The sequence below is a fragment of the Cervus canadensis genome, chromosome 16 (genome assembly GCF_019320065.1).
Source record: "Cervus canadensis isolate Bull #8, Minnesota chromosome 16, ASM1932006v1, whole genome shotgun sequence".
Lineage (NCBI taxonomy): Eukaryota > Metazoa > Chordata > Mammalia > Artiodactyla > Cervidae > Cervus > Cervus canadensis.
The window spans coordinates 29170-101258 of NC_057401.1; the positions used below are offsets into that span (position 1 = coordinate 29170).

Consider the following 72089-nt stretch of genomic DNA (forward strand, 5'->3'; position numbering starts at 1 on the left):
CAGTGGGTCTGGGTTCAATCCCTGATCAGGAAACTAAGTCCCGCATGCTGCAACTAAAACTCTCTCATGCTGCAGTGGTGCAACTAAGAAACAGCACAGCCAAATAAATAAATATTAAAAAAAAAAATAGTAAAGCAGGATGAAAGGATAGAGAGTGATGGGTAGAACCATTCTAGAAGACTGGACAGGAAAGATTTCCGAAACAACAGACACTGGAGCAGAGTAAAGGGACAGAGGAAGCCGCGAAAATAGCTCAGAAGAGTTTCTGTCTAAAGTCAACCTCCCTGCTCGGGGAGTAGGTCCTTCCATCTCTCAATTTCTCAAGAATTTTGCTCTTCTAATATTTCTTCCCTCTTGTTTCATCAGTCTTTTCCTGTCTGCTGGATCAATCCCATAAATATACAGAAATAACCTATCTGCTGTTATTTATCCCATATTTAAAAAACAAATAAACAAAAACACTCTCATGATCTTAATTAACACTCTAGTGGGCATTCACTTTTTTTTTTAATTTATTTACTTATTTTTTCAGTGGGTTTTGTCATACATTGACATGAATCAGCAATAGATTTACACGTATTCCCCATCCCGATCCCCCCTCCCCCCTCCCTCTCCACCCAATTCCTCTGGGTCTTCCCAGTGCACCAGGCCCGAGCACTTGTCATGCATCCCACCTTGGGCTGCTGACCTTGTTTCAACCAATAGATATATACATGCTGGCTCTTTTTGAAACATCCCACCCCTACCTTCTCCCCACAGAGTTCAAAAGTCGTTCTGGTAACTTCTGTTCTCTTTTTGTGTTTTTGCATATAGGGTTGTCGTTACTATCTTTCTAAATTCCATATATATGTGTTAGTATGCTGTAAGTTCTTTATCTTTCTGGCTTACTTCACTCTGTATATGGGCCTCCGTTTCATCCATCTCATTAGGACTGGTTCAAATTAATTCTTTTTGATGGCTGAGTAATATTCCATGGTGTATATGTACCACAGCTTCTTTATCCATTCATCTGCTGATGGGCATCTATGTTGCTTCCACGTCATGGCTATTATAAACAGTGCTGTGATGAACATTGGGGTGCACGTGTCTCTTTCAGATCTGGTTTCCTCAGTGTGTATGCCCAGAAGTGGGATTGCTGGGTCATATGGCAGTTCTATTTCCAGTTTTTTAAGAAATCTCCACACTGTTTTCCATAGTGGCTGTACTAGTTTGCATTCCCACCAACAGTGTTAAGAGGGTTCCCTTTTCTCCACACCCTCTCCAGCATTTATTGCTTGTAGACTTTTGGATAGCAGCCATCCTGACTGGTGTGTAATGGTACCTCATTGTGGTTTTGATTTGCATTTCTCTAATAATGAGTGATGTTGAGCATCTTTTCATGTGTTTGTTAGCCATCTGTATGTCTTTTTTGGAGAAATGTCTGTTTAGTTCTTTGGCCCATTTTTTGATTGGGTCATTTATTTTCTGGAATTGAGCTGCAGGAGTTGCTTGTATATTTTTGAGATTAATCCTTTGTCTGTTTCTTCATTTGCTATTATTTTCTCCCAATCTGAGGGCTGTCTTGTTCACCTTACTTTAGTTTTCCTTTGTATGTGCAAAAGCTTTTAAGTTTCATTAGATCCCATTTGTTTTTATTTGCTTTTATTTCCAATATTCTGGGAGGTGGGTCCTAGAGGATCTTGCTGTGATTTATGTCGGAGAGTGTTTTGCCTATGTTCTCCTCTAGGAGTTTTATAGTTTCTGGTCTTACATTTAGATCTTTAATCCATTTTGAGTTTATTTTTGTGTATGCTGTTAGAAAGTGTTCTAGTTTCATTCTTTTACAAATGGTTGACCAGTTTTCTCAGCACCACTTGTTAAAGAGGTTGTCTTTTTTCCATTGTACATCCTTGCCTCCTTTGTCAAAGATAAGGTGTCCATAAGTTCGTGGATTTATCTCTGGGCTTTCTATTCTGTTCCATTGGTCTATATTTCTGTCTTTGTGCTAGTACCATACTGTCTTGATGACTGTGGCTTTGTAGTAGAGTCTGAAGTCAGGCAGGTTGATTCCTCCACTTCCATTCTTCCTTCTCAAGATTACTTTGGCTATTCGAGGTTTTTTGTATTTCCATACAAATTGTGAAATTCTTTGGTCTAGTTCTGTGAAAAATACCGTTGGTAGCTTGATAGAGATTGCATTGAATCTATAGATTGCATTTTTGGTAGAAATAGCCATTTTGACAATATTGATTCTTCCAATCCATGAGCATGGTACGTTTCTTCTCCATCTGTTTGTGTCCTCTTTGATTTTCTTTCATCAGTGTTTTATAGTTTTCATGTATAGGTCTTTTGTTTCTTTAGGTATATACTCCTAAGTATTTTTCCTTTTTGTTGGCAATGGTGAATGGGTAATTTGTTTCTTAATTTCTCTTTTCTTGTTTTTTTCAATTGTTAGTTAGAGGAATGCAAGGGATTTTTGTGGGTGTTAATTTTATATCCTGCAACTTTAGCTATATTCGTTGATTAGCTCTAGTAATTTTCTGGTAGAGTCTTAGGGTTTTCTATGTAGAGGATCATGTCATCTGCAAACAGTGAGTTTCACTTCTTCTTTTCCTATCTGGATTCCTTTTACTTCTTTTTCTGCTCTGATTGCTGTGGCCAAAACTTCCAACACTATGTTGAATAGTAGTGGTGAGAGTGGGCACCCTTGTCTTGTTCCTGATTTCAGGGGAAATGCTTTCAATTTTTCACCATTGAGGGTGATGCTTGCTGTGGGTTTGTCATATATAGCTTTTATTATGTTGAGGTATGTTCCTTCTATTCCTGCTTTTTGGAGAGTTTTAATCATAAATGAGTGTTGAATTTTGTCAAAGGCTTTCTCTGCATCTATTGAGTTAATCATATGGTTTTTATCTTTCAATTTGTTAATGTGGTGTATTACATTGATTGATTTGCGGATATTGAAGAATCCTTGCATTCCTGGGATAAAGCCCACTTGGTCGTGGTGTATGATTTTTTTAATATGTTGTTGGATTCTGTTTGCTAGAATTTTGTTAAGGATTTTTGCATCTATGTTCATCAGTGATATTGGCCTGTAGTTTTCTTTTTTTGTGGCATCTTTGTCTGGTTTTGGAATTAGGGTGATGGTGGCCTCATAGAATGAGTTTGGAAGTTTACCTTCTTCTGCAATTTTCTGGAAGAGTTTGAGTAAGATAGGTGTTAGCTCTTCTCTAAATTTTTGGTAGAATTCAGCTGTGAAGCCATCTGGTCCTGGGCTTTTGTTTGCTGGAAGATTTTTGATTACAGTTTCGATTTCCTTGCTTGTGATGGGTCTGTTAAGATCTTCTATTTCTTCCTGGTTCAGTTTTGGAAAGTTATACTTTTCTAAGAATTTGTCCATTTCATCCAAGTTGTCCATTTTATTGGCATAGAGCTGCTGGTAGTAGTCTCTTATGATCCTTTGTATTTCAGTGTTGTCTGTTGTGATCTCTCCATTTTCATTTCTAATTTTGTTAATTTGGTTCTTCTCTCTTTGTTTCTTAATGAGTCTTGCTAATGGTTTGTCAATTTTGTTTATTTTTTCAAAAAACCAGCTTTTAGCTTTGTTGATTTTTGCTATGGTCTCTTTAGTTTCTTTTGCATTTATTTCTGCCCTAATTTTTAGGATTTCTTTCCTTCTGCTAACCCTGGGGTTCTTCATTTCTTCCTTCTCTAATTGCTTTAGGTGTAGAGTTAGGTTATTTATTTGGCTTTTTTCTTGTTTCTTGATGTGAGCCTGTAATGCTATGAACCTTCCCCTTAGCACTGCTTTTACAGTGTCCCATAGGTTTTGGGTTGTTGTGTTTTCATTTTCATTCATTTCTATACATATTTTGATTTCTTTTTTGATTTCTTCTATGATTTGTTGGTTATTCAGAAGCGTGTTATTTAGCCTCCATATGTTTGAATTTTTAACAATTTTTTTCCTGTAATTGAGATCTAATCTTACTGCACTGTGGTCAGAAAAGATGACTGGAATGATTTCAATTTTTTTTGAATTTTCCAAGACCAGATTTATGGCCCAGGATGTGATCTATTCTGGAGAAGGTTCCGTGTGCACTTGAGAAAAAGGTGAAGTTGATTGTTTTGGGGTGAAATGTCCTATAGATATCAATCAGGTCTAGCTGGTCCATTGTGTCATTCAAGGTTTGTGTTTCCTTGTTAATTTTCTGTTTAGTTGATCTATCCATAGTTGTGAGTGGGGTATTAAAGTCTCCCACTCTTATTGTGTTACTATTAATTTCCTCTTTCATACTCATTAGTGTTTGCCGTACATATTGCGGTGCTCCTATGTTGGGTGCATATATATTTATAATTGTTATATCTTCTTGGATTGATCCTTTGATCATTATGTAGTGTCCTTCTTTGTCTCTTTTCACAGCTTTTATTTGAAAGTCTATTTTATCTGATATGAGTATTGCGACTCCTGCTTTCTTTTGGTCTCCATTTGCATGAAATATTTTTTTCCAGCCCTTCACTTTTAGTCTGTATGTGTCTCTTGTTTTGAGGTGGGTCTCTTGTAGACAGCATATATAGGGGTCTTGTTTTTGTATCCATTCAGCCAATCTTTGTCTTTTGGTTGGGGCATTCAACCCATTTACATTTAAGGTAATTATTGATAGGTGTGGTCCCGTTGCCATTTACTTTGTTGTTTTGGGTTCACGTTTATACAACCTTTCTGCATTTCCTGTCTAGACAAGATCCTTTAGCATTTGTTGAAGAGCTGGTTTGGTGGTGCTGAATTCTCTCAGCCTTTGCTTGTCTGTAAAGCTTTTGAGTTCTCCTTCATATCTGAATGAGATCCTTGCTGGATACAGTAATCTAGGTTGTAGGTTATTCTCTTTCATTATTTTCAGGACGTCCTGCCATTCCCTTCTGGCCTGGAGGGTTTCTATTGATAGATCAGCTGTTATCCTTATGGGAATCCCTTTGTGTGTTATTTGTTGTTTTTCCCTTGCTGCTTTTAATATTTGTTCTTTGTGTTTGATCTTTGTTAGTTTGATTAATATGTGTCTTGGGGTGTTTCGCCTTGGGTTTATCCTGTTTGGGACTCTCTGGGCTTCTTGGACTTGGGTGGCTATTTCCTTCTCCATTTTAGGGAAGTTTTCAGCTATTATCTCCTCGAGTATTTTCTCATGGCCTTTCTTTTTGTCTTCTTCTTCTGGAACTCCTATGATTTGAATGTTGGGGCATTTCACATTGTCCCAGAGGTCCCTGAGGTTGTCCTCATTTCTTTTGATCCTTTTTTCTTTTTTCCTCTCTGCTTCATTTATTTCCACCATTTTATCTTCTACCTCACTTATCCTATCTTCTGCCTCCGTTATTCTACTCTTGGTTCCCTCCAAAGTGTTTTTGATCTCATTCATTGCATTATTCATTTTTAATTGACTCTTTTTTATTTCTTCTAGGTCTTTATTAAACATTTCTTGTATCTTTTCAATCTTTGTTTCCAGGCTATTTATCTGTAACTCCATTTTGTTTTCAAGATTTTGGATCATTTTTATTATCATTATTCTAAATTCTTTTTCAGGTAGATTCCCTATCTCCTCCTCTTTTGTTTGACTTGGTGGGCATTTTTCATGTTCCTTTACCTGTTGGGTATTTCTTTGCCTTTTCATCTTGTTTAGATTGCTGTGTCTGGAGTGGACTTTCTGTATTCTGGAGGTCTGTGGTTCCTTTTTATTGTGGAGGATTTACCCAGTGGGTGGGGTTGGACGTTTGGCTTGTCAAGGTTTCCTGGTTAGGGAAGCTTGCGTCAGTGTACTGGTGTGTGGAACTTGATTTCTTCTCTTTGGAGAGCAATGGAGTGCCCAGTAATGAGTTTTGAGATGGGTCTATGTGTTAGGTGTGACCTTGGGCAGCCTGTATGTTGATATTTAGGGCTATGTTCCTGTGTTGCTGGAGAATTTGCGTGGTATGTCTTGCTCTAAAACTTATTGGCTCTTGGGTGGTGGTTGGTTTCAGTGTAGGTATGGAGGCTTTTGGACGGTCACTTATTACTTAAAGTTCCATGTAGTCAGGAGTGTTCTGGTGTTCTCAGGTTTTGGGCTTAAGTTTCCTGCCTCTGGATTTCAGTTTTATTCTTCCTGTAGTCTCAGGACTTCTCCAACTATACAGCACTGATAATTAAACTTCTAGGTTAATGGCGAAAAGATTCTCCCCCATTAGGGACACCCAGAGAGGTTCACAGAGTTACATGAAGAAGAGGAGAGGGAGGAGGGAGATAGTGTTGAGCAGGAGGAGAAAAAGGGGGACTCAAGAGGAGAGAGACAGATCTACGCAGCTGTCTGTTCCCAGAGTGTTCTCCGTATCTCAGACACCTACAAGGATTCACAGAATTGGATTGGGAAGAGAAGGGGAAAGGAGGAACTAGAGGTGTTCTGAGGCAGAAAACAGAGAGTCAAGATTGGGAGAGCATAATCTTCGGTTTAAAAATAGGGCTTCTCTTCTTTTTTTTTTGTAAGGTTATAGTGTATTGAAAATGAAAATTAAGGAGTAGTAGAGGAGTACTAGAGGACTTTAAAAGAAATAAGAGAAAAAGAAAAATAGAAAATAGAAGAGAAAAAGGAAAAAAAAAAAGAAGAAAAAAGAAAAAAAAATTTTTCCCACTAATTAAAAAAATCATAAAAATCTATGAAAATGAAAGTTAAGGAGTAATGGGGGAGTAATAGGGAATTTTAAAGGAAAATAAAAGAGAAAAAATAAAAAAGAAAAAATATAAAAAGAAAAAAAAATTTTTTTTTCCTTACTTAGAAAAAATAAAAAAATTAAAAAAAAATAAAAAAAGTAAAAATATGTCTAGGAATTTCTCTGGAGCTGGTGCGGTCAGTGTGGGTTCGGCTCAGTTTCAGATAGCTCCTCGTTCCAGCTTACACTTCTCGATATCTACAGGGCCCTTCCGGTGAAGTCGGTGTTTTCTACAGGGATTTTAATCTGTTGCACCAGTCCCTTCTGAAGCGGTTCCCTTTGTTTATTTGGCTTCTGTTTGCCAGTCTCTTCAGAGCCTCATTTCCGCCCTGACACAGGCGGGCGGAGGTGGACTCTTATTCAGGTAGCTAGTTCCGTTGCGCTGCTGGGAGGGGCTGACGCTGCGGGGATGGGCTGGCGCTGCGGGGCGGGGCTGACGCTGCGGGGAGGGGCTGGCCCTGCGGGGGCGGGCTGGCGCTGCCAGGAGGGGCTGACGCTGCGCTGCGCAGGCTCCCGGCTGTTCTATATGGAGCACGCCCCGCGCTGCGCTAGGTTCCAGCCCTCGGGTGTTACACAAAAGCGCGGAAGGAAAAGCTGCGCCTGCTCTCTGTGCCTTCCCCGTCAGAGCGGTCCAGGCAGCGAGGGGCTTGATGGGCGCGCTATCCCCAGGTGTGGCGCACTCACTCCCTTCCGCGGACCCAGTCTCAGTTTCCGCTGGCGCCAGTCGGGTGCGCGCGCCTTCCGCCCTCTGCGTCCCCAGCCCCAGTCCCCGCCCGCGCCGGTCGGGTGCCTGCGCCCTGTGTCTCACCGCGACCTTCCCCTCCCCCCTGCCTCCTGCCTCCGGCGGGGCTGGGCCGGTCCGCAGCCTGCGAGCTCTTCTCGGGACTTTCTCCGTCCCTTTGTTCTGCGAACGGCCGGCAGTGTGTTCCGGCCGGTTAATTTTCTCTCTCTTTTGGTCTCCCACAGTTCAAGTTGGCACCTCACAGAAGCTCCCTCCGATTGTCCTCAGGGCACTCAGGCCCGGACCCTAGCCCAAGCAAGGCCACCTAAGACTCCCTTCCCGGGACGGGTCTCCGTCCTTAGCGCTTTTGTCTCACTTTTTATCTTTTATATTTTGTCCTACCTCCTTTCGAAGACAATGATCTGCTTTTCTGGGCGCCTGATGACCTCAGCTAGCGATCAGAAGTTGTTTTGTGAAGTTTGCTCTGCATTCAGTTATTCTTTTGATGAATTTGTAGGAGAGAAAGTGGTCTCCCCGTCCTACTCCTCCGCCATCTTTACTTGAATCTCCAGGAGTTTATTTTAAAACATCCCTTTCACCCTAGATAATCTCATAAAATACCACCACCCTGGAAACTTATTGATTAAAGTTCTAAGTTAATTCTTATTTGGAAAGGGATCGGGAAAGGCCTTCTGCCTATGTCACAGAAATTAGGGAGTAGTCTATAGAAGCAAGCATCAAAAAGACCAGATATCATCTTTAAGGTGAGTGCCGGGGGCAGCTTTTCGAAATCCCTGATAACCTGATCCACCTTGCTTGTCAGGTTTTCTCCCCATGACCTTGTCATGGGTAGGATCTCCTGTGTTGGCTCCCGGCAGAGCTTGGTGACTTAATGGATGATGGCCCCTCTCCCTGAGACAGAAGATGCTGGAGAAGGAAGATTTGTTGGACACCTGAGAACTCTAGTTCAGATTTAGTGAATTTAGGCACCTAGAGTACACAATGGGATACACAGATCTACAAGTCAGAATCTATGGCTGAACTAGGGAAAGCTGATAATTTTGTTTATTTGTTAAGCTACAGCGGGTAGCCTGTGGGGACCAGGGATTGAACTCTGAGCCTTGGCAGTGAGCCACAGAGTCTTAACCACTGGATCACATAGAAATTACCAGGAAAGCTGTTTAGAAGTAATCTGAGTACAGATGGTAACTGAAGTCACACAAGTGTAGGAACTATTCCAGGAGAGCTATGTAGAGAGACAGAGGAGACAAAATCCAGCTCAGGACTCTGGGGAACAGAAACATTCCAAGAGGAAGAACCAAGAGAATGTCTGAAAGGGAAAGGTTCAGGAAGTAGAAGGAAGTAGAAGTAGTAGGGAATTAGAATTCCCTAAGCAAGAATACTGGAGAGGGCAGCCATTTCCTTCTCCAGGGGATCTTCCCAACCTAAGGATCAAACCCAGGTCTCCTGCTTTGCACGTGGATTCTTTACTATCTGAGCCAGCAGGGAAGACCCATTTATACAGTATACACAGACATATGCATATACGTCTGAATCACTGTGCTGTATACCTGAAACTAACACAATACTGTAAATCAACTGTGATTCGATAAACAATACCACCAGCTACCTTTCAAAACACTGCATCTGATACCTCCTACACAGCTACTTCACAGCAAGAGCCTTAGCTCTATACATAGTTAAATAGATTATATTTTGTACAGAAATTGTTTTCTTGATAATATGCTACCTTTCTAACATTTTAGTAGGCAATTACAGACTTATACCTACTGACAACTGTACTAAGCACTTCTACAAACATCAATTAACTCATTAGCTATAATAATTCTGGAAAGGAAGAAGTTAAAACTATATAAGTAAGCTGCAGACTTTTCACCATGTCTTCTGACTCTTACATCAAACTACAGTTTCTTCTCTAGTACAAACATATCAATACAAAATAATCCTCCTATTTCATTCATGGTATATACACTAATGGTAAATAAGGTAAAATTTAGAGAGGTCTTCTTAGAGAATCATGAGATTATTTTCTGCTGCAATAACTTTCATTATCTCTTCATACTGCTTAAAATAGTAAGGGGGGGGGAAATACAATGAGAAACATAATTATTACTAAATGTATACTATGGCATATCGATCACTGTTTTCAAAAGTTCCTTGTACTGAAACAGGACACTACTCAGAGCAGAGGATTCATTTTCTCACAAGTACAAGAATGACTTCCAAAGTATGGTCTCTGAACTGCCTATAGTTTTCCTCCTTACCTTAAGTGGAAGTGATAAACTAACCTAATCATCTGTCAAGGAAGGGAAATCACTACCAAATACCAGAATATCTACTATTAGTAGCAAGAGTTTTTATTGTTATTCCCTTGTTGGGAGGGGGACTTCTATAAGTTTATTCTAAGAAAACACCTTGTTAAAGTGTTCAAAAGTGTTTTTACAACTGATGTTGCAGGTTTTACAAACTGAAAAACTATAAATGATGTGAAAAGGCCACTGACAGGGCACTGGTTACAGAAATGCCATTGGAGCCAGGAGCGACTCTGACTGAGACACTGAAGGCTGAGGACGTGCGTGCAGTGACAGACACGCTCACCCCAGTGCAGAGGGACTTGGTCGGGTAGTGCAGTCGATGGGGGCCACACGTGGTCTGCCTGGCCTAAAGCGCAATCGGGGTCCCGGCTCCTTTGAGACAGCCACAAAAGATCTGAAATCAGCTCCTACGGAAAATATTAAAGGACTCTCCTTGGATGAGGCCACTGTATGTCCCTACTTGACTGATGTAGACAAATGGATTTGAACTACAAATAGTGCATTCCTGAGCTCTCCCCAAGAGGTTTTCATTGTGGGAGATCTGCTGCTAGGACCTCGGGGATCGGACCCGGTCCATGTCTGAGAGGGACATCGGCTGGGGGAGTGAATTCCTCTGCTCTAAGATGCCACTTGAGAACTCTGCAGAATGAAGGACAATCAACTTCAAGAGTCTTTGGTTTCTACCAACTGCTGGAAAAAATTCCATGGGGAGCATTCCTGTACCTCTCGAGGACGCCAGTTAACACCTGTCCTTGAGGACTCTACTGTGAGGGAGAACCCAGCTGGGAAAGCTGGAGCCAGCTCTGAGCTGTTCTCGGGGCAGGTGGACTGGAGGGCTGAATGGCACAGAGTGAGGGGGTCCATGACCCTCATCCACCTGCCAGATTGAAGGCCAGAGGTAACTTGATGTAAAACTAGGCACGATCTTCCCTACCCATGCCCCTTCTCTTCTAGACTTATTCACTCACCAATGGCCCCTTAAGGCAGAAGGATCTGTCACCTGAGGCGAGTGGAGAGCTTATCCTCCAGTTTCTACAACAATCTCAACCCTGTAGTTTCTCAGTAACTATTGCATGAGCTATTGACATGACCTCTTCCTCCCTCTGATCGAAAAACTGCACCCAGCATTTCAGGATTATAGAATTCTTATTTCCAGCCTTGTTACTTGGGGAATTTTGAATTTCTTTGTTTTTGTTTTTAAGAAGTAACCTAAAATTTCCTATAACACTAAATAAAATGACACTAAATAAATGGTACAATACTAAATAAAGTGGTACTTCTCCAAACAAAGGAGATATTATAAATAATATTGATGAAATAGTGTTAGAAATTTGAAATTTTCACCAAAGATTACTGTACCTGATTCCAATTATTTCTCATAGTCTGCAGTTCCATTTTGAGTGCTCAGAGAGTGAGTTCTAGTTGCTATTTCATTTCAACTTCTTTACTATATTCGTCTCTTCTATTCTCTTCTTCTTGCTTTAAGGTGAATCTGAAAAATTTAGAGAGCTCTTCTTAGAAAATCATGGGATTATTCGCTGCTGCTGCAATAACTTGTGTTCCCTCTTCACAACCTTTAAAATAATAAAAATGGGGGAATACAATGAAAAACACTTAATAATGATCAGTGTTTTCATACAGAGAGTTAAGAATAAAATTGCATAAAATTTTGTTTTTATTTTGTCTTGAGAAAAATGGCTACTTCATACATCTGTGAGTGGGAATGTAAAGTCATATAAACTTTCTGAAGAAGAGTTTAGAAATATAGATCACAGCCCTTTTTAAAACTTCTCATACTTTAACCAAGTAAGACAATATTATTAAAGAAAAATGTATTCAAAATAATTTCAAAAGCTAGAAATGAATTTACAGAAAAGATGTTCCTTGCAGTATTAAATAGAATACAGAAAAATGAAAAACTACCAAAAGTCAATTTGGTAAATAACTAATGGGGTTTCCATTATGGTGGACTCCTATATGGTCATGAAAATGATGATTTGGAAAAATATACATTAAGTTATTAGAAGCATTCACTGTTAAGAATCTGCTGTATTATTTCCAAGAATTTCACAGTTCACAATACGTTTCTCCCCTGTAAAATCCAAGAGGATAAATTAGCCCTTATAACATGCCTACATCTCTGCAATATTAAACTAAACAACAGTTCAAATATTTCTTTAAAAGTGAGATGTATGGTACCTCAAGCTGCTGAGCTCTCGTTCCCACTCCACTTTCCGATGCTCTGTGATTTCACTTCTTTGCTTTCTGACAGCTCTTTTTGTAGCCCAGAACGTTACTTTTCATTTTGTGAACTTCTCCTCTAAGTAATTCACAGTGGCTTCTTTGAAAAATCTACTAATCTTTCATGTGAAAAAATTGCATCCAGAATTTTCAACAAGCGACCAGAATCTGCATGACAAAGAAAACGAAGATAGGAACAAACAAACAAAAATTTATGTGAGTAATTTTTTAATATAAAGGACTGTGCCATTCAGAATCACATATCCAGGCACTGAACAAATATTAAGTGTCTATAATGTGGAATAGACACTTTGCTGGAGAAGCTGTGAAGAGAGAGCCCACGTCCAAGGTAAGAGAAACCCAGGTAAGACAGTAGGCACTGAAAGAGGGGATCAGGGGGCAGACAGACTGAAACTACAGTCATGGACAACTAGCCAATCTGATCACATGGACCACAGCCTTGTCTAACTCAATGAAACCAAGCCATGCTGTGTGGGGCCACCCAAGATGGAAGGGTCATGGTGGAGAGGTCTGAAAGAATGTGGTCCACTGGAGAAGGGAATGGCAAATCACTTCAGTATTCTTGCCTTGAGAACCCCATGAACAATACGAAAAGGCAAAAAGATAGGACACTGAAAGGTGAACTCCCCAGGTCAGTAGGTGCCCAAAATGCTACTGGAGATCACTGGAGAAATAACTCCAGAAAGAATGAAGGGATGCAGCCAAAACAAAAATAACCCAGTTGTGAATGGGACTGGTGATAGAAGCAAGATTCAATGCTTTAAAGAGCAATATTGCATAGGAACCTGGAATGTTAGGTCCATGAATCAAGACAAATTGGAAGTGGTCAAACAGGAGATGACAAGAGTGAACATCGAGATTCTAGGAATCAGTGAACTAAGATGGACTAGAATGGGTGAATTTAACTTAGATAACCATTATATCTACTACTGTGGGCAGGAATCCCTTAGAAGAAATGGAGTAGCCATCATGGTCAACAAAAGAATCTGAAATGCAGTAGTTGGATGCAATCTAAAAAACAACAGAATAACCTCTGTTCATTTCCAAGGCAAACCATGCAATATCACGGTAATTCAAGTCTATGCCCCAACCAGTAACGCCAAAGAAGCTGAAGTTGAACAGTTCTATAAAGACCTACAAGACCTTCTAGAACTAACACCCCAAAAAGATGTTCTTTTCATTATAGGGGACTGGAATGCAAAAGTATAAAGTCAAGAAACACCTGGAGTAACAGGCAAATTTGGCCTTGGAGTATGGAATGAAGCGGGGCAAAGGCTAATAGAGTTTTGCCAAGAGAAGGCACTGGTCACAGAAAACACCCTCTTCCAACAACACAAGAAAAGGCTCTACACATGTACATCACCAGATTGTGACACAGAAATCATATTGACTATATTCTTTGCAGCCAAGATGGAGAAGCTCTATACAGTCAGAAAAACAAGACTGGGAGCTGACTGTGACTTGGATCATGAACTCCTTATTGCCAAATTCAGACTTAAATTGAAGAAAGTGGAGAAAACCACTAGACCATTCAGGTATGACCTAAATCAAATCCCTTATGACTACACAGTGGAAGTGTGAAATAGATCTAAGGGACTAGATCTGATAAACAGAGTGCCTGATAAACTATGGGTGGAGGTTCATGACAACATACAGGAGACAGGAATCAAGACGATCCCCAAGAAAAAGAAATGCAAAAAAGCAAAATGGTTGTCTGAGGAGGCCTTACAAATAGCTGTGAAAAGACAGGAAGTGAAAAGCAAAGGCGGAAAGGAAAGATATACCCATTTGAATGCAGAGTTCCAAAGAATAGCAAGGAGAGATAAGAAAGCCTTCCTCAGTGATCAGTGCAAACAAATAGAGGAAAACAATAGAATAGGAAAGACTAGAGATCTCTTCAAGAAAATTAGAGATACTGAGGGAACATTTCATGCAAAGATGGGCTCAATACAGGACAGAAATGGTAGGGACCTAAGAGAAGCAGAAGATATTAAGAAGAGGTGGCAAGAATACACAGATGAACTATACAAAAAAGATCTTCACAACTCAGATCATCACGATGGTGTGATCACTCACCTAGAGCCAGACATCCTGGAATGTGAAGTCAAGTGGGCCTTAGGAAGCATCACTAGGAACAAAGTTAGTGGATGTGATGGAATTCCAGTTGAGCTATTTCAAATCCTGAAAGATGATGCTGTGAAAGTGCTGCACTCATTATGCCAGCAAATATGGAAAACTCAGCAGCAGCCACAGGACTGGAAAATGTCAGTTTTCATTCCAATCCCTAAGAAAGGCAATCCCAAAGAATGCTCAAACTGTCAGACAATTTCACTCATCTCACACGCTAGGAAAGTAATGCTCAAAATTCTCCAAGCCAGGCTTCAGCAATACATGAACCGTGAACTTCCAGATGTTCAAGCTGGTCTTAGAAAAGGCAGAGGAACCAGAGATCAAATTGCCAACATCCACTGGATCATCAAAAAAGCAAAAGAGTTCCAGAAAAACATCTATTTCTGCTTTATTGACTATGCCAAAGCCTTTGACTGTGTGGATCACAACAAACTGTGGAAAATTCTGAAAGAGATGGGCATACCAGACCACCTGACCTGCCACTTGTGAAATCTGTATGCAAGTCAGGAAGCAACAGTTCGAACTGGACAATGGACCAACAGACTGGTTCCAAATAGGGAAAGGAGTACGTCAGGCTGTATATTGTCACCCTGCTTATTTAACTTATATGCAGAGTACATCATGAGAAATGCTGGGCTGGAAGAAGCACAAGCTGGAATCAAGATTGCTGGGAGAAATATCAATAACCTCAGATATGCAGATGACACCACCCTTATGGCATATAGTGAAGAACAACTAAGAATAAGAATCCTCTTGATGAAAGTGAAAGAGGAGCGTGAAAATGTTGGCTTAAGGCTCAATATTCAGAAAACTAAGATCTGGTCCCATCACTTGGTGGCAGATAGATAGGGAAACAGTGAAAACAGTGGCTGACTTTATTTTTCTGGGCTCCAAAATCACTGCAGATGGTGTTGCAGCCATGAAATTAAAAGACACTCTTGGAAGGAAAGTTATGACCAACCTAGACAGCATATTAAAGAGCAGAGACATTACTTTGTCAACAAAGGTCCATCTAGTCAAGGCTATGGTTTTTCCAGTGGTGATGTATGGATGTGAGAGTTGGACTATAAGAAGGCTGAGCAATGAAGAATTGATGCTTTTGAACTGTGGTGTTGCAGAAGACTCTTGAGAAGAGTCTTGGAGATCCAACCAGTCCATCCTAAAGGAGATCAGTCCTGGGTGTTCACTGGGAGGACTGATGTTGAAGCTGAAACTCCAATACTTTGGCCTCCTGATGTGAAGAGTTGACTCATTGGAAAAGACCCTGATGCTGGGAGGGATTGGGGGCAGGAGAAGGGGACGACAGAGGATGAGATGGCTGGATGGCATCATCTACTCGATGGACATGGGTTTGGGTGGACTCCAGGAGTTGGTGATGGACAGGGAAGCCTGGCGTGCTGGGGTTCATGGGGTCACAAAAAGTCAGACACGACTGAGCGACTGAACTGAACTGAACTGAATAACATGGAAGACATTATTCTAAGCTCTGAAGATAAAACAGACACCACTGGCTTTTGTTTAGCTTGAAGTCTAGTACAAGAGAAAGAGAAATCAAATAATTATGAGCTCAGATAGATACTATAAGAGAGCTCTATGATAACATAAGAGAACTTGACACAGATTGGGTCCAGGAAACATTTCCCTGGGGAAGAGATGTCACACTGAGACATGAAGGATGAGCAGGAAGTAGCAAGCAGAGTAGGAGGAACAACCCTGTGGACAGTCTCCAGCTGCCATGTGTCTCTAACCTAGACAGAGTGAACAGCTACCGATTTACCTTCCTGAGTGGAGCAAGCAAAAACAACACCGACAAAATACATGAAACAATTACTTTCATGACAAAGGACTTCAGGGAATGAAGGACAATGATTCTAGAAACACATGAGGTTAGCCTAAGGAATGCCCCAGCTCACTGCCTGGAGAGAATTTCCATGTCCCGACATGGGGAGAAGGAATGGAAGCTGAGTCCACTGGACTCTCCAAGTGGAGGTGATGAAGCTGAGAGTCTGGGGAAACCAACGCAGGCAGAGATCACAGGTCAGAACCGTGGAGAGGAGAAAATGAAACACAGAATAAGGACCCTGGAGATCTGAGGAGGAGCCCCTTGGGTATTAAGCAGAGGAACGAACAGTGCACATGCGTGAGAAAACACCTGAGACCAGGGAGAGACCATCTGAAAAGACTACAGGAAGCCGTGCCTGGTGCTCGCTCACTCCCAGGAACTCTACCTATTCTCCTGAACCAGCCTGGAAAAACTCCTACTTACCCGCAGAATGAACAGGGTCGTCAGCAAGGTCTTGCCTCCAAGGCAGGAAATAATCAGCCCTGGCCCCAGGGCCCCTCTGGATGCACCTAACAAATCATGAGAAGCAAGAGCACAGGAGGATCTCTGGAAAACTCTCAATATTTGGAAACTAAATCACACGGATCTAAATAACCCTTGGATCAAAGAGGTAATGAAAAGAGAAAGGACAAAGTATTTTGAACTGAAGGAAAATGAAAATGCTGAGACCAGCAGACATTTTAAGGAACTGACAAGCTGATTCTAAAATTCAGTAGAAAGAAGGGTAAAAATTAAAACCAGATGGAACTACACAATTATGACCTTTAACCATGCAGCCAAGAGAGGCAACTGTTGGGCTTTAAGCAAGGGGGTAGCATGAGGAGACCTAAATGTTTAAAAATAGGCAATAATTACAGTTGCCTGTACAGACCAAGGTTCTGCCAGGGGGAGTGGAAGGGGAAGAAGTCCTGAGATTATTTCAGTTCCTCTAGGAGGAAAATGAAGCTGACCTGACCATGGGTGAAGGCACAGGAAAGAAGAGTCAACAGAAGGTGCAGTGCGTGAGGAGGATCACAGGCCTGTGGCTCAGAGTGTACACTCACCTTCATGTCATACTTCTGAGATGCACGGCACTGTAACATATCCCTGGCTCTAGAGCAGAACTGACAAGGTGTGCACATATCACTACTCTATACACAGGCTTTCTGTTAACATTTACGCTGTGGTCCTACCTTTACACCCCACGTCGAGAGGTTCTACTTGCAATGTGGAATTCGTGGAGTAAAGCACGCCACCGTCCTCAGAAACAGTCTCAGACAACTGAGTTAAGTCATCCAGGTTGTTCACATAATTAATTTGTTCTTTGACCTACACATAAATAATACTGTTTCACAATGTCCTTAAAATATGTATAAAATACACTAAGTGTACAGAGGTGACAAATCTCTGTATCAAAACAAAAACAGACATTTCTTAAAAGAAGAAACGTGTCAAAAGGATAATTTTATCAACAGTGTTTCTAAATGATGAGTGCAAAGTAAACTTATCTACAACAAAGGAAAATTTTCTATTTTACCACTATTCCTTTTACAAAGTATTTTCGACAAGGATAATATTTTTGAAAGTTCATTTTTTTAACTATACCTTCTTCTTTCCATATGGTGTTTTCCTTTCAGGCCTAAAAGAACAAATGATTATTTTCAGGCTAATATTAAATATTCAGAAATACAAACAATATCTAAACTTTTCTTTTTTATATAAACTCCTTGCATTGGCAAGTAATTGTCTATAAAGGATGCAGAAATAAATAAGAGCATCATTAAAGGACACAGGAAATATATCAGTAATATTAATAAAGTATTAAAGTTAGATCCAAGGAAAAGGAAAAACATAACTTGTGTGATAGGAAACAGTATACCAGTGTTTTTTGCACCTGTCCTTTTCAGTAGGAACTAACTTTTATGGCAATAAGACCTATCTGGGAGGTATTCCTTCTGTCCTTCTAAGAAAGAAACCCATTTGAATAACCAAGATATTAGCTTTCTGAGGACATCCTATGCATCATCCATGCATTGTTAGAAACAGCTGACGTGTCTTACAGACATTTAAGCCTCACAGTCATTCTAGGAGATGGGCACAGGGAGAGATGGAGCACACAGAGGCTGAGGAGCGTGCCCAAGCCCCTCAGCACATCACCAACCTCCCAGAATTCAACCAGGAAGTCGGCTTCCCCACTGCTCTTCCTAGATGTGCTGAGAAAGTAAGACTGAAAAGCCTTTGAAGTAATATGATAGCAAATGAATCTATAGTATTATGTCAGGTCTAGCTATAGCTATAAATAATGATTTCTGAATCTTAAAACATATTTCTCAAAAATTAAAAAGACTTCAGAGGTAGGCAAGACTGGAAATCTACTGTCAATAAAGTTTTGTCTTTTGTAAAGAAATTCATCAATACACATTCATTCAACCATTCTGCTGTTTCTTCATGCATCTGACATACATGTATTGAGCACACAATATGCGTTAATGACACTCAGTACAGGAAGCACAGTTTTTGTCATTTAGATCTTTATCATCCAAAAGGAATAATCTGTGAAAGACTGTTAATAATTTTTTTCTATCAAATATAAACAAAATCTTCCCCTTTGCTCTGGAATCTATAAACAACTATGAAGTTAACATGATGTGATGTTTCAGAGTACCTTACAAAATCATATCTATTCACCATGTTACTATCAATTAGAATCATCAAGGAATGGCCATATCTTATTCAGTATAGCCTAAGTGTTTGTAAATTCACAATTATGTAATTTTTGAAAATCTATATATGATAGAATTAACTTAAGTAATCATCTGCATATTCCATTACACAGGAATATTACACTTCAAAACGAATGAACAAGCCCTTACCATAAAACTATACATGAACAGAAGTATTATGTACAATTAGTTTACTGTCATACTTTAAAGATAATGTCATACAAGCAATAAGCTTTCTAGTATGGAAACGCAAACAAGACTAAACTAAATAAACACGTCCTCTGCTGGCTCATTTCCAATAGCATACAAATGCATACAAAATAGCATAAAAGCTCCCTTCTTAACATGAAACAAGAAACACCTGTGAACGCCACATTCCTCCTCAGTTACCATCCAGTTCTTCATTGCCTGTCCCAATAACATTCCCTACGGAATGTTTACGTGTATTCACTACAGTCCAGCTTCCAAGGGGACTATTTACTGAAATGACTTCTGGCCAGAGGTACTGGTCCTCACCTCAACCTTTCAGCAGTGTTCATCCACTAGAGTTGAGCAATCTCTTGTCTTGGCCTGAGCACTGTATAATGCTGCTCTATTTCCAGAAGAAGTATTCAGTGCTAATATTTCTTCACCTACAAACAAGGCATCTGTAGAATGTACCTGTCTTCACCCTGATTCACTTCCCTTAAAATGCTGTCATCATTCACATGCAACAGACCACCTGTCAGTGAATCGGTCTTTTCAAATATTGTTGCAATCACACATTCTTCCATTTGTCATTGTTCTTTTTCTTTATGTCCTTCCTATGCATGCCAGGATTGCTACTTTAAAAAGTCCACAAAAAAGCCAATCTTTTCTAATCATTCAACTGATAAAGAATAAAAAAAAATAATTCTTGTAAAATGCCAACTCTTACCATCTTAAGTCTTTGATTAACCTACGAAACATTTATGAAGTACCAACCACATGCAAGAAAACAAATTCTTCCTTCAAACACAGATATACAAATTATGATACAATATGATATATAAAAGTTGACATATGAAAATGACCATTGAAATAAGGAAGGATTTGCAGAAGAAGTGAAGAGAGGAGGTCATGAGAAACAGAAAAGGGAGAAAATCATTCTACTTGGAGATTTGAATGTGAGCACAAACATCAGGCACAGGGCATCTAGGTTGCTTCCTAGGAACCTGGAAGGAAGAGTACAAAATACATGGAAGAAAGTATGCAGATGCATCTGGAAAGACACTGAGAAGAATCTCAAGGGCTACACTGAAAACCTGGAGTCCACTGGCTAAGTGCCTTGACCCTCAGACATGGGAGTGTAAATGTAGATTTATACTACATTTGTTATTTTGCTACTAAATATAATAATGGTGAATTTAGGGACTTCCCTGCTGGTCCAGGGCTTAGGAGTCCACCTGCCAATACAGGGGGCAGGGGTTTGATTCCTGGTCAGGGAAGATCCGGCATGCCATGGTGCAACTAAACCGTGCTCCACAGCTACTGAAGCTGGCAACCTAGAGCCCACGCTCAGGATCAGGAGAAGCCACCAAACTGAGAAGCCCAAGCACTGCAGTGGCAAAGACCCAGCGTGGCCAGAAATAAATTAAAAAGAGAATTCAAAGAAAAAAGTAACACTTCATTTAGGTGGTATTTCAAATGACATGAGGCAGATACACCATGAAAGAAGAAATCAAGGAAATATTGGGCCAGGGGAGGAGGGTTCACTTCTAAACCACCCACACGATGCGATGACAGCAGCAGCATGGCTGAAAGGCCGATGCCTCATCAGTTCTCCCGCCACCAACAGCAACTTGGCCTCCATCCATGGACACACTCAAAGTGCTAGGAGAAACCTGCCAAATGGGAGGACTCAATCCAGAAAAGTTGTCTTTCAGAAATGAAGGAGAAATAAAAACTCCCAGACAAAGCAAACCTGAGGGAGTTCATCACCACTAGTCCCGCCTCATAAGAAACACTGAAAGAAGTCCTCAAACTGAAATGAAAGGATGTTCATTAGTGACAAAACAAAGTTAAATATACAACACACTGATTACGGCAAGTATGTAGTCAAATCCAGAATACTCTAATACGTAACATGGTGGTATGTTAACAAAGGAACTCTAGTAATCAGGCTAAAGGACAGGAGTTTTAAAATCACTATATCTCTAATAAAATATAAAATCTGTACATCACAAACATTAGCTCAAGTTAGAAATTATTTTATAGGAAAATAACAAGTGACCTGCTGTTAAATATTGATACAGGCTTACCTATCAGAACCTTCATTCTGCATAGCAGGAAACTCCTGATAGCTGTTTCCTCCATTCTTTTTCTGCTGAATTAATCCACTCTCATCAGCAGCATTGCATACGTTGTCTGATACTTCCACTTCACTACTTGTGTGCTTCTTTTCTTCTTCAACTTTGAATGAAAGTTTGACACTAAGAATAATTGCTATATATCTATTATGAAGATCTTTGTTTTCAATTTTATTATTTGACTCAGTGTTTGAGTGTTTGAATTTAAGTGATAAAAATATTTTTGTGTTTATTTTAATTTTATCACTTACAAGTCACTGAAATTTTTGTAAAATCTGCTCCTTTCTGTTTGAGGAAAGGAAACAAAATTCCCAAAATTTCAAAAACGGCTTTCTTAATAAGATGCAATTATTCATATTCAGTCTTCCCCATCTGACTGGCAGAGACAGAGAAATAAAAAGACAAAGACACAAAACCTGTCCTTGTGGTCTTTACCACCTGCATTTTCCACTGAGCAGCCAGACGTAGGGGACGTGACACCTTCGTGCCTCAGAAAGGCATGAAGCTATTCTTTCCCCTCTGCCTTTTACAATTCTTCTTTCACTTGGATCCAGGAGATAGCAAAAAAGTGATGGTGTTCACTAAATTAAATGAACCAGAGTTTACCAAAACACAAGGAGCAGAATGAAACTGAGGAGTTGTTAGTTAGTGTAGAAATCTGGAATATAAGTAATGCTTCCCAATTCCACATTCAATAACCATCAAACCTTACAGCTAGAGGGTATAGAAATAATTACCTACTATTGCCCCACTATTTACCAAAAACAGCAATAAAATCAAAAAATGTTCAAGGTTTTGTTTAAGGCCCCTAAACTGGCCCTTCCTAGCATTTTATGGCACCAAAAGAGATAATACAATTCTGGAACATTGAATGTGATATATTACCAAATGAATTTATCAGATTAATCAGATAAGTTAAAAGTGTAACTTTGGCACGGTAACTCAATGACTTAGCTGGGGGTAGGGCTCATCTACTTTTTTTTTTTTTTTTTTACAGGAGAATACATAGAGGTTTTTTCGTTGTTTCTTATTTTTTTGTGTGTCTGTTGTTCAAACTCAGTCAAAGCACCTCTTACACAAAAGAGCAAACAAACAATTTAAAAAACCTATTACTGAAGAAAGAAAAATCTCACAGCATCTCAAAACTCAGTCTTCTCCTTTGTAGATAAACACTTATTTTTTTTTTTCTTTTTTGCTCAGGGTTTACACTACCTATTGGCTTCCCTGGTGGCTCAAATGTTAAAGAATCCACCTTCAATGCGGGAGACCTGGGTTCCATCCCTGGGTTAGGAAGATCCCCGGGAAGGGAACAGCTACCCACTCTGGTATTCTTTCTGGCCTGGGGAATTCCATGAACAGAAGAGCCTGGCAGGCTACATCCAAGGGTTCACAAAGAGTTGGACATGACTGAGCAACTTGCACACACACACACACACTATCTATGTAAGAAAATCACACATGTCAAAACTTTCTACATTTTAGTAAACAACATAATGGAAAGGTCTGCCTCAAAAGAAACATCTGGGAGTGGTGATTAAAGCATATGTGGGAGCACATGTATTTGTTATTAAAAAGATCCTGAAGCAGCCATGCTGGAAATCTAAGTGTCCAGCGACTGCAGAAAGCAGAGAAGGTCACACATATTCAACCACAATGACGAGATTGGAGGGAACACGTGTTCATGTCCATCTCTCAGTCAGTGCTTTCTTCCCATTCTATGGAAATACAACTTATACTTAACCCAATAAATTTAAAGGGAAAAAAAACACACAAAACCCTAGGTGATTATACTTCTTAAGCAATTTCCTTGGTGCTTATTCTGGCTCAGAAGACCACATGGTACATAGCTTAACGAATTTCCCAGTCCATGTGAAACACTGACAGAGAAGAATTAGATATTAGAATTGATTGAAGGACAAAAGCCATGAAAATAGTTTCCTGAATTCCTATTATTGAGATAATAATTGATTTCTACACAATTACCTCTTTGGATGACCCTGTTTTATTCATAAGTGGGAAATCAAAATGGACCACATCATCGAGAAAGAGATAAACCAAAGCAAGAGACAATGAACCTCCACCTCTTTTGGAAGTTGAATTTTCTCTTTTTCCAGAGCCAGCAGCTCTACTTGTAACATGTCTATTTCATTCTTAAACCTCTGCATATCCTTCTCTAATTCTTTGTTTACATACACTTCAGATGTGCTGTGACTATTAGGTGGAAAAGAATTCCCATTTTCTAATTCAGATTCCATGCTTTTATTGTCACTAGCACTACAATTATCTGCATGCAGTGGCTTCTGGAACCAGTCCTGTATTGCTTTATTTTTCAGATCAGTGTTTTAACAACAGCAAGGGGAACGTGAATTTTTATTTGAATTATATTTCATCTTACCAGAGTAGACAAGCCACAGACTAGAATGACATGCCTGTCCCATGTCTAATTTCCAATTAGTGGGATCTTGCCTCATATTTTGTGACATTTGCATATCAATCTCTTGGTCTTTCACTTCGAATGTAACTACAGGCTCCCCTACTTATTTTCTGTATCATTATAAAAACTCTCCTCAATTTTCATAAACATATGTTCAATATCTAGTTGATAATTTTCAAAGTCTACTTTATCTTCAGGGAAACAAAGCTTTGAAGATGACCAAGTCTATCCAAGGGACCCAGAGTTTACAGACCACAGAAAAACATTTTTGAGACTGGGTTATTTTTGTTCAGGAAATGCTTGGAATACTAGAGAGACAGATACGTCAAATGCATCTTTTTCCTCACAATCAGGTACGTCATTTGTGAGATTAGGAGATATTTCCTTTTGGTTTGCTCTTTCTTTAGGGTTATCATGTAGTGGATCTTCCTCAGGACAAACTGTAATTTAGTATTCCTCATAAAATTTCACTGAACTTCCACTTTAACTCATTTGTGATGGGTTTTAACTTATCTTTCCATTCTAATTTGCCTTGTTTGATACACATTTTCTCATGCAGTACTACACCAGAAATTGAAATTTACAGTTTTACATACACCTGAATGGTTATTTTCACCTTCAAGTTTTTCTTGTTCTTCCTCTGTTATCATTTCCAAGTCTAGTTCTCTTGACAGATCAGCATGTTTAGTTAGAATGTTTAGATAAAAGACATAATCCTCATTTAAAACATAGATCTAAAACATTGTATGAAATGACAGATTAAATCAATCTTAATCTTCAGCTGAATATTCACTTCTTTAAGAACTACTTTCAGTGACCTAAAAACTTCAACAAACCATTTGGGAAATACTAGGTGTCACCAGGTTACAGGCACACAAACAGCTCAGAGATTCAGTCACAGATTGATCCAAACATCAGTAAACAAAACAATCAGAAACCAAACAAAATACAGGACAGACATTTAAGTCACCATATATTCTCTTCTCTACTTCATAACAGGACCTTTTTAACAGCATGCCAAGCATCAATTGCAACAATATTTGTGGTTTACAAAATGCCTCTTACTTATTAGCTTTTACCAGTTCCTTCATCTGAAATGCTTCCCTCTATTCTTCTGACAGAATACTTTTCATCTTTTAAGGCTCAACCTGCTTTGTGAAGTTGTCTTTGATTACTGCCATCTTTCCCGTGATAAAGAGGTATGCCTTTCCTTGTAGCTACCTTAGTACTGTAAAGATTTTTCTAGTGTATCTTTCTATATTTTCCTAGTGATAGATATAAATCTAAACTGCAAATTATTTCTTTACATGTCTATCCTCTTGGCACCTAGACTGTAGAGGACAAGCTCTTAAAAGTCACCTTGGTATAAATAACATTTTTTAAAATTTATTTTTTATTGAAGGATAACTGCTTTATGGAATTTTGTTGTTTTCTGTCAAACCTCAACATGAATCAGCCATAGATATACATATATCCCCCCTTTTGAACCTCCTTCTCATCTCCCTCCCCATCCCACCCTGCTAGGTTGATTCAGAGCCCCAGTGTCTCTTATTCAGTAAGTATTTCTCGGGTTTCTGCTCAGTACTAGACACTGGAGTTTAAGGGAAAATGTAGAGAAAAGGTGTCAGGGATGGCTTTTCTAGAGATAATGCCTGAGCGCAGACTTACACAGCTCAAGGGCACTGAGGGCAGGAGAGGGAGAGCACTGAAGGCTGGAGCAGGACGGGGAGAGGAGCACACACCCCACAGGGCAGAGATTTGTCCAAAGTTCAGGGACAGGGGCTGACGCAGACCATGGCCCCTGGTCCCATCACTTCCTGGCAAAGAGATGGGGAAACAATGGGAACAGAGACAGACTTTATTGTCTTGGGCTCCAAAGTCAATGCAGATGGTGACTGCAGTCATGAAATTAAAGGACGCCTGCTCCTTGGAAGAAAAGAGATGACAAACTTAGCATATTAAAAAGCAGAGACACTACTTTGCTGACAAAGGTCCGTCTAGTCAAAGCTAAGGCTTTTCCAGTAGTCATGTATGGATGTGAGAGTTGGACCAAAAAGAAGACTGAGCACCAAAGAACTGATGCTTTTCAACTGTGGTGTTGGAAAAGACTCTTGAGAGTCCCTTGGACTGCAAGGAGATCCAACCAGTCAATCCTAAACAAAATCAGTTCTGAACATTCATTGGAAGGACTGGCGCTGGCGCTGAAGCTCCAGTACTTTGGCCACGGGATTTGAAGAGCTGACTCATTAGAAAAGACCCTGATGCTGGGAAATTGAAGTCAGGAGGAGAAGGGAATAACAGAGGGTGAGATGGTTGGATGGCATCACCGACTCCATGAACGTGAGTTGAGCAAGCGCTGGGAGATGGTGAAGGACAGGGAAGCCTGGTGTGCTGCAGTCCATGGGGCCGCATAGAATCAGACACAACTGAGCAACTGAAAACAACAACAAGGACAAGTGACGAGGGCGTCAGCAGCAGATCAGAATTCTAGTGCAAAGGGCAGAAAGGGCTAGAGATGGAGGGTCAAGCAGAAGTCAGATTATCAAAGCATCAATGGTGCTTTATGAGGTCTAGACATTAATGTGATTCAGAGTGCCTCATGGTCACACGTGCTTTTGAGATTGGTGACTCTAAACACCACGGGAGGGAGGGATCTGAAGGGCATACGAATAACAGGAGGAAGATGAATCTGAAGGTGTTAATACTGGGAATAAAAAGGTGATGCAGGCCTGAACTGAGGGAGTGTTTACAGAAATATTTAGGATATAAAACTTTCAGGGTACGTATAGAATAAATCTTTAAGAAACCAATAAATGTACAAGTCCAGGGACCCTGAAGGAGTAGGTTCTGCTCATTATTTTATAAAATGTATTGACTGAGAAGAAAATGATCAACATGAACTGACTGAAGGGGCTTCTATCTATTTTGTAGTTTTCCTATCTCACATTGTCTAGTGTTGAAGGGACTCGTGTAGGCATTTTATTTGAATTTGTTTTCCCTGGACCTACCAAGCTTACAGAGAAACAAGAGCAAACGACTCAGCTGTATGGATTAAAAGAAAAAAAAAAGATAAACATGTTGAGTTTAGAGCTTGTAGTCTCTATTCTAGGAGATAACTGAGAATCTTCTGTAAATGCGAAGGTGAGGATAGAAAATTTTTTTAAAAAGTACAGGAGTGAAAAAAGAAACAATGGATGATTTCTTACCATAGCCCTGACCGTATGACTGATTAAAGGCGCTAAATTAATTAGTATTTATGGACAACACATTATTAGATGTTGTTACTCAATAAGACTGGGCATCCTAGTAGAATCAGAATTGACTTTCTATATACTGTTTTTAAATGATACAGCACTCTTTTACACCAACAACCCTTGTGAACTCTTAATTCATTACAAATACTAAAACAAATCAATATACTATGTGGACATAGCTGAGTAGGAGATACTATGTAGCAAATTTCCCATGACTCCCATTCCCACTGGGAAAGCCAATTCTAAAAAACACAAAGTCACAGAAAACACAAGAAAAATTTTAGTATTTGTTATCAGAGTTGCTTTTGCAGTTATACTGAATATAATCATAACTAATACTTATGAATTGACAGCTATATGAAAACATTGCTATGAAGTCACGTTTTGAGAAGGCAATCTGTAGATGGCTACCGAGTCTCCCAACTAGTCCCAGAGTTCTAAACATAAGCCTGCTGCCCACTCTCAGGTGTATGCTAAATACTAGCCTAAAGGAACTTACTTTTTCCTCTCTTTGTTATTTATTGTATTACTATGGTCAAGGGGAGAATGCAAACACCTTGCTAAGAGGTATCGATTGTCTGAAGGTTGCATAAAAGGAGTCAGCACAAGGTAGATTTTGGCACAAAATCTAATTTGGAACCATCAGAAGGATGGCAAGACCATGCCCAGGTGGCCTATAGCTGAGTGCTCTGGGTTTCTGCATTACCTTCTTTGCTTCCTCTGTTTCCTGGCAGCTCGGACTTGCATAGCTGATGGAGCAAGTAATTCCCTACCAGGAACACCGCTGCAGTCTTCATCTTTATTTTATCTATTACAGTCTTCTGTCCAAATTCTGTGGATGATGACTGATTTTTGGTCACTGAATGGGACGCCAATGCACACTGATCATCAACTTTCAAATGCCTGGCTCTTTGACAAGTCTCATTACTGAGGCTCAAAGCAGTAGAAGCCCAATCTGAAAAATGTGAAAACAAAATCTCCATTTACTAGAATGTGAGTAAGAATACAACTCTGACTAACCTGTATAAAGTCTTTCTTCAGAGAATCAGTTCCATGTCCTCCTCTCCCCTGAAACTCACTAGTCCTTCACAGCTTACTGTATCTCACATTCCACCATCATTCATGAAGAGATGTTAACTAGTGTATCTAATTTCTTCTACTTTTTAATTGCCTAGTATTACTGATTTTGATGCACTCAATTTCTATTACATATTCTGTATTCCATAAGAACTTTGCCAATAGTTATTTTTTCAACATCAGTTCAGTTCAGTTCAGTCGCTCAGTCATGTCCGACTCTTTGTGACCTCATGAACCGCAGCATGCCAGGCCTCCCTGTCCATCACCAACTCCTGGAGTTTACCCAAACTCATCTCCATTGAGTCGGTTATGCCATCTAACCATCTTATCCTCTGTCGTCCCCTTCTCCTCCTGACTTCAATCCTTCCCAACATCAGGGTCTTTCCAAATGAGTCAGCTGTTTGCATCAGGTGGCCAAAATACTGGAGCTTCAGCTTCAACATCAGTCCTTGCAATGAACACCGAGAACTGATCTCCTTTAGGATGGACTGGTTGGATCTCCTTGCAGTCCAAGGGACTCTCAAGAGTCTTCTCCAATGCTACAGTTCCAAAGCGTCAATTTTGCATTCAGCTTTCTTTATAGTCCAACTCTAACATCTATTTTACACTTAATTATGCCAACCAGTCCATCCTAAAGGCGATCAGTCCTGGGTGTTCATTGGAAGGACTGATACTGAAGCTGAAATTCCAATACTTTGGCCACCTCATGTGAAGAGTTGACTCATTGGAAAAGACCCTGATGCTGGGAGAGTTTGGGGGCAGGAGGAGAAGGGGATGACAGAGGATGAGATGGCTGGATGGCACCACTGACTCGATGGGCATGAGTTTGAGTAAACTCTGGGAGTTGGTGATGGACAGGGAGGCCTGGCGTGATGCGATTTGTGGGGTCACAAAGAGTCGGACACAACTGAGTGACTGAACTGAACTGATGCCTTATAATACTGTGTGCTCTAGAGACCATGGTTTTGAAAACACTTTTAATGAATGCAACTACTTTAATTCATGTTACAAATCTAGACAACATTAAAAAGCAAATTCATCACTTTGCTGACAAAGGTATGTACAGCCAAAGCCATGTTTTTTTCAGTAGTCATGTACAGATGTGAGAGTTGGACCATAAAGAAGGCTGAACGCCAAAGAATTGATGCTTTCAAAGAGTGGTGCTGGAGAAGACATCTGAGAGTCCCTTGGGCAGCAAAGAGATCAAACCAGTCAATCCTAAGAGAAATCAACCTTGAATAATCACTGGAAGGACTGATGCTGAAATTAAAGCTCCAATACTTTGGGAACCTGATGTGAAGAGCCGACTCACTGGAAAAGACCCTGATGCTGGGAAAGATAGAAGGGGATGGCAGAGGATGAGATGATGGGATAGCATCACTGATACAATGGTTATGAACTCGGGCAAACTCCGGGAGACAGTGAGGCACAGGGAGGCCTAGTGTGCTGGAGTCCATGGGTTCACAAAGAGTTGGACCCAACTTAGTGACTGAACACCATCACCAATGAAAACTTCTTTAATTACAATGAGATGATCTTTCCTCAAATTATCAATATCTTCAGAACTGATTTTTTAAGCCCTGGATAGACATCATAAACTGATATGAGACATGATAGTCTTGTGAGTGACTAACTGTTTCCACGTGAAAATAGGATAAGTCTAGGACCACACTGAATCCAAAGAGCACAGAGCACCATGAGGCAAGAATGAATACAACACAGAAATACTTGCTTTTAAAAAAAGGAACTGTCAAGCAAGAAATGTAAAAGTGAAGCTTTAAACCCTGTGTCAACACAAGGGCCCCTCTATCATTTCACATCCAACCATGCCAATGGTATAAAATGGTGGTTCTGTAGTGTGTCCTGAGGATTCCTGAAGTCCAGAGACCCACTGGGCCAGGGGGTCCAAGACGTCAAAACTATTTTCACAGTAACTCTAAACGTTACTTCCATGCTCAGTTATGTTCTGAGTGCACACAGGACTTCTCCAGAGACAGGATATGTGATATCAGAACTCTAATGACTAATGGAATTATCCATTATGATTGTGTGTGACTGTATTTTTACATTTTTTAGTTTTATTTTCCAGGAGTCTCCAGTGGAGGTGAGGGTTGGAGGTGGCCTGCTGCAGGGTCAGGGGCACTGACTGCAGTAGTGCATGCATGGGACCTGTTGAAGGAGGTGCCATTATCTTCATTACCTCCACCATAGTTTGGCCTCAGGTCAAACAACAAGGAGGGAACACAGCCTCACCCATCAACAGAAAATTGGATGAAAGATTTACCGAGCATGGCCACGCCCATCAGAACAAGACCCAGTTTCCCCCTCAATCAGTCTCTTCCATCAGGAAGTTTCCATAAGCCTCTTATCCTTCTCCATCAGAGGGCAGACAGACTGAAAACCACAATCACAGAAGACAAACCAAACTGATCACATGGACCACAGCCTTGCCTAACTCAATGAAATTATGAGTGAGCCATGCCATGAAGGGCCACCCAAGACAGACGGGTCATGCTGGAACATTCTGACAAAACATGATCCACTGGAGAAGGGAATGGCAAACCACTTCCATATTCTTGCCTTGAGAACCCCATTAACAGTATGAAAAGGCAAAAACATAGGACACTGAAAGATTAATTCCCCAGGTCAGTAGGTGTCCAATATGCAACTAGAGATTGGTGGAGAAGTAACTCCAGAAAGAATGAAGAGACAGAGCCAAAGTAAAAAACAACACCTAGCTGGGGATGTGACTGGTGATGGGAGTCAAGTCCAAGGCTGTAAAGAGCAATACTGTATAGGAACCTGGAATGTTAGGTCCATGAATCAAGCAAATTGGAAGTGGTCAAACAAGAGATGGCAAGAGTGAACATCAACATTTTAGGAATCAGTGAACTAAAACGGACTGGTTTGTGGTTTAGTCTGTAAGTTGGGTCCGATGCTTATGACCCCACGGACTAGCTCGTCTGACTCCTCTGGCGGTAGGATTTTCCAAACAAGAATGTTGGATTGGGTTGCAATTTCGTTTCCCAGGAGATCTTCCTGGGCATCAAACTCAGGTCTCCTGCACTGCAGGCAGATTCTTTACCAACTGAGCTACCAGGGAAGTCCCCAAATGGACTGGAATGTGTGGATTTAATTCAGATGACCATTATGTCTACTACTGTGGGCAAGAATCCCTTAGAGGAAATGGTGTAGCCATTACAGTCAACAAGAGTCCCAAATGCAGTACTTGAATGCCATCTCAAAAATGAAAGAATGATCTCTGTTTGTCTCCAAGGCAAACCATTCAATATCACAGTAACGCAAGTCTATGCTCTGACCAGTAACACTGAACAAGCTGATGTTGAACGGTTCTATGATGACCTACAAGACCTTCTAGAACTAACACCAAAAAAAGATGTTGTTTTCATCATAGGGGACTGGAATGTACAAGTAGAAATTCACAAGATACCTGGAGTAACAGGTAAATTTGGCCTTGGAGTACAGAATGAAGCAGGACAAAGGCAAACAGAGCTTTGCCAAGAGAATGCACTGGTCATAGCAAACACCCTCTTCCAGCAATACAAGAGAAGACTCTACACACGGACATCACCAGATGGTCAATGATGAAATCAGACTTATTTTATTTTTTGCAGCCAAAGATGGAGACACTCTATACAGTCAGCAAAAACAAGACTGGGAGCTGGCTATGGCTCAGATCATGAACTCCTTATTGCCAAATTCAGACTTAAATTGAAGAAAGTAGGGGAAACCACTAGACCATTCAGGTATGACCTAAATCAAATCCCTTAGGATTATACAGTAGATGTGACAAACAGATTCAAGGGATTAATTTTGATAGACAGAGTGCCTGAAGAACTATGGATGGAGATTTGTGATATTGTACAGGAGGCATTAATCAAGAACATCTCAGAGAAAAAGAAATGCAAAAAGGCAAAATGGTTGTCTGAGGAGGCCTTACTAATAGCTGAGAAAAGAAGAGAAGCTAAAGGCAAGGGAGAATAGGAAAGATATACCCATTTGAATGCAGAGTTCCAAAGAATATCAAGGAGAGATAAGAAAGCCTTTCTCAGTGACCAATACAAAGAAATAGAGAAAAACAATAGAAAGAGAAAGACTAGAGATCTCCTCAAGAAAGTAAGAGATACCAAGGGACAATTTCATGCAAAAATGGGCACAATAAAGGACAGAAATGGTAGGGACCTAACAGTTACAGAAGATATTAAGAAGAGGTGGTAAGAATACACACACAAAAACTATACAGAAAAGATCTTCATGATCCAGGTAAGCATGATGGTGTGATTCTTTACTTAGAGCCAGATATCCTGGAATGTGAAGTGGGCCTTAGGAAGCATCACTATGAACAAAGCTAGTGGAGGTGATGGAATTGCAGCTGAGCTATTTCAAATCCTAACAGATGATGCTATGAAAGTGCTGCACTCAATATGCCAGCAAATCTGGAAATTTCAGCAGTGGTCACAGGCCTGAAAATGGTCAGTTTCCATTCCAATCCCAATGAAAGACAATACCAAAGAATGTTCAAACTACCGCACAATTGCACTCATTTCACACGCTAGCAAAGTAATACTTAAAATTGTCCAGGCTAGGCATCAACAGCACATGAAACGAGAACTTCCAGATATTCAAGCTGGATTTAGAAAAAGCAGAGAAACCAGGGATCAAATTGCCAACATCCACTGGATCATCAAAACAACAACAGAGTTCCAGAAAAATATCTACTTCTGCTCTATTGACCACTCCAAAGCTTTTAACTGTGTGGATCAAAACAAACTGGAAAATTCTTAAAGAGATGGCAATACCAGACCACCTGACCTGCCTCCTGAGAAATCTGTATGCAGGTCAAGAAGCAACAGTTAGAACTGGACATGGAACAACAGACTGGTTCCAAATAGGAAAAGGAGTACATCAAGGCTGTATATTGTCACCCTGCTTATTTAACTTATATGCAGAGTACATCATGCAAAATGCCAGGCTGGATGAAGCACAAGCTGAAGTCAAGATAGCCAGGAGAAATATCAATAACCACAGATGTGCAGATGACACCACCCTTATAGTGGAAATCGAAGAAGAACTAAAGAGCCCTTGGATGAAAGTGAAAGAGGAGAGTGAAAACATTTGTTTAAAAACTCAACATTCAAAAAAAAAAACTAAGATCATGGCATCCGGTCCCATCTCTTCATGCAAATAGGTGGGGAAAGAATGGAAATAGTAACAGACTTTATTTTGCAGGGGCTCCAAAATCACTGCAGACGGTGACTGCATCCATGAAATTAAAAGATGCTTGCTCCTTGGAAGAAAAGCTATGACCAACCTTGACAGCATATTAAAAAGCAGAGACATTACTTTGCCAACAGCAGTCTATTTCGTCAAAGCTATGGTTTTTCCAGTAGTCATGTATGGATGTGAGAGTTGGACTGTACAGAAAGCTGCACACCGAGGAATTGATGCTTTTGAACTGTAGTGTTGGAGGAGACTGTTGAGAGTCCCTTAGACTGCAAGGAGATCCAAACAGTCCATCCGAAGGGAATTCAGTCTTGAATATTCATTGAAAGGACTGATGCTGAAGCTGAAACTCCAATACTTTGGGCACCTGATGTGAAGAACTGACTCACTGGGAAAAAACCCTGATGCTGGCAAAAACTGAAGACAGGAGGGGAAGGGGAAGACAGAGGATGAGATGGTTGGATGGCATCACCAACTCGATGGACGTGAGTCTGAGTAAACTCCAGGAGTTCTGATGGGCAGCAAAGCCTGGTGTGCTGCAGTCCATGGGGTCGCAAAGAGTTGGACACGATTGAGTGACTGAACTCAACTGAACTCCCACATAGTAAATATCAATAGACATAAACAAAAGTTTCTAGTAATTCTCAATAATTTTTAGAAGTATAATAGGATCCTAAAGCCAACAACCTTCAGAATCACTGTTTCAAAAGATTATGTCTATCAAATAGTCATTAAAGTATGATTACTTCCCCTACTTATAATAATCAAAGACACCACAAACTCACACACACACACACAAACACACGCACAAACACACACACACAGTCTGCTAATCAAAACATCTGATTGGCCTACATTCATCTGTGTAACAACACTATAATGAAATAATTATAAGCTGAAATACAACTGACATATTACCACGTGAAGTTTTACTTGAGGGAAAGGTTAAAGTTCAAACAAGCATTCTTGGACACTGGAAAAAATTTAGTCTAAAATTTAATCTCTGAGAGTTCCTGAGAAGTATAGAGATTCCAAACTAAGAAATTCACGGTATTGAAACATATATAGAAACATCTTGAGTTGAAGCTAACAATTTAAAATTTTCTTGTTCTTATGCTTGTAAATATGTTTTGTTTCAAAACACAGGTATCAACAATAATATTTGCCTTCAGTTCAGTTCAGTTCAGTCGCTCAGTCATGTCCAACTCTTTGCGACCCCATGAATCGCAGCACGCCAGGCCTCCCTGTCCATCACCAACTCCCAGAGTTTACTCAAACTCATGCCCTTCAAGTCGGTGATGCCATCCAGCCATCTCATCCTCTGTCATCCCCTTCTCCTCCTGCCCCCAATCCCTCCCAGCATCAGGGTCTTTTCCAATCAGTCAGCTCTTCACATGAGGTGGCCAAAGTATTGGAATTTCAGCTTCAGCATCTGTCCTTCCAATGAACACCCAGGACTGATCTCCTTTAGGATGGACTGGTTGGATCTCCTTACAGTCCAAGGGACTCTCAAGAGTCTTCTCCAACACCACAGTTCAAAAGCATCAAATTTTTTGGTGCTCAGCTTTCCTCACAGTCCAAACTCCACATCCATACATGACCACTGGAAAAACCATAGCCTTGACTAGACGGACTTTGTTGGCAAAGTATGTCTCTTTTTTAATATGCTATCTAGGTTGGCCATAACTTTCCTTCCAAGGAGTAAGCATCTTTTAATTTCATGGCTGCAATCACCATCTGCAGTGATTTTGGAGCCCAAAAAATAAAGTCTGACACTGTTCCACTGTCTCCCCATCTATTTCCCATGAAGTGATGGGACCAGATGCCATGATCTTAGTTTTCTGAATGTTGAGCTTTAAGCCAACTTTTTCACTCTCCTCTTTCACTTTCATCAAGAGGCTTTTTAGTTCCTCTTCACTTTCTGCCATAAGGGTGGTGTCATCTGCATATCTTTGTTCTCCTATTTCTCTGGCAATCTTGCTTCTTTGTTTTTCCAGCCCATGATGTACTCTGCATATAAGTTAAATAAGCAGGGTGACAATATACAGCCTTGACGTACTCCTTTTCCTATTTGGAACCAGTCTGTTGTTCCATGTCCAGTTCAAACTGTTGCTTCTTGACCTGCATACTGGTTTCTCAAGAGACAGGTCAGGTGGTCTGGTATTCCCATCTCTTTTGGAATTTTCCACAGTTTATTGTGATCCACATAGTCAAAGGCTTTGGCGTAGTCAATAAAGCAGAAATAGATTTTTTTTTTTTTTCTGGAACCCTCTTGCTTTTTTGATGATCCAGCGGATATTGGCAATTTGATCTATGGTTCCTCTGCCTTTTCTAAAACCAGCTTGGACATCGGGAAGTTCACGGTTCACATATTGCTGAAGCCTGGCTTAGAGAATTTTGAGCATTACTTTACTAGTGTGTGAGATGAGTGCAATTGTGCGGTAGCTTGAGCATTCTTTGGGATTCCCTTTCTTAGGGATTGGAATGAAAACTGACCTCTTCCAGTCCTGTGACCACTGCTGAGTTTTCCAAATTTGCTGGCATATTGAGTGCGTGTCCAATTCTTCAATTAGATTTACAAAGAAAATGTTAGAAGTGTGAAGACTAAGCATTTCAAATATTTCAGTGTCCCTCTTTCCAGAGTTAACTGCGTACTGCAAAATTTACCTGAACTGGATGTTTGTAAATCCTTCATTCTGACTGTTTTATTAGGAACAGAATCTTTCATTCTTACTACTGGCTGAATGGGGTTTGGAAACAAGTTGATTACTAAATAATGTACATATGAGACAATCTACAGTTGATAATTCAAGATAAAATCATAAACGTTTTTACCTTCATGTTAGGGTATTTCCCAGGAGAACCTAAAATGAAAAAGGGACCTGGAGTTAATCACATGTAAACATGAAAGCCAGCTGCACATTCATGCAGAGTCAGTCCCAAGCAGAGTCCTCGCGCTCTGCCTTGGCACTGAGTGCATTCAGCTTTAGTGTCTTGTTTTTAGGGGGATCTTAGGACACTGGTAAGACAGACATATGAATCCACTAAAGATAGTGAAGAAAAAAATAGAAATACAGGTTCACCGAAACATGCAGTTAAGATTTCTAAAGTAACATTACGTTTTCAATGGCTTTATAAAACATTGACGTGCACATAGACTAATGTGAACAAAAGAGTACCCCCCTCCTAGTCTTTAGAGGTAAGTTATATAGTCACTCACAGTCTGTTAAAAAGAAAGGAATGCCTTAGAATTTAGAATGGCACCAGATAATTCATCCCTGGCCATAAAACAATTGACTTGAATCTTGTAGAAGGGCAGATTACCAACAAATAGTTTCATTTACATAGATTAGGGGAACAATACCTGAGTAAGTAGGTTGGGCCATTTGGCGGAACCAACTTGAAGATAGAGTCTGGGGTACATTAACATAGCGTAAGACAACATTTCCATAAGAAAAAGAAATGTATTGGTTAACTCAAGGTTTGAGAGCAGTTAGCTTCAGGTGAAACCAGGTGTCATGGCAACACAGCATTTTAAGAGAAACCTCCTTTTAAATGTGTATAGAGAAGGAAAAACATATCGCTGGTTTGTTTCCTCCTGCCGCTTAAGAGAGATAAAAATGTCTGGCACTTGCAGCCTATTTCCTCCGTTTGGAGACCCCTGGCCTTCCTGCCTGTTACCCTCTTGCTAGGGCATACACGGGCATGTGAGAGTGAGTCAGGTCATCCAAGAGAGTGCGAGGGTGTGTGAGTGTGTGCGAATACGTGCAAGAGAATATGAAGGAGTGCGAGTGTGTGCGAGGACGTGTGAAAGTATGCAAGGGCATGTGAGGATGTGTGACAGCGGATGAGGGCATGAGAGAGCTTGCAATAGTGTGTGAGAACATGCAAGGATGCAAGGACTTACAAGAGGGTGCAAGGACATGTGAGGGCATGCAATGCCATGCAATAGCATGCGAGGTCGTGCAACAGTGTGTGAGGATGTGCGAGAGCATTTGACAATGTGCAAGAGAGTGCAAGGGTGTGCAGGGGTGTGTGTGGATGTTTGAGGATGTTCTAGGGCATGGGGAAAGTTGCTAAGGTGTGCAAGTGTGTGCAAGGGCATGCAAGGAAGTGTGTGGCTGTGCAAGAGTATGCATGTGCATGTGAAAGCATTCGATGGCGTATGAGGACGTGTGAGGGTGTGGGAGTGCCTGCAAGGGTATGCAAGGGCATGTAGGTCATGCAAGGGCCTGCGAGAGTATGTGAGGGCATGTGAGGGTGTGCAAGGATGTGAGAGAGTGTTCAACAATGTGTGAGAGAACACAAGGGCATGAAGGGGTGTGCGAGGGTGCTTGAGGACATGTTAGGTCATGGGAGGACATGCTAGGGTGTGCTAGTGCATGTGAGGTGTGTGGCTGTGTGAGATACATGTGTGAGTGAGAGAGCATTCAAGGGCATCTGAGGGCTTGAGAGGATGTGTGAGGGTGTGCAAGGGTGTGAGGGCATGTGAGAGCATGTGAGGACGTTCAAGGGCATGTGAGGGCTTGTAAGGGTGTGCAAGGAAGTGTGAGGATGTGCAACCCCATGTGAGGGTGTGCAATGATGTGCAAGAGTGGGTGAGCAAGTGTGAGGGCATAAAGAGCATATGAGTCCATGTGAGAGTGTGCAAGTGTATGGGAGGACGTGCAAGAGTGTGCAATGTTGTGTGATGGCATGCCAGGTTATGTGAGGCACCCTCTGTGTGACCTCCTGGACTGTAGCCCACTAGATTTCTCTGTCCCTGGGATTCTCCAGGCAAGAATACTGGAGTGGGTTGCCATGCCCTCCTCCAGGGGATCTTCCCGACCCAAAATTGAATTCCCATCTCTTACATCTTCTGCACTGACAGGCAGGTTCTTTTCCACTAGAGCCACCTGGGAAGCCTCCCAGGGCTGGGATCTTCTTTAAAGAAGGATAATCCTTCCTGTTCATGTGAAAGTTCTGTTTCTGTGACACCCCATGTCTCAATCACTTCTTGTATCAGGGCAGCAGAGAATGCTAGCTGTCTACTCCAATACCTTTCTTACTTTCTGAGAACTCTCAAACCAGATAAGGTCAGCCCAAGAAAGGAACATCAAAAATTAATCTCATTTGTGAGCAAACATGGAAAAGTCCTGAATGAAACACATGCATCACTTTCACTTACTTTTCACTGGACAGAACATACATGTCAAGTTGCAAAGAAGACTAGAAAATATATTCTTTACTCCAGGCAGTGTTGTGCCCCATTAAAAACTGGTTTTAAATTCTCGATGAAGTCATTTCCACCCTCTCTCCATTCAGAAACAAGGTCAAGATGAATCAAGTTTCCTTACTGGCCACTTGTGTGATGTGCATTTATTTCTGCTTTACCCTGACACAAGGACTTAGCACTTTGCAGGCTCAGCTTCACAGAGAGATCTCCTACTAAACTCTGTGATGGTTTGGCACCTATCCTCCTGCATTACAGTCAAGTATCAAAACTGAAATTTAAGTTTGTGAGATGCCCTGAGGGAAAAATATGGTTTTTGCTTTTTCTAAATTCCCGCTTTCCTCACTCTTTTGATTTTTTTTTTCTTTTTCTGCCACCTCAGCAATGCAGTTACATAATTTTTTTAAAAATGTACTCTAGCATGCATAGTTGTTTTACTAGAAAGTTTGTCCAGGCAATCCAGACACCATCTTGCCCAAGTGAGAGTTCACTCTGATATTTTCAGAAGTTTGTTTAATAAAACTTCAAAGGACAGTTAATCTTCATCTTATATAAACCATTTCAGAGAACAGAAAAGAAGCAAAGTTACACAATTATTTTACAAGACTTGTTTAATCATGACACCAAAACCAGACAAGGTCAGCACAAAAAGAGAAATTCAAAAATCACTCTTGCTTATAAACATAGGTGGAATGACCATTGTAATTTCCAGTTAAATGGACTAAAATTTCTCTTTTGTGCTTAAAACACTATTTATAAACATAGATGGAAATATTCTAAATTAAATATAAGCAAATCCAGTCCAATAGTGTGTTTAAAAAGAACGATTCCAAAATAGTACAAGGATGGTTAAATATTAGATCTATCAATGTAGTTCACCAAATTATCAGATTTAAGAAGAAAGCCACATGATCTTTCTGTGGATGCAGAAAACACATTTGATAAAGGTCAGTTCTCATTCATGACAGACTAGAAATAAAAGGAAATTTCCTTAATGGAAAAATGGACTCATCCTAAGACCTTCAGTGCTCATGCATATTGCAGTCAACATCTGTATCCTTACAAGCCAGAAGCAGCTTTGACTTTGATGTGAAACCAGCAACATGTTAGGCTCCTTATCTGGGTCTTGGGAGTATGATAAAATTCATTCATCCCAAGGAAGCAATCTCTCTCAAGTCATGTCATCCCAGAAGAGCAATGAAACTTTTTTCAAGTTTCTAACTGTTACTTCACTCTGGTCACTAACCCATGATCACAGGATAGCCATAGACAGGCAAATGTAAAAGCAGCCCTCATGATCATCGAGTTCAATTCATTTATCTTACAGTGACATCCCAAAAGCCCAGAGCTAAATGTCAGTGATAACCTGGCTCAGCTAAAATGTGCACCTGGGATGGGGACCCAGGCCTCATGAAGCTCAGTTCCAGGAGCTTTAACTTCCTCCTCATGAGCAAAAACAAATTCTTCTCAATTTCCTGTGTCAGTTATAACTATCTCCTTTAAATATTTTGGGCTTCTATGGACACTCATGACCTTGGGGATTTACCTTCTATCTCAAGTAGTAATAGTGGCAGGGCTGGAGGAAGGGGGTCAGCAAATGGGATTAAAAGAACTGGAGACTTTCTCAGAAGGAAAGCAACACCTATTTTTAGGAACATTCTAGTGTAAGGAGTTAGAAGCCCAAAGGGGCTCTGAAGAAGGACTTCCCACTGCAGGAGGCAGGGAATACAGGCCACTGGGTCTGATCATACAGGTTGTGGGCGGCATGACTTTGGTGGGCACCAGTCACATCATACTCATTGTGGACTTATGCATTTATTGCTATGAGCTTGGGGTTCCCTTGTGACTCAGCTGATAAAGAATCTGCCTGCAATTCAGAAGACCCTGGTTCCAACCCTGGGTTGGGAAGATCCCCTGGAGAAGGGAAAGGCCACCCACTCCAGTATTTTGGCCTGGAGAATTCCATGGACTGTATAGACCATGGGGTTGCAAAGAGTCAGACACGACTGAGCAACTTTCACTACAATCATCTTGAAGCATGACAGTATCCTGGAAGGAGTGTCTGGTTCTAATTCCTATACAGGTGCTATGGGGCTACCTGTAATGCTGAGAGGAGGGTCTGGCTCTAGCAGGGCTGGAATAAGATCTGGAGGTAGACCAGCCCTGTCTGATTCTGGAATTAAGCTTTGGGTGTCAGGGCAAGATGCTGTACAGCAGGAAGTCCTGGGGGACCAGGAAATCTTGAGCTCCAACTTTTCATGGACTTTTTTCTCAACCGGCTCTGCCAGGAATCCATTTCATCTGGACCCACTGCCTGTTCTGGACCCGGCTCCTGTCTCTGGCACCTGCTGGCCTCAGCCTTCTCTCCTCTTGGCCTCGTCACCTTCCTCCACTGCAGTCCCTATAGCCTGATTTTTCAATATGTGCCTTGACAATCTATAGGCATAAGTGCCTTATTAGAGAGTAATTACTCTGGGATTTTCTGGGGTAGGGGGAGGTGCTTCTGTCCACAAATAGAAAAAGATGAAATGACTGGCAGCACACTGTGCAGAAAGTTAAACGCCTCTTGGGAGAAAAAAGAAACTCTTAAAGAGTTGTCAGATTATCAATAGATCGAAGCTACAAAGATGTTTTTGGAGGAACCCAAGATACAAATAAGAATCTCTTTGAGGAAATGGCCTTAGAGCTGCAATCAAAGGACTCTAAGAAAAAAATTAAATGCCAATGGTAACCTCACTTGTTATTATAGGCCCTAAGAACAGGAATGTAAAGAACCAGGGTAAGACATTAGACTGCAAGAACTCAGTGGAAATATTACTCATTTTTACAAAGAATTTTGCAAACTTTCAGAGTTGAAAAGAGCCTATAATGAAGTTAATTTTAGTAAAGAGATAAAATCTGAATTCCCAAGGGTTAAACAAAAATATACTGCATTTGAGAGACTTGGACACTTACAACTGGAAGCAGAAAACTGAAAAAAACCTCGGTGATCTAATCATACCTTGTCAGAAATTTCCAAAACACATAGTAACTGCTCTTGCTCACAAAGAAAATGAAATTCAGATTTTGAGTAATAGTTTTATGTGGCGGAAGTACCTGGCAGGTGACCATACTGAGAAGTTAAGAAACACATGATAGATGGCTCACAAAATGAACCTTTGTTAACAAAAGATAAAGGCCATTTCCAGTATAAGCTAAATGCTGAGTTGCTAGCTCAGCAAGGGCTGGAAAACAGAAATGTTGAAACATGAATCTCTCTTACTTATTTAAGCTGAAGCTCTATTAGAAAATGAGCACAAAACTTGGATATTCTTTGGCAGAAAGGTCGCATTCTTCCAAAGAAGTTGTTTTGGAAAGAATAAGAAAAGGCAGAGAGAGAGAACAGAAATACCAGCTAGAGAGTAAGTAAGATTTCATAAGCAGAAAATTCAAGAAGTGGAGAATGAAGTACAGAAAACAAAGATCTTATGAAACTCAGATTTCCCTTTATGATAAGAAAGGTCATGATAGCTGGCTGATTGCATGCACTACAGAATGAGCCCTAGAAAGAAGAGGCTAAGCTGCTAGACCAAGATATACACGTGTGTATCAAAGGATAGTAATATTTCAGAAGTCAGCAAATGTAACAAATCCCAGGAATACCATAGTTATAGAAAATGTCAAAGAGAAAGTTACTAACCCAAGAACGGTCTTTTGATCTAATGCTGAAACTAGTGAACGCCTCTATTGTACTGTTCTTATGTCCACCTGGAGTCTCTTATTCTTGTCTTAATGGTATAGATCTGTTAAAGTGAACCTTTTGCTGTCAGTTGTCCTACAGCTGATACTAGGAGGCCATTTCAGATATCTGAACTAGTTATTTATTTCTTATCTGTTTCTTGGAATAGCTTCGTCAGTAAGTCTTACCAGGGAAACTCATCATGATTTCACACATAATCATTCATTCCACAAATATTTTAAGTATCTTTCATGAGTCAGGGGTTTTATAAATGTCAGAAATACAATAAAGAACAAGACAAAAATCTTGCCTTTATAGAGCTTACGGGCTTCCCAGATGGTGCTCATGTTAAAAAATCTGCTTGCCAATGCAGGAGACTTAAGAGACACCAGTTTGATCCCTGGGTGGAGAAGAGCCCCTGGAGGAGGAAATGGCAACCCACTCCAGTATTCTTGCCTGGAGAATACCATGAACAGAGGAGCCTGGTGGGCTACAGTCCATAGCATCACAAAGAGTCAGACATGACTGAAGTGACTTAGCACATACAGCTTACATTTTAATCAAGAAAACATCCTAGATAATAAAAGAAATTGATCAGGTAATGCTAGGGAGGGATAGGAATACAAAGGATAAAAAGGGAGCAACAGCTTACATATGGCGATCACAGAAGGCTGCAAGGGGAGACGACATTTGGGTAGAGACATGAGTGGAGAAAGGGAGTGAGCCATGTAAAGATCTGGGAAAGATCCTCCCAGGCAGAGGGAATAGCCATGCCAAGGTGCTGAGCCAGAAGCCTGTTTGCTGTGTTAGAGAAACAGCAGGTTTCAGACCTAGAGAATTACATGTCTGAAGGGTCAGAGCTGAGAACGGAGAAAGGACATCCTATGTTCTCATATATACAAGAGAATGAAATTTCTAATGGCTCCAGTGGGGTACACAGGGAGTGAGAAGTGAAGGTGATGGAAGTGTAAACACCTGCCAGATGCTACTGTACAGTTCAGCTCAGTTCAGCTGCTCAGTCGTGTCCCACTCTCTGCGACCCCGTGAACCGCAGCAGGCCAGGCCTCCCTGTCCATCACCAACTCACGGAGTTTACTCAAACTCGTGTCCATCGAGTCGGAGATGCCATCCAGCCATCTCATCCTCTGTCGCCCCCTTCTCCTCCTGCCCCCAATCCCTCCCAGCATCAGGGTCTTTTCCAATGAGTCAACTCTTCGCATGAGGTGGACAAAGTATTGGAGTTTCAGCTTCAGCGTCAGTCCTTCCAATGAACACCCAGGACTGATCTCCTTTAGGATGGACTGGTTGGATCTCCTTGCAGTCCAAGGGACTCTCAAAAGTCTTCTGCAACACCACAGTTCAAAAGTATCAATTCTTCGGCACTCAGCTTTCTTCACAGTCCAACTCTGACATCCATACATGACCACTGGAAAAACCACAGCCTTGACCAGATGGACCTTTGTTGGCAAAGTAATGTCTCTGCTTTTTAATATGCTATCTAGGTTGGTCATAACTTTCCTTCCAAGGAGCAAGCATCTTTTAATTTCATGGCTGTAATCACCATCTGCAGTGATTTTGGAGCCAAAAAAAAAATTAAGTCTGACACTGCTTCCACTGTTTCTCCATCTATTTCCCATGAAGTGATGGGACCAGATGCCATGATCTTAGCTTTATGAATGTTGCGTTTAAGCCAACTGAAAGGTCGGGGCATGCCCCGGGAAAGTGCTGCAAGGCAAATTCCGGAGGCTGGCTAAACTTCCAGGGGCTGGCCCCCTGCAGCCTTGTCCAATCAGGTACCAACATAGAGCCCTCGGACACTGATCACCGCTGTAGCCCTCGCTTCCTTCCTTATATGAAAAGACCTGGCCTGGATGCCCGGCCCGGACTATAAAACCCCTCCCCACCCCTCATATCTTGCAGACTCCCTTTGTCTCCTCACTCACCAGCCCCCGGGAGTTCTGCCCGAGAGCGACACTTAATAAAAGGCCTTTACCACCGGTCCTTAGAGGCGGCTTTTCTCCTCCCGCGGCGTTTTTTCCTAACATCTGGCGCCCCAACGTGAGGCCTGAGGTGAGGGCCCCCAGCACTCGCCGTTGAGGCCCCCTCGAGCTCCACCGCTGCAGAAGCCTCGGACCCAGGCGGCTGACCAACCCCCCGGACGGCAGGATACGGAGTAAGTCCCTTCGGCTTTGGGGCCTGCCCTCCCTGGCGATCACCTCCTAGGGCCCCGTAACCAGTGCGCACTTACTGGGCCCTCCCGGTCACCAGCTGGTGGGGAGACGTCCCCAGCAGCTGAGTAGACCTCCGGCTTCGGCCTCCGGCTTCGGCCTTTCCGGGTCCCTGCGGTCGTGAGGAAGACGTTCCCCACGACTACACGGACCTCCGGCTCCCCTTGACTCGTCCGAAGACGTTCGGACAGCGGGGGTTGCCTCCACGTCCCGTGGTCGCCATGGGATCGATAGCCTCCAAACCCGATCCCCAATACTCCACCCCCTTAGAGTGCCTGCTAGCTAACCTGCAGACTCTAAGGCTAAAGAGAGATATCTGTCCCCAGCAGCTCACTTTTCTGTGCTCACAGGCCTGGCCTCAGTATTCCCTAGATAATGGCTCACAATGGCCAGCCACAGGGACACTAGACTTTGACGTCCTCCGTGATTTAGATAATTACTGCCGGAGAACGGGAAAATGGTCTGAGGTCCCCTATGTTCAGGCCTTTTGGGCGTTGCGCTCTCGCCCCTCCCCCTCCTCTCCGGCCCCTCCTAACCTCTCCCCCTCTAACCCTACTCCGGCCTCTTTTGTTCCTGTTCCCGCCCCTGAGGCTTCACCGCAGACCCCAGATACTCCGGCCATTAACCCTATCTTGTATCCTCTTCCCCCCAGTTTGCTCCCACACTCGCTCCCATAGCAACCCTCCAGGGGCCTCCCCTCCCCCTCCCCCAGCACAACAAGTAACAAGTCTAGCCCAGGTTGCCTCCCCTCCCCCTCCCCCAGCCCCACTACTCCCTCTGCGACAAGTAGCCAGAGCTGAGGGCCTGGCCCAGGTCCACGTCCCCTTCTCTCTCCAGGACTTAGCACAGATTGAGGCCAAGCTGGGATCCTTTTCCTCCAACCCCACTCAGTACATTAAGCAGTTTACTGGTCTGACCCGCGCCTATGCCTTAACATGGCAGGACATATATGTCATCCTGGGATCTACCACCACCCCCGAAGAGAGGCAGGCCATTTGGACGGCAGCCAGGGCTCAGGCCGACCAGCGGCACTGTGCTAACCCCTCCCCCAAGCACCCCCGGGGAGCTCAGGCAGTTCCTGACACCGACCCTGATTGGAACTACCAGGAAGGGGGTGGCGGCCAGCTGCAGGTACGCTATATGATAGAGTGTCTCCTCGATGGGATGGAAACGTCCTCTCATAAGGTAGTAAACCTCCTCAAACTAGATGAGGTGACTCAGGGGCCCGACGAAAACCCAGCCATGTTTCTTAATCGGCTGACTGAGGCCCTTGTTCAATACACCAGACTGTCCCCTGAGTCCCCCATTGGGGCAGCTACCTTGGCCAATCATTTTATCTCCCAATCCGCACCTGACATCCGAAAAAAGCTGGCCAAGGCCGAGGACGGCCCTCAGACCCCTATTCGAGACCTGGTAAAAATGGCCTTTAAAGTTTATAACGCCTGTGAAGAAACTGCTGAGGCCAGCCAAAGGGCAAGGCTCAAGCAAGAGGCCGAATTTCAGGCAAGCCTCCTAAACCAACAAACCCAGGCCTTAGTAGCGGCCCTGTGGCTGGCGGCAGGCTCGGGGTCCCAAAACCCCCTCCAGGGGCCTGCTTCAAGTGCGGCCAAGAAGGACACTGGGCCAAGATGTGCCCCAATCCGCGGCCTCCTTCCAAGCCGTGCCCGTTGTGCAAACAGCGAGGACACTGGGCTAGTGACTGTCCCCAGGCCTCTCGGGCCCCAACCTCTAGGGGCCGGGGACCAGAGCGCCCCAGGGAGACCTCCTGCCCTCCTCCGGCCTTCGAGCTGCTGAGCTTCGACGATGGCTGACGTCGCCCAGACTCGGGAACCTCGATAACCCAAGCCAAGCCCAGGGTAATGCTCCAGGTAACAGGTAAAGTCTAGTTAATGCAGGGGCTACCTATTTGGTCCTTCCCTCTTTCGGGGACACTTTACGTCCTTCCCAGGTTTCGGTTATGGGCACTGATGGCCAACCCTCATGTCCGCTCCAAACCCAACCACCACCCTGTCAATTAGATTCCTGCCTATTTACCCACTCCTTTCTGGTCATCCCCTCCTGCCCTACTCCTCTCTTAAAAAAATATATATATATATATATATATATATACTCTCACAGATCTCCCAGCAGGTGGCTACGGCCACGGACATCGACTGGCCTCTCCACATCCCCTATCGGCCCCAACCGTCAGGCCTGGAACAAAGGCGCAGACAGCTCCAAGAAAGCCCCCTCTGGACCGGACTCAATGGTTTACTCCCATACCTCTTGCCCTTTCTAGGCCCTATACTCCTGCTGGTTCTGGGCCTCACCACAGGCCCCTGCCTCGTCCAACTTATTCTTCGCTGGGTCCAAAAAATAGCGCAGGCTGCAACCGGACGGGCCATGCTCCTAACAGCTTATACTCGACTCAATCAAAAAGACATAGACCCACTTCACAATCCTGCATAAACTGACCTTTCGTTCCGGCTGGCCCCTACCCCTCGTCGCCCCCGTTCAGCAGGAAATAGCCAGACAGAACCGGCGCCCCTTGTCCTATAACAAAAAGGCCAGGATGAAAGGTCGGGGCATGCCCCGGGAAAGTGCTGCAAGGCAAATTCCGGAGGCTGGCTAAACTTCCAGGGGCTGGCCCCCTGCAGTCTTGTCCAATCAGGTACCAACATAGAGCCCTCGGACACTGACCACCGCTGTAGCCCTCGCTTTCTTCCTTATATGAAAAGACCTGGCCTGGACGCCCGGCCCGGACTATAAAACCCCTCCCCACCCCTCATACCTTGCAGACTCCCTTTGTCTCCTCACTCACCAGCCCCCGGGAGTTCTGCCCGAGAGCAACACTTAATAAAAGGCCTTTACCACCGGTCCTTAGAGGCGGCTTTTTTCCTCCCGCGGCGTTTTTCCTAACACCAACTTTTTCACTCTCCTCTTTCACTTTCATCAAGAGGCTCTTTAGTTCCTCTTCACTTTCTGCCATAAGGGTGATGTCATATGCATATCTGAGGTTATTGATATTTCTCCTGGCACTCTTGATTCCAGGCTGTGCTTCTTCCAGCCCAGCGTTTCTCATGATGTACTCTGCATAGAAGTTAAATCAGCAGGGTGACAATATACAGCCTTGATGTACACTGTACATTATAAGTCATATTTAAAGTTGGAAATTTAGTCTTATAATATTACTATCGTATGCTAAGTCCTTACTGGATGTCAGTTGATGTAATAAATACTCAGATTTTCTTACTTGAACCTCATAAATATTCTATGAGCTAAGAATCAATGTTATTTCAGTTTTGCAGATGAGGAAACTGAGTCACAGAGTGGATAAGTCATTTGCCCAAAGACCCAGAGCTAGTGAATAGTAAAATTGGCCTATGAGTCTATGTCAACTTGAGTCCCAAGTCCAAACTTTTATCCTTCACTATTCTGCATTTTTAAATGACCCATATGTGTGTAGTATAATGGAGGCTATAGAGTGGGAATGGCAACCCCCTCCAGTATTTTTGCCTTGAGAATTCCATGGACTGAGGAGCCTGGAGGATGACAGTTCATGGGGTCACAAAGAGTCAGACATGACTGAGCAACTAAGCACAAATACAGTGGGAAGGAAACCCATTAGAGGCAGGGATTAAAGTGAGAGGAAATGGTAATGGAATCTTGGTAATAAGGGTGAGGTTGAGAAGAAAGAGATGAGCTTGAGAGAGGTTTAGAAAGTAGAATGATTGGGATTTGGTGTTTGATTGGATCCAAGGAGGGAGGGAGGAAGGGAGAAGGGTGAAGGGAGTCAAAGATAATTTCCAGATTTCTGGTTTATGAAACTCTGTGGGTATCATTTAAGGAGATAAGAAACCAAGCAGGAAGGGCAGTTTGGGGCACAAGGGGAAGACGATGAGTGGTTTTAGATTAAGGATGGTAGAATAAGGACCTCTGAAAATGCACCCCTCCATGTAAGCAACAAGATCACTGGCAAAAAAAAAAAAAGTCAAAATCAACATTTTAGAACTCTAGAAGTTAACCAAAGGCTTGCAAGAATCCAAAAAGCATTTATTCAAGAAAAATGACGAAATCTCAGTAAGAACAGTAAGCTCTGTAGGGCAAGAAAACAGATTCTAGTGGTTTGAAGAGTGAGTTGTTATGGTCCAATCGCTAAGTTGTGACCCCATGGACTGCAGTACGTCAGTTTTCCCCATCCTTCACTATCTCCCAAAGTTTGTTCAAATTCTTGTCCACTGAGTCAGTGATGCTATCTAACCATCTTGCCATGAGAACCCATGAACAGTATGAAGAGTGAGTAGGAGTGAGGAAACAGGGTTCAGTCCTTCACTCGGAAAGATAAGAGAGGTGAGTCTTTCGCTGGAGGATGGATAACGATTCTGTGTTCTTTTTTATTTTGTAGAGATGTAAATGGTACAATATAGCTGGTAAAAAGCCTGGTCTTTCAGGAGGTGAAGAGGCCTAGTGTCCTGATCTGCAAGACAGCTGAAATCTGACACCTAGAGATAAGCTACTTGGGTTCTTCCTAACTTTATTCTTGGATCGATTTCACTGTTTGCCCCTTTTGCTTTAGAGATAGAAGCTTGTCTTTAAAAATTAAGAAAAAAGGCAGAATTGATGACCAAGAAACATCACAGGAAAGGAAGATTAATTATTTACATCATTCAAGTCCTCTGCAATTTTTTTAATGTAGTTATATAATCATGAGTCTGATCAATTACTGTAAAAGCATGACAATGTTAGGTTTATAACATTTCATCTTGACAATCTGTCTTCAGAGAATCCTAGGAATCCTGAAACACCATATGCAGAAGCTGGAAACTGCTCAATCTAATTGGGCTAGCATTGAGTTCTAACTGAAAACCAGGGCAAATAAGTCTAAAGATCTAATGTACAGGCATGACAACTGTATTTAATAATATTGTATCAAACCTGAAAATATGCTAAAAGAATAGATATCAAGTGCACTCACTGGACAAAATGCTAATTATGTGAGGTCATATGTTAATCAGCCTGAACTGTAGTAGTAATTTCACCATGTATATCAAATCATCATAATGTACACCTTAAATATATATTCAATTTTTATTTTAAAATGTATAAATAAAAAATGAAATGAACCTATTCATTAAGAAAAAAAAACCTGGGGAAGGACTTTAATGGGCCTCAAACTTTGCTGCACATAGAAATCTACTGGGAACTTTAAAAAGTACTGATGCCTGGGTTTCAACCCAGAAACTATATTCAAATTTAATTTCATGTCCTTTAAATGTCATTTTTTTTTTTCATTTCAGGATCCAGTCCAGGATCTCATGTCCCATTTAGTTGTCATGTCTCTTTAATCCCCTTTAAGCAGATCCCAGTCTTTCTTTGCTTTCATGACTTTGAGTTTTTTGCAGCATACAGCCCATTTATTTCCTAGAATGTCCCTCACTTTTTGTTTATCTGATGTTTTCTCATGGTTAGATTCAGATTATGCATTTCTAACCACGAATACCAGAGAAGTGGTGGTTGTGTGTTTCTCAGTGCATCCCAGAGGCACAGAAAATTTTATTTGTCCCACTACCAGTGATGTTAATTTCAAACATCAGGGATACAAGAGATTGACATGACTCAACATTGATGACATTAATGGGTTCAGATTGTGTTTGCCAGGTTTCTCCACTATAAAGTTACTTTTGCTCCCTTTTCCATAGTCTACTCTTTGGAGGTTAGTCATTAAGCATGGTCACAATCTCCACTTCCTGCCTCTAATCTCCCAGCTAACTTAGAAAAAAATTCATACAATTTTCACTCTTTGTGCTAGTAGGCTTTGAGAAATGCAGAATCATGTATCTATCTCTCCAGTACCATACATGTGAATTCTGTCACTCCAGAGAACACTCTGTGCTTTGCCTAGCTAACCCCTTCTCCTGGAAACCACTGATCTTTTCTTTTCCATTTCTACAGTTTTGCCTCTTGCAGAATGCCTCATGAATAGAATCATTCATTATGTAGCCCTTCCAGTCTGGTTCTTTCAACTTAGTAAGGAGCATTTGAGATTTATCCATTTTTTTGTATGGATGAATATCATGTTTCTTTTTTCTTTTTCATTTATTTTTATTAGTTGGAGGCTAATTACTTCACAACATTGCAGTGGGTTTTGTCATACATTAACAAGAACCAGCCATGTTTCTTTTTTCTTGTTGAGTAGTTTTCCATCACATATACCACAATTTGTTCATCTAGTCACCTATTGAGGGATATCTTGGTGGCTCCCAATTTTGGGGGATTATGAATAAAGCTGCTAAAAACATTCACACGCAGTTTTTTGTGTATGCGTAAGTCTTCAGTTCAGTTAGGTAAATACCTGGGAGCACAATTACTAGTTCTTAGGGTAAGCCCATGTTCAACATTATAAGAGACTGTCTTCCGAAGTGCCTGTGCCTGCCATGTTTGCCTCCCCACAGCTCTCATTCCAAATCTTTGACAGCATTTGGTATTGTCAGGGTGGTTCGTTTTTTGTTTTTTTTTTTTTTTTTTAATATTCAAATGGTATGTCATGGCAGCTCATTCTTTTGCAATTTGCCTTCCCTAGTGACAAATTATATTAAGCATCTTTTTATACTGATGGTTTATTTGCCATCCATATATCTTCTTCAGTGAAATGTTCTGTTCAGATATTTTTTCCAGTTTTTAAATTGAGTGTTTTGTTTTCTTACTGTTGAGTTTTAAGAGTTTTTAACGTATTCTGGATACAAATACTTCATCGCATATGTGATTTACAAATACTTTTTCCCAGTCTGTAGTTTGTTATTTCATTCACCCCAACAGTATCTTTCACTGAATGAATTATTTTAATTTTGAGAAATTCCAATTTATCAAACTTTCCTTTTGTGGATTATGCTATGGTGTCATATCCAAAAGCTAATCACCAAATATGAGGTCACAGATTTTCTCCTATGTTTTTGTCTATAAATTTTAGTTTGTGTTTTTACACTTAAGATTAAATATATTTAGAGTTGGTTTTTTGGGGTTTTTTTGGTAAGGTGTGAGTGTCAAGAATGCTTTTTTTTTGCATATGAGTGCCCAATTTATTCAGCACCATTTGTTGAATTGCCTTTCTGTCTTTGATTAAAAAAAAAAAAAATGTGTGAATCTACTCTGAGCTTTCTATTTTGTTCCATTGATCTATGTGTCTATTCTTTCACCAATACCACACTATCCTGATTCCTACATCTTAAGAATAAGTCTTGATATCAGGTCATATAAGTCCTGCTGCTTTGTCTTTCTTTTTCAAGATCAACATTTTAAGATCAACATGTCAATTTCTGCAAAAGGGGCAGCTGGGATTTTGATAGAGATTGTGTTGAGTCTGTGGATCAATCTGGGGAGTATTGCTATCTTAACAATATCAAGTCTTCAAACCCATCCCTATGAAATGTTTTCCACTTGTTTAGAGCTTTAATTTCTTTCAACAATACATTATAGTTTTCAGAGTGTAAGGTTAGCACTTAAAAAATTCGATCAGAGCAAGAACACTTTGTTGTGGATTTCTCCCCTCCCCTCCCACCCCCCACCTCTGAAACATTCCATCTACTTGAGTATCCAAGATAAGAGTTACACAGATCAGGTCGGAGGATTGGGAAGGATGAAGAAAAATAAAAGAGAAGTACGTCACCACTGAAGAAAAAATGTGCAATACTGATTACCTCAATCTTCCTTTGTCTACCCCTGGGCTCCTGGGTTAAAGACATATGTACAGCCAAAATAGAGCATACAGAAGAAAAACTCTGCATGTCCCCTTGTTGTCACAAAACCCGAATGTGAATCTCAGAAGATTCTGTCTGTCCAGAGGGTGCTCCAGGGAAGGGAGCAGAGCAGGTCAGGAGCACAGTTTCTAGGGCAGCAAAGAGGTGTGGTGGCTGATGGGGCTAGGGGGTAGGGGCTGTCTTCCAGCCCACCAGAGGGCTGTTTAGTTTTGCACTTTTTCTGTTAAATTTTTTCCTGCATACAGCCACTCCATTATTTACAGCAGTTTTGTTCTGTAAAGTCGCTGCCAACACTGAATTAACCAATACTGGAATACGGCTTCTAAGGGAAATGGGGACGAGAATAGAGTCTTGCAAGTCTGTCTGGTCACATTTTCCTCGGTCAAAATGCCATTTGCATTATGTGGGTTTGTTTGCCAACATCCTTGTGAAACAAGGTGGTCTCAGCAGCTGTGAAAACCTGCTCTTCCACATAACATTTTTCTATATACATAACACTCGGCAGAAACTGAATATGGCTTCCAGGGCGAGTCCAACGAGTTAAGGTAGCAGGTTTGGCCTCCAATTTCAGCTCTCATGATAACTAGCTGTAACTCTCTGGGCAAGCCATGTAAGAATCTCCACTCTCTAACTCTGAAAAAGTAAGACTGTGGATGAGAATGTCTTTATCCATCCACTCATTCTAGAGTTCCATACTTAAAAAGGAGGGGGAGGCGATTGGTGGATTGGAGGACCCAAGGAGAGGCAGGGATGCTATATGGTAATTTTAGAAGCCCACACCACCACCTGGTGGTCTAAGAGAAGAGGACAGACTGAGGAAAAGGGCTAACAGACTCTCCAGGTACATTTGTATTTTGCTTGTTTGAATAAAATTTCACACTTTCAGACAATTTCTTCTCTAAAATGGCTATATACACGCAATAATACCTATAAAAGCAGTCATATATGTCGTTATGGTTTAAAATCACATTCTGCATAGGCTGCCTTGTAAGTATATAAAGACCCTAAGCTTTGAATAGCCATCATTACTGAGCCATTACACTTTGGTTAAAAAAACAAAACAAAAACTATTGAGCGAGTAGAATAATTACACAAAATAAAAATATACTCGTTATACCAAAAAACCCATTGACTCATAGTTGAGTAAGAAAATGATAGTATTCTTCGCTGGTGGCTCAGATCTTAAAGAATCTGCCTGCCATGCAGGAGACGCAGGTTCAGTCCCTTGATCAGGAAGATCCCCTGGAAAAGGGAATGGCTACCAACTGCAGTATTCTTCCCTGGAGAATTCCATGGAGAGAGGAGTCTGAAGGGCTACAGTCCATGGGGTTGCAAAGAGTTAGACACAACTGGGTGACTAACACACAAGTACACACAAATAAAATAAGTATCTGTTAATCCATATGTATATAAACACATAGGTGAATGAATGAATGAATGAATAAAATGGATGAGCAAATGCAGGAAAAAAAGAGCTCTCTTCTGTAAATTAATTCTAATCAATAAATATATAATATAAAATAAATGCCAAAGCCTTTGACTGTGTGGATCACAATAAACTGTGGAAAATTCTGAAAGAGATGGGCATACCAGACCACCTGATCTGCCTGCTGAGAAACCTGTATGCAGGTCAGGAAGCAACAGTTAGAACTGGACATGGAACAACAGACTGGTTCCAAATAGGAAAAGGAGTACATCAAGGCTGTATATTGTCACCCTGCTTATTTAACTTATATGCAGAGTACATCATGAGAAACGCTGGGCTGGAGGAAACACAAGCTGGAAGCAAGATTGGCAGGAGAAATATCAATAAACTCAGATATGCAGATGACACCACCCTTATGGCAGAAAGTGAAGAGGAACTAAAGAACTAAAGTTCATCAAGAACTTTCTTGATGAAAGTGAAAGAGGAGAGTGAAAAAGTTGGCTTAAAGTTCAACATTCAGAAAACTAAGATCATGGCATCTGGTCCCATCACTTCATGGCAGATAGATGGGGAAACAGTGACAGACTATTTTTCTGGGCTCCAAAGTCACTGCAGATGGTGATTGCAGCCATGAAATTAAAAGACGCTTACTCCTTGGAAGGAAGGTTATGACCAACCAAGACAGCATATTAAAAAGCAGAGACATTACTTTGCCAACAAAGGTCTATCTAGTCAAGGCTATGGTTTTTCCAGTAGTCGTGTATGGATGTGAGAGTTGGACTATAAAGAAAGCTGAGCACCAAAGAATTGATGCTTTTGAACTGTGGTGTTGCAGAAGACTCTTGAGAGTCCCTTGGACTGCAAGGAGATCCAACCAGTCCATCCTAAAGGAGATCAGTCCTAAGTGTTCATAGGAAGGTCTGATGTTGAAGCTGAAACTCCAATACTTTGACCACCTCATGCAAAGAGCTGGCTCATTTAAAAAGACCCTGATGCTGGGAAAGATTGAGGGCAGGAGGAAAAGGGGATGAGATGGTTGGATGGCATCACCGACTCAATGGACACGAGTTTGGATGGGCTCTGGGAGCTGGTGATGGACAGGGAGGCCTGGCAGCTCATGGGGTCACAAAAAGTCAGACACAACTGAGCGACTGAACTGAACTGAACTGAATCAATAAATATGAGAGGAATGAGAGAAATGGAAAATCACCATTAGATTACCACTGTAATCCTGAAATGAGAAGTCAAGTGGGCCTTAGGAAGCATCAATACAAACAAAGTAGGGGAGGTGATGGAATTCCAGTTGAGCTATTTCAAATCCTAAAACATGAGGCTGTGAAAGTGCTGCACTTATCAGTATGCCAGCAAATCTGGAAAACTCAGCAGTGACCAAAAGACTGGAAGAGGTCAGTCTTCATTCCAATCCCAAAGAAAGGCAATGCCAAAGAATGCTCAAACTACCACACAATTGCACTCATCTCACACACTAGTAAAGTAATGCTCAAAATTCTCCAAGCCAGGCTTCAACAGTACGTGAACCATGAATTTCTATATGTTCAAGCTGAATTTAGAAAAGGCAGAGGAACCAGAGATCAAATTGCCAACATCCACTGGATCATTGAAAAAGCAAGAGAGTTCCAGAAAAACATCTATTTCTGCTTTATTGACTATGCCAAAGCCTTTGACTGTGTGGATCACAACAAACTGTGGAAAATTCTGAAAGAGATGAAAATACCAGGCCACCTGACCTGCCTCTTGAGAAATCTGTATGCAGGTCAGAAGCAACAGTTAGAACTGGACATGGAACAACAGACTGGTTCCAAATAGGAAAAGGAGTATGTCAAGGCTGTATATTGTCACCTGCTTATTTAACTTATATGCAGAGTACATCATGAGAAACACTGGGCTGGAAGAAGCACAAGCTGGAATCAAGATTGCCGGGAGAAATATCAATAACCTCAGATATGCAGATGACACCACCCTTATGGCAGAAAGTGAAGAAGAGAGTGAAAAAAAAAAAAAAGGCCTAAAACTCAACATTCAGAAAACTAAGATCATGGCATCTGGTCCCATCACTTCATGGCAAATAGATGGGCAGTGACATCTATTCCCAAACAGTGGAAACAGTGACAGACTTTATTTTCTTGGGCTCCAAAATCACAGCAGATGGTGACTGCATCAATGAACTTAAAAGACGCTTGCTCCTTGGAAGAAAAGTTATGACCAATCTAGACAGCATATTATAAAGCAGAGACATTACTTTGCCAACAAAGGTCCGTCTAGTCAAAGCTGTGGTTTTTCCAGTGGTCATGTATGGATATGAGAGTTGGACTATAAAGAAAGCTGAGCACTGAAGAACTGATGCTTTTGAATTGTGGTGTTGAGAGTCTCTTGGACTGCAAGGAGATCCAACCAGTCCATCCTAAAGGAAATCAGTCCCGAATATTCATTGGAAGGACTGATGCTGAAGCTGAAACTCCAATACTTTGGCCACCTGATTCGAAGAACTGATTCACTTCTACCACAAGGTCATATATATTTTTATCCAAATCTTAAAGTCAATACCAAATCTAGAAGGTCTGGTAAGCAGAAATTACTTACTCTATTTGACAATTAAAAAGCTGTAATTTATTTAAGCAAAAAAATTTTTTTTCTTGATAACATGTACCACATGTCTGATAAAGTATAGCAGAACAGCACAATTTTTTGTTAACCAAGATGGCTGGAAAATAGAATAGAGTGGATGGTACTTTCCATTAGAGGGAAAGGCAAAGGAAAAAAAAAATTGATTCTTTTGGTACCTCAATATTGTTTAACTGGAAATCATTTTCTTTTACTAAGGGCTGTAATAGGAAAATTTCCTCTGTTAGATTATTTATGACATGATACATATTCTAGACAGGAGGGGGAAAAAAAAACTTTTATGGAGTAGGAAGCAATATTTCAAATTACATTTTGTTTATTTCCAATATGTGATAATTTCTCATGCCCTATGCTTCATTTGTAATAGGACCTGTGGTGGAGATTCTGATTGACTTTGTTGGATTTTAACATTCATCTCTATTTTATCCTGGATGGACACATGAGGTTCTTGAATCAGAGACAGATGATTGTTACTTACCTCATAATAATTGAGCTAGTTCCTCTCGCTCCAATTCTTACCCCTGGAGAGATATGAGAACTAGATGTCACCGTACATGCTCTGGGGCCTATAATGTGAGGGAGGAAAGATGAGAGAAGAAATCCAGGCTTTTATGTAGGAAAAAAAAGACAGTTGTTTTCTCCCCCTCTACAAGGAGAGAGGGAAAAAACCCTCTGGATCCTGGGTTTTCACTCTTAAGTATTTTATAATGTAAATCTCTCAGGGGGCTAGGTAATTCCAGGGTCTCCAGCTTTACAAAACACTTCTCCAAATCCCAGGCCTCACCCCAACTTAAAATGTTAACATATATCTCTAAAATTAGGTAACTGTTTTGAAGTCTTATTATTTATGCAGTGGGAAAATATCTTCTACAGCTTCCTTTGAGTCTGGGATCTCAAGTTGCCATAATATTTGCCTGGAAAACCTGAACAGTGCAGAAACACAAAAATACTTTCTCTCCATCTCACAGGGTTCCAAAATTAATTTCCCTCTGCCTGGGTGACATAGTTACTCAGCTAAAAATCTCAATTTCCAGTTACTTTCAGATAGGTATGGCCTGGTGACTGAGTTCTCACCAATGGAAATTTTACTTCTGGGTTGGACAGCATTACGGACTCAATGAACATGAGTTTGAGCAAACTCTGGGAAATAGTAAAGGACAAGGAAGATGCAGTTCATGGGGTCACAAACAGTAGATATGACTCAGTGACTGGACAACAACAACAATAAGCTCAGTTCAATTCAGTTGCTCAGTCCTGTCTGACTCTTTGCAACCCTATGAACTGCAGCAGGCCAGGCCCCGCTCAAACCCATGTCCATCAAGTCGATGATGCCATCCAACCATCTCATCCTCTGTCGTCCCCTTTTCCTCCTGCCCTCAATCTTTCCCAGCATCAGGGTCTTTTCCAATGAGTCAATTCTTCTCATCAGGTGGTCAAAGTATTGGAGTTTCAGCTTCAACATCAGTCCTTCCAATGAACAGCCAGGACTAATCTCCTTTAGGATGGACTGGTTGCAGTCCAAGAAACTCTCAAGAGTCTTCTGCAACACCACAGTTCAAAAGCATCAATTCTTCAGTGTTCTGCTCTCTTTATAGTCCAGCTCTCACATGCATACATGACCACTGGAAAAACCACAGCCTTGGCTAGATAGAAATTTGTTGGCAATGTAATATCTCTGCTTTTTAATATGCTGTCTTGGTTGGTCATAACTTTCCTTCCAAGGAGTAAGCGTCTTTTAATTTCATAGCTGCAGTCACCATCTGCAGTGACTTTGGAGCCCAGAAAAATAAAGTCAGCCACTGTTTCCTCTGTTTCCCCATCTAGCTGCCATGAAGTGATGGGACTGGATGCCATGATCTTAGTTTTCTGAATGTTGAACTTTAAGCCAACTTTTTCACTCTCCTCTTTTACTTTCATCAAGAGGCTCTTTAGTTCCTCTTCACTTTCTGCCATAAGGGTGGTGTCATCTGCATATCTGAGGTTATTGATATTTCTTCCGGCAATCTTGATTCCAGCTTGTGTTTCCTCCAGCCCAGCGTTTCTCATGATGTACTCTGCATATAAGTCGAATAAGCAGGGTGACAATATACAGCCTTGATGTACTCCTTTTCCTATTTGGAACCAGTCGTTGTTCCATGTCCAGTTCTAACTGTTGCTTCCCGACCTGCATACAGGTTTCTCAAGAGGCAGGTCAGGTGGTCTGGTATGCCCATCTCTTTCAGAATTTTCCACAGTTTGTTGTGATCCACACAAAGGCTTTGGCATAGTCAATAAAGCAGAAATAGATGTTTTTCTGGAACTCTCTTTTTCAGTGATCCATTGGCAATTTGATCTCTGGTTCCTCTGCCTTTTCTAAGACCAGCTTGAACATCTGGAAGTTCACAGTTCACGTATTGCTAAAGCTGGGCTTGGAGAATTTTAAGCATTACTTTACTAGTGTGTGAGATGAGTGCAATTGTGTGGTAGTTTGAGCATTCTTTGGCATTGCCTTTCTTTGGGATTGGAATGAAAAGTGATGTTTTCCAGTCCTGTGGCCACTGCTGAGTTTTCCAGATTTGCTGGCATATTGAGTGCAGCACTTTCACAGCATCATCTTTCAGGATTTGAAATAGCTGGAATTCCATCACCTCCACTAGCTTTGTTTGTATTGATGCTTCCTAAGGCCCACTTGACTTCATATTCCAGGATGTCTGGCTCTAGGTGAGTGATCACACCATCGTGATGATCTGGGTTGTGAAGATCTTTTTGTACAGTTCTTCTGTGTATTATTGCCACCTCTTCTTAATATCTTCTGCTTCTGTTAGGTCCCTACAATTTCTGTCCTGTATTGAGCCCATCCTTGCATGAAATGTCCCCTTGGTATCTCTAATTTTCTCAAAGAGATCTCTAGTCTTTCCCATTCTATTGTTTTCCTCTATTTCTTTGCATTGATCACTGAGGAAGGCTTTCTTATCTCTCCTTGGTGTTCTTTGGAACTCTGCATTCAAATGGGTATATCTTTCCTTTTCTCCTTTGCTTTTCTCTTCCCGTCTTTTCACAGCTATTTGTAAGGTCTCCTCAGACAACCATTTTGCTTTTTTGCATTTCTTTTTCTTGGGGATGATCTTGATTCCTGTCTCCTGTACAATGTCATGAACCTCCATCCATAGTTCATCAGGCACTCTGTCTATCAGATCTAGTCCCTTAAATCTAATTTTCACTTCCACTGTATAGTCATAAGGGATTTGATTTAGGTCATACCTGAATGGTCTAGTGGTTTTCTCCACTTTCTTCCATTTCAGTCTGAATTTGGCTATGAGTTCATGATCCGAGCCACAGTCAGCTCCCAGTCTTGTTTTTTCTGACTGTATAGAGCTTCTCCATCTTTGGCAACAACAACAATGGTGCTACATAAAATCTAAAGTTGACATTCTGACTACCTGGAGTTTGTGCTGTGTGGAACAAATGTTGCATATTGCAGTGTTTCCCTCAAAAATTTGAAAATCCTGTAGTTGGCCTATTTGTTGTGGTACCAGGGGAGTTTCAGTGCTTGTATGAAGAGCTAGAAAGTTATCCTCTTAACATCTGACAAACAAACAAATGATATTGACAATTTGTTCAGGTAATGCTTATGAACAAGCTGACGTGTAAGAAGCGATTGTTTGATTCAGCTATGTTGTAGTTTCTCATTTCATCCATTTAGCATCTCCTATGTGAATGGCATTTGGTCCCATTACTTCATGGCAAGTAGATGGGGAAACAAAAGAAACAGTGAGAGGCTCCTTTTTGGGCTCCAAAATCACTACAAATGGTGACTGCAGCCATGAAATTAACAGAAACTTGCTCCTTTGAAGAAAAGTTATGACAAACCTAGACAGCATATTAAAAAGCAGAGGCATTACTTTGCCAACAAATGTCCATCTAGTCAAAGCTATGGTTTTTCCAGTAGTCATGTATGGATCTACAAGTTGGACTATAAAGAAAGTTGAGCACTGAAGAACTGATGCTTTTGAACTGTGGTGTTGCAGAAGACTCTTGAGAGTCCCTTGGACTGCAAGGAGATCAAACCAGTCAATCATAAAGGAAATCAGTCCTGAATGTTCATTGGAAAGACTGATGCTGAGGCTGAAACTCCAATACTTTGGCCACCTGATGCAAAGAACTGATTCATTGGAAAAGACCCTGATGCTTGGAAAGATTGAGGGCGGGAGGAGAAGGGGACAACAGAGGATGAGATGGTTGGATGGCATCACCAACTCCATGGGTGTGAGTTTGAATAAGCTCCAGGAATTGGTGATGGACAGGGAAGCCTGGACTGCTGCAGTCCATGGGGTCGCAAAAAATCACACACGACTGAGTGACTGAACTGAACTGATGTGAAATTACTCTTTGGGAATAGAATAAGACAAAGCCTGAGGCTAAAGAGAACACTCATTTTCTTGAATGTAAAAAATGAGAATTAGATGTATAACCAAATGTACTTTCTCAACAAATAGTGACAAATCCTCTCAGTTTTCCTCTGAGAATATATTGATTTCACTTTCATTCCTAAAGGCTGTTTTCACTGGGTAAACAATTCTGGGTTGATGTTTCTTTCAGTTCTTGAAAAATATTTGTTTCCTTCTAGCCTTGGAGGTTTCTGATTAGAAAGTCACTGTCATTTGGATAATTGTTCCACCATTGTTCTTTGTACCTGCTTTTTTACTTTGTCTTTAGACTTCAGAAATTTGATTATGAGTGCCTTAAATGTGTTTGAATTTATACTGTTTAGAGTTCACTCAGTTTCTTGAATCTATAGGTTTATGCCTTTCACTAAATTTGTAGAATTTTCAGCCATTTTTTTTTTTCAGTGAATACTTTTCAGCCCACATTCTACCTTTTTTGGGGTATTCTGATAACACCAATGTTAGACAATTTTTATTTCAAGCTTCTTGAGACTATGGGAGTTTTTTCAGCCTATTTTTCCTGCTGGTCAGAATGGGTCCTTTCTATTTTTCTGTCTTCATGTTCATGGAATCTTTCCTCTGACATCAACATTCTACTATTGAGCACATTCATTGAGTTTATTTTACATATTATATTTTTTATTTCTATAATTTCCATTTGTTTCTTCTTTATATTTTCTGTTTCCTTGCTGAGACTTTCTATTATTTTTGTTTTTTTAAGAGCACTTGCAATTGCTCAGTGAAGCATTTTTGTGACTGCTTTACACTTCTTGTTAGATGATTCCAACATCCGTGTCATACCATCGTTGGCGCTTGTTAATCGTCTTCTCTCATTCAAGTTGTGATTTTCTCTTTGTATAATGAGTGAGTTATTTTTCTATCTTTTCTGGACATTTGGGGCATTGTGTTCTGAGACCATGGATCCTACTTAAACCTCCTGTTTTATGTTTAAAACAGGGGCAGAGTATAGAAATCTAGGCTATCCATATGGCCTTCCCTGACATTTTATTTTGCTGGGAAAAGGGCTGAGGGAGGAGCAAGTTGTTACCATCAGGTGGGAGAGAAACTCCAAGGCTTCTTCTCTGCCACCTCTGTATGTACCACCCCAGAAGAAAGAAGGAAGAGTGCTGTATTACTGCCAGGCAAGAGTGAAAGCCTAGTGTTTTTTGCTCAGTATTTGCTGATGAGGATGAGAGTGGAAGCATAACAACTTTATGCAGTTTGGCCAGAGTAGGGCAATTTTTTAAAAAGTTTCTTTCTTGCCAGACTGTTTTCTCATCCTCTGTCAAGAGAAAGCAGGCCTGGGTTGGGGGGTGAGGGGGTGGTGCCTGCTTTTTTTGTGTAAATGTGTTGGCATTTCTGGGTTATCATCTCCCAGCATGTATAAGAGACGAAAGAAAACTCAGGAAACAAAACATTAAGTCTCGGGGACCCTGACCATCACATCTCCTTTTCTCCACCTTTGAGAGTCTTCTTGCATTCATTTTATATTAATGCTTAATGTTCAGGGTTTTTAGCTTGCTTAATGGGAGGAACAGGGAGAAGTGATTCTGCTCCATCTTTCCTGGAACCAGAAGTTCAGCCGTCTTAACAGATGATAATGTTTTTTTCCCTGAGTAATTCTGAATAATTATCCTCACCTGGAATAACAGAAGGAATTTTTCCGGCACAGAACAAAATCTTGAGACACATCTATTCTTCTAAAGAACCCAACGTGTTCTTCCCCAAGGGTCTCTGCTGCCTGGTATGCCCACCATTTACTAGTTGAGGAGCAAGAAGGGAATATTAGTAACAGTAGATCCAAGGAATAGGGAGATTTATGAGAGGAGAAAAGCTATTTAGGAGTGATTAATCAGCTTTTTTTAAACTCAACTACAGCCCACACTTCAGTGAATAATAAATAGGAAAAGGAATATGCTTTTGAAAGGAAGTTTGAAAGGGTCACAATTAAAGTGTTATATACTTTTTCCCCCAGAACTTCCCTCCCCACGGCAATGATTAAATAAAGAAAAAAGAATCCCATCCTTTGTTTGTTGTGGTTTTTATTTAGATCTTTACTTATTTGGACCTGTAAATTCTCACTTTTGGTTAAAGTGTCATAGATCTCTATGTAATAACTACAAAACCAGTTTGTAAAGATGACTAATGTGAGCAAAAGTTGACATTGATGGTCATTAAAGACCGAACTTACCTAACCATAAAGGTAATGAATAATGTTAAATGTTAATCTTCTTGTACTATGACTATTTCTTGGTTGAACAAACAGGTCTCTCTTAGGTTTGATGATTGATATGCCTGGAGCTGGATGTACTATATAGTTTTTTGATGATCTGCCTTTTCTTCTACTTTTGGTATTTTTTAACTTAAGCTGCTAGCTGGCCTCTTTACCACAAGAGCTCTTTTTGCAATATGGGTATTCAACTGGTTATTATGAGCTTTCTTATTATGGCAAATGTCCAGGCTTCTAAAGAACTGATCTCTTTTGTGAAATGTACCTTCCACTTCTGGCATGTTTTGCTCATGTATTTTGACCTTCTCTGCCTCTGGTAGCTTCTCTTCCTTGTTGTTTTGCTCATGGTTTATTTGCATTTGCATTGGCTCCCCTTGTAGAGGTTCCTCCTTCTGATAATGCAGTTCATCAAGCAGTTCTACTCTCTGCTCTAAGATTTGGCATTCATTGTCCAGCAAGGTTGCAATCAAATGCAATGAATATGTGTCTTGTTTCAGTCTCCTCACTTGTTCCTCCAGCTCTTGCTGAGCTGACTCATTATTTGTTTGACTTGGGGAATGGGTGCCATTATTTTTAAGAGTTTTGATGTCATTCTGAGATTTCTGATAGGATTGTATTAGTTTGCTAAGCTCAGTATGTTCCACACTCCAGTGTTCTGCTTCCTGTAGTAACTGCTCCATGTTGTTCCTCAGTCTGATATTTTCTTCTTGAATGTGAGGGAATCCATGCTTTGCTTTTTCCTTACTTAGCTGAGTTTCAGGAAGGGCTTTTGGTCCTTTTGAAAAATTTACCCAATCCCTTGAACAATCTTGCACTGTGTCCTCAGAGTTCTGGTTGTCCAACCTTATCTCCTGTTTCTTTGCATTCTCTTTTTTCCCTAGGTCCAAAGTAGCAAGCAGTTTTTTTACTAGTTCTTTATTTATTTCATCAAGTTCTATGATTTTTTCTCTAAGTTCTGACACCTCAGACATGTTGGTTTCCTTAAAAGATTCTTTTGTTTCTGTGACCTTCTGTTCATACATTGTCATATGTTTAACAATATCTTTAATTTCTTTTAAGAGGCTTTCAAACTTCTTTGCAATCCGCTGTTCAATTGCTTCATGGTCACTACTTTTTAGGGAAGGGAGAGAACTGCAAGAAACTGGGGGAAGTGATCCAATTTCAAATAAGGAAATCATAATCCTAGGGTCCAAAGACTCTTCATTGAGATCAGGAGGCTTAAGTGCTTTGGAGGGGGTGGGCACTTCCATCTCAGCTGAATTAGTAGGGCTGATGACCAGGTCATAAGTGAAGTAGAAAACCTTAGCAATTCCAGGAAGGAGAGGTGGTGGTCCTCTGTGCAAATGGGTAGAAAATGTGGAACTAAGCAGAACTCAGAGCCCAGAGTTAAGGTCTGAAGTCAGGAAGATGATGATTAGGTGAAAGGTAACATCTCACACAACCTAAGAGGAAGGAGGGTGGGGAAGGGGACTAGGAGCTAGGGCTCAATTTCTCCTCTTCCAGGCTTCTGGTGTTTATTCTCTGACCCTAGCAACCAGGTCTTTATTCTGTCACTGCACCATTGTGGCCTGTCTCTAGATTCTGTCTCCTTTGGGTCACAACAGAAGCTTCTTAAACTCCCACCTGGTGACTCAAGACCAACCTAGAGCTACTCCCCACTCCAGAAAGATCTCTACACCAGTCTTTCCCTTCCTTACTTTTTTTTTTTGGGGGGGGGTGTTATTTTATTCATCTCCTTCAGTGACTTTCGTATTCATCATATTCATTGACTTTCCCCTTATCCCCTGCTGTTTTCAACTGTGGTATGTTTTTGTACCAAATAAGTGCATGGCTGAGAGAATTTGTCCCTGGTGAGGGTCCCTGTTCTTTAATAGCACCTGGAGCCCTTATTACTCTGCTTCTAGGAGAGGCGCTTCTGCAAAAGAAAGTAATCCTGACAAAATAGAACACAAAAAATGCTTCAGTCTTTCTGTGATTTTAGGGAAATAATGTTAGGAATAGCTCAATTAAAAAATATTCTACTCGAATCAGAGGATATCTGAATGCTTTTTAACAACACAATTACAAATTGAGAATTTCTTGGCTTTGAATGCAGGCATCCCTCAAGACAAGCTTAGTAAGTTTGCTTCTGAATCATTTACAGCAGGTGTTATAGAACTTTAATTACTTTTTACAAGAACTTTTAAAAAATAGCATAATTTACCTAAAGTATTGAAACAGTTAAATCCTGTAGTGGCTTATAGAAAAGCAATTGAGTATTAAACCAAGTGCAGGCTTCCCTGGTAGCTCAGCTGGAAAAGAATCCTCCTGCAATGTGGGAGACCTGGGTTCGATCCCTGGGTTGGGAAGACCCCTTGGAGAAGGGAACAGTTACCCACTCCAGTATTCTGGCCTGGAGAATTCCATGGACAGAGGAGCCTGGCGGGCTACACTGCATGGGGTCACAAAGAGCAGAGTCAGACACACGACTGATTGACTTTCACTTTCAAACCAAGTGCACTCTTGTCTCTGTCCTTAGGAGTCAGGGCCTTGAACATATTAAGTTCACTCAAAGAAAATGTTCCTCAAGTGAGACTTTTTTCTCTGCCTTCAATATCTTGCTATTAGGCACTTTACTAACTAGAAGTTTGCCTCCATTCTTAAGGGAAAACTCATTATTTAGCAGGTTTGTTTTTTTTTTTTCCCCTTTCTTTCACAGCTCCCAACTCACTTTGACTTAGTTTTCCTGAGCGTCAAGCTCATCCTCCAGCTTGCTGGGCTCAGGGCCATCACCTTATAACTATCCACAGATGCAGCTGGGTTTGTCTTTTTTTTTTTTTTTTTACTTGAAGAAGGAAACACTTTTCTAACCCACACAATGATACCACAGAGGCTAGAGACTGCCCCTATTTTAAAATCCATCTCAAAGGTCCAACTTTGGTTGATGTTTTGATGTTTTCCCTTTGATTCAAGTCATTATTTAAAATACATTGTAATAAATCTCCAGGGCAAAGAAACTTTTTTCCTGATCTGGTAATTAATTTCTAGCTTTATTGTGTTGTAATCAGAACATATAACACTTCTACTTTTGAAATTGACATTTTCTCACTGGCTTGATAGATTATCAATGTTCATGTATATTTTATGGATACTTGAAAGAAACTGAATTCTCTGTTTTCTTCTTATGCTTGCAACTTTTTTATGCTTTTGGACATAAATCTGATATTACCTGAGTTTCTGGAAATGGGTTTGAAGGTAGCTTGGTCAAGATATGACTGACTTTTAAAAAACATACAACATAAGAGTGGCAAGTTAAGTTTTATTTGGGACAAAATGAGGACTATAGTCCAGGAAACAGCATTTAAGATAGCTTTGAGAAACTGCTGGGGTGGGGGTTCAGTATATAGGTGATTTTGGTGAAAGAGGAATCCATGCAATCAAGCACATATTTTTTGCAGGTTTCTGCTAATCTCATGAAAGTTACTAGTCAAGAGGAGCAGTCGTCACCACTAAAAGCATTTCAATGCTTTTCTAGATATGAAGAGATATAAGAATTGGGATAAAAAAAATTGGTTCCTGAAAATATCTATCTGAAGACCTGTTCTGCCTGTTTTCCCAGAGCACAGAGTGCCTCATTTCTGCTCTCCACCTTGATTTCCTTTCAGGGGATGTTGAAAGTCAGCAGTAGCACATGATTTAATGCTTGTAGAGGTAGATGGCAAGTGCCAATTTGTAGTTGGCAATACCATGAGAATTCTCTTTTTATCAAAAGGAAATATAAATATTTCCTTCCTTCCTACAAATACAATGATTTTCAAATTGTATTACTGTTATATTTCTGTTAATTTTACTGATATTTGGATGCTAAAAAAACCACCAGAATAGTCTTCTTTTCTTTATTGACCCATAATCCCAGTGGATAACTATGAAAGTTAAATACCTTTGGATTTTCTTGCAATTGCTATCTACTAAATATCCTTAGCTTAATGACTTAAAAAAAAAAAAAAAACACGAAATGTGAAAGAGAAGAAAACTATTAGAAAGCTTGCTTAAAATTTTCTTTCTTTTTAAAACCACTTTGTCTTAACAGAAATAGAAACCATATCAAAGGATACATTACATAAACAAGTCTTATTTCTGGTGATGTTAACCTTGGTCACTTCATCAAGTGATATCTGCTGAATTAAACTACTATGAAGTTACTATCTTTCCCTTTATAACTAATAAAAGTCCTGGGGAGGATGTTTTGAGACTAGGAAATCATTCTGTTTCCTCTCAAACTACTGCGTATACTAATTTTAGTATCCAGAAGTGAATCTTGCTTGTTGTTTAGTTGCTATGTCATGTCTGAATCTTTTGCAAACCAATGGACTACAGCCTGCCAGGCTCTTCTGTCCGTGGGATTTCCCAGGTAAGAATGCTGTAGTAGGTTACCATTTTCTTCTCCAGGGCATCTACCTGGACCAGAGATCAAACCCATGTTTCTTGCACTGCAGACAGATTCTTTACCACTGAGCCACCATTTTGCTTGCAGTGATTCAGTTCAGTTCAGTCACTCAGGCATCTCCAACTCTTTGCAACCCCATGGACTGCAGCACGCCAGGCTTCCCTGTCCATCACCAACTCCTGGAACTTACTCAAACTCATGTCCATTGAGTCAGTGATGCCATCCAACCATCTCATCCTCTGACTTTAAGATTTGGATAAGATTTTATCCAATCCTAAACATGTAAATGAAATTTCTGAAAACAAGTCATTTTTAAAGGTGTTTCACGTGAGTGCCAGTGGGTAATAATCCATTATATTCTTTAGATTAATGTAAGACTTATTTGGAGAAGTATCATGGCATTTTCTATTTGGAAGCTTCTTTAGGCCATCACTTGTTGACAGTGAAAATCTGGAACAATAATTAGTATTGACCTTATTGAGTTCTTTAACACAATATTTTCTCATACCTGTCAAATTCCAATTAAAAATTGAACTATTTTTGAAACTTGCACAGGTCCAGTCTTATCATCAGTATACTTCTGTCCAACGGTGATAGTAACTTTTAGGAAATACATTTTTGGGTAATCCTCTTAGGAAAAAGAGAAAATCCATACAAATTTCCTAGTCAAATTTTTCTTAATAAACTCTTCATAGTAATGAACTAGATTCTTGATTTCATAGTGCTTGGATCCCCATAAAGTTTTTCCCATCAAGCCATAGTAGTTTCACAGATCATTTAAAGTTCTTGCAACTTATGGGCTTCCTTGATAGCTCAGTTGGTAACGAATTCACCTGCAATGCAGGAGACCCTGGTTTGATTCCTAGGTCAGGAAGATCCCCTGGAGAAAGGAAAGGCTACCCACTCCAGTATTCCGGCCTGGTGAAGTCCATGGAATAAAGTCTTCCCCATCAAGCCACAGCAGTTCCACAATCTTTTAAAGTTCTTGACAATAGTAACAGTAATATTTTAGTAAAAACAAGCACCTTGTTTCCCCTTTAAAATATATTCCATGAGCCAAATATTATTTTTTAAAATTTGGTTTCCATTCAGATCAAAGTAAGAGCTTATTTAAAAAATTATGAAATATGACAAATATAGAAAAGCACATAAAACTCATAGACACAATTAAATAAATGATTAAAATCACCCATTTGGTCATATCAAACTGTTTTCCAAAGTGTGGCTGTACCAGTTATGTGCCATTCATCACTCTAAGAGCATTTCTATTGCCCTATAGTCTCACTTAAATTTAGTATTGTCAGACTTTTTAATTCGATGGTCATGTAATAATACCTCACAGTGGTTTCAATTTGTATTTCCTGATTACTGAGTTTAGTTAACTTTTTATGTTTGTTAACCATTTGCATTTTGTTTTCATAAAGTGCCTATCTTTTGCTTCAAATTATTGATTTGTAGGAGTTCTTCGTGTATTCTGAGCACTGTGATGATTATGAGTTGCAAATATTCTCTCCCATTCCATCTGTGGTTTGGCTTTTTTACTTTTCTGCATTTCTTTTGCTGAACTGAAATTCTTAATTTCAATGTAGTCCAATTTATCAACCCTTTCCCTTTTAATTGTGGCTATGTTTTGTTTAAGAAACCCTTACCTATATCACGGATAAAATTATTCTAAAGTGTTTTAATTTCTTGCTTTTTTACCTTTATTTCTCTAATCTCTCTGAATTGGATCTAGACAGAGATTCATCAGAGTATTTAGGTTGGTTGTGCAAGGATTCTATAATTATGGATATGTTCATGTCCTTTTCCCATGCCTATGCTTTGGGGGTACTTTTAATCTTTCTAATAAGAAAACTATTAGAATTTTTATATAAAAAAATATAGATGATAGAATGAAAGAAGTATTGCACAAAGAAGGAAGTGATTCTGTATCCTAACTCATCTGGTTCCTAATTGCTCCTTTACAAGGTGGAGATAGTAATTTTCTTTTGGACCAAGGACCAATGGTCAAAGATTCTCTGGCTGTCTCTGCTAAGGTCTTACTGCTCTCTGAGAAGTAGGAACAGATTAGATGAGAGCATTAGAAACAAACCAGAAGCGAGCATGGCCAAAAAGGAAGAGGACAATAGCAAATAATCTAAATATAGAAGATGTCTGGAAGTTGGGATCAGGGATATTTTGAAAGTAAAAAACAAAGATAATTGTATATAAAGGAGAAAGGTGTACCAGATCAAAGTGAAGTAGAGAAGTGAATTTATTGTCATCACACAATCATCATTATTTTTAAAATATCCTTTCATAAACCTGATCAATGCAGAAAATAATTTTTAAAGTATATCTTAACAAGTAAAGGCCTCACACAGAGATTTATCATAGAAATGTCACAGTCAGATGAGTGTTCTTTTCTAACAGTTACAGTTTTCTTGGGGAAACCGTCAACCACTAATCATATTTAATTGTCTTCTCTGAACAGGAAGGCATACTGTACAGTATTTTGGTTGGCACAGGTCCGTTATGCAGCTTCATTTTGAGGAAGTAGGTGCTAATGTTTGCATTCTATTTTAAAGAATCTTTATTTAAGAGAAATGTACCATTTAGTGATTCTCAGACTTTTCTGAGGAAATATCCTATTTTGCTTACTTATATCTTTATCTTTTTTCTTGATCTGCCATATTAGTCTTTTCCAAAAACTGGATTTGGGTTTGTTAATCTTCACTATTTTCTTTATTCCATCTCATGTCCTTGTCCTTATTCCATTTCCTTATGGGATGTCCTTATTATTTCATCTCCATGTCCTTATTTTGAGCCCATCCCCCACTTTTTAGTGATTTGTTTTGCTTTTTCAATTTCTTGAATTGAATCCTTACTGTGTTTATTTTTAAATCTTCTTGTTTCCTCAAAAAACATACTAAAAGCTATAAATTTCCCTTTACATACTATGGATGGAGATCATAGATATTCATAGGAAATGCTTTCATTATTATTAATTTTAACTTTAAAAATTATTTTTAAATTACTTCTTTTATAACTCAAACATTATTTTAAGCAAGTCAGTAGATATACTGGTATGACACTAAGTATTGTTTTTTAAATGATGCATAGATATCATATGATGTTTGTTAGTATGTTTGACATATTTCATAGGAAAAAACTTATAAGAAAAGAAAGAAAATATGCTTCTAGACCAGCAAATTTACTTATAGACGCTGTAGAAATTCTTGCACACAAGCAAAAGTAAACTGTATGATATATAATATTCTTTGCAACTTTGCAGTATTTTGGGAAATAAAACCTAATCTATCAGTGAAGAATAGCTAAATTGGGCTATATTTATGAAAAGTAATAATATATAAATTAAAATGAAGTAAAGTTACATGTATCCATATGCAGAGATTTTTTTGGACATCTTTGGTCAGAACTCTGGGCTGGTATCAATTATGATATCTAATCAAAAGAAGCATATTTTCTTATTAATCTAAGAATTTTAAATTACAAACTTTAATAAAACTAATCACCTAAAGTTTTATATATCAAATGAATATAATATTTACACAATTATTTTTATAGCACTATCAATTTTCATTGATTTTATTATCATATATTTCTGTTTACAGTAAAATGCTATCTAATATTCTAACATATTTAAAGTCAGTTTTTTAAAAGAGACAATTCTCTGAGGAAGAAAAGAGAGTGGCAATTTTAACCAGTCATTGTATTCCACATATATTGATGTCACTTGTGACTAAATTTAGCTTTTCCAATAGTGTCTTTTGAACACACCATATTTAAAAAGAGGATATTACCACCTCTAGTAAATACACCCAAATGTGCCTATAGCCTTTTAAAATTAGGGTATGGTTATATTCAAGGGAAGCATTATATCTATAATGGCATTTTTTGGATCCCACACGCTGCAATAAAGATCGAAGCTCCTGTGCGCCCCAACAAAGATCCAGTACAGCCAAATAAACAAATTTTAAAAAAAGAATAGGGACTTCCCTGGTGGTCCAGTGGTTTAGACTTCACAGTACCACTACAAGAGGCACATTTTCAATCCTTGGTTGGGAAATTAAAATCCTGCATGCCTCGCAGAAAAAAAAAAAGAATTGGGTTATTTGAATTTTCTATTTTCAAAAGATGAAACCTGTATTAATTACAAAGAGAGAAAATTATTTCTAGGCTTTTTTTTTTTTCTTTTTTAAATTCCTAGGCTTTAAGGACTTGACCCTTTGGTTCATTAGCTATTTAGAGGTAATTTAGTACATCATGCAAAATGCCCCACTGGATGAATCAAGATTAATTCACAAGTGGGAATCAAGATTGCTGGGAGATTATCAATAACCTCAGATACGCAGATGACACCACCCTAATGGCAGAAAGCGAAGAGGAACTGAAGAGCCTCTTGATGAAGGTGAAAGAGGAGAGTGAAAAAGCTGGCTTAAAACTCAACATTCAAAAAACTGAGGTCATGGCATCCATTCCCATCACTCCATGGCAAATAGATGGAGAAAAAATGGAAATGGTGACAGACTTTATTTTCTTGGGCTCCAAAATCACTGCAGATGGTGACTGCAGCCATGTAATTAAAAGACACTTGCTCTTTGGAATAAAAGCTATGACAAACATAGACAGCGTATTAAAAAGCAACACAATACTTTGTCACCAAAGGTCTGTATAGTCAAAGTTATGGTTTTTCCAGTAGTCATATACAGATGTGAGAGTTGGACCATAAAGAAAGCTGAGCACCGAAGAATTGATGCTTTCAAACTGTGGTGCTGGAGAAGACACTTGAGAGTCCCTTGGACTGCAAGATCAAACCAGTCAATCCTAAAGGAAATCAACCCTCAATATTCATTGGAAGGACTAATGCTGAAGCTCCAATACTTTGATAACAGATGCAGAGAGCCTACTCATTGGAAAAGACCCTGAGGCTGGAAAAGATTTGCAGGCAGGAGAAGGGGGCAACAGAGGATGAGATGATGGGATGGCATCACCAATGGACATGAGCTTGAGC

The 72089-nt window shown here is 40.5% G+C and overlaps 2 protein-coding genes across 2 annotated transcripts; both read right to left on the reverse strand.

Annotated features, from left to right (window-relative positions):
* Nucleotides 1-12077: 12077 nt before the first annotated feature.
* Nucleotides 12078-27651, reverse strand: LOC122454417 (ankyrin repeat domain-containing protein 26). Its single transcript, XM_043488897.1, has 5 exons — nt 27421-27651; nt 20979-21129; nt 17582-17615; nt 17170-17305; nt 12078-12171 (listed from the first exon to the last, which is right to left on the reverse strand). The coding sequence occupies exons 1-5, from the start codon at nt 27509-27511 to the stop codon at nt 12092-12094; spliced, it is 492 nt and encodes a 163-aa protein (XP_043344832.1). The 5' UTR covers nt 27512-27651; the 3' UTR covers nt 12078-12091.
* Nucleotides 27652-62441: 34790 nt separating this feature from the next.
* Nucleotides 62442-64152, reverse strand: SPZ1 (spermatogenic leucine zipper 1). Its single transcript, XM_043489033.1, has one exon. The coding sequence runs from the start codon at nt 63897-63899 to the stop codon at nt 62778-62780; it is 1122 nt and encodes a 373-aa protein (XP_043344968.1). The 5' UTR covers nt 63900-64152; the 3' UTR covers nt 62442-62777.
* Between the last annotated feature and the right edge of the window lie 7937 nt (nt 64153-72089).

What these genes read in the sequence shown, in the direction of transcription:
- LOC122454417 (XM_043488897.1), bottom strand. Translation starts at nt 27,511, where the DNA reads ATGAAGACTGCAGCGGTGTTCCTGGTAGGGAATTACTTGCTCCATCAG. An exon ending in AAACAGAGGAAGCAAAGAAG is followed by an intron (nt 21,130 to 27,420) that starts GTAATGCAGAAA and finishes TTTCATTCAAAG; the next exon opens with TTGAAGAAGAAAAGAAGCAC. An exon ending in TCTCGACGTGGGGTGTAAAG is followed by an intron (nt 12,172 to 17,169) that starts GTAGGACCACAG and finishes TTTGTCATGCAG; the next exon opens with ATTCTGGTCGCTTGTTGAAA.
- SPZ1 (XM_043489033.1), bottom strand. Translation starts at nt 63,899, where the DNA reads ATGGAAGTGCCCACCCCCTCCAAAGCACTTAAGCCTCCTGATCTCAAT.